Below are 71,202 nucleotides of genomic sequence, written 5' to 3'. Positions count from 1 at the left end.
ATCTGTCTTAAGAAAACCGTGTAGCGACATGACTCAATTGTTTTTTATCGCAAGATCAAAATAAAAAGAGTATTTCTCTCAATTTATTTTCTTTTATTTTCAAAGAAATTTAATTTTTTTCTATTTTATTTTCTCAAGTTTAATTTCGTCTCAAATTATTATGTTGCATTACCACTTTTTCATAATAATAAAGGATAAATTATAAATGTACATCACTGTTCAATTATGTGGCAACGTTGTTGTTGTTATTATTATTATTATTATTATTATTATTATTATTATTATTATTAGAAGTAGTATTGTCTCTTGGCTGGCAACCAAAATAGCAGCACCATGGCCATTGGAGACCATCAAATCTGAGCACCACCACCAATAATTTGAAAGTGCATGTAATTATTATAATTGTTTCCAATGAATCCAACAAGTAAAAGCATTTAGCAAAGATCGTGGCCTCCATTATTTCTGCACTCAGTACCAACCCATATTAAAAAAATATGCAAAGGCCGCTGTGGAACCAGCACATGCCATGGTGTTGGATTTCATACTCCAGGATATGTTCTCCATATCCAATGTAGGGATGGGCATGGGTCGGGTTGGGTCGGATTTTTGGTCCGCCCGACCAGACCCGAGAACAATAACTCATCCACCCGAAATCTGACCCGACCCGCATAATATATATTCTCTATCCGACCTGACCCGAAATAATAAAAAAATATTAGTTTTATTCTATAAAAACAATGATTTAATTGAAAAAATATATATTGATGGGTATTATTGTAATTATTCTTAAATATATAAGATAAAAATTTTTTTTTCAGACCGGGTCGGGTCGGGTTGAGTATTTTTCACCCTACACCCGAATCCGACCCGACCCGAACACAACATTTAAAAAACCTGACCGACCCGACCCGAACCAGAATTTTTTTAAAAAAACTCTACCCGATCGAGTCGGATATGGTCGGAACCCGTCGGGTTCTGATCCCATGCCCATCCCTAATCTAATGTTAAATCACTTTTTGGTTATAAAGAAGCCTAATCACCTTACCCTCTCCAATATTCCTAGGTTAATTTTTTTTAGAATTTTAAAATCACTAAAAATAAAGTTCTAACAATTCTCAAAATACTACTCCATATATCAACTGAAAACGATACACGAAAAACATAATTACATGGATAATTATGATTATTTTTTTTACAGTTTTTTCAACCCTCCATAAGATGAAATCATGATTTCACGTGGATATTTATAAGATCAGAATTTATGATGAATATAAAAAAAAATTAAACTCGTATTAAGATCGAATTTATTATTAAAGATCATACTTGAATTAATATAAACTCAACCCTTCTCTTAGGCATGACTCAAAAGATAGAAGAGTAATTTACTATCATCTCCAACAAAGAGGGTTTATTCTTCTCTCTTTTTTTTCAGACCTCACAAGGTCTCTTCATAAATCCAATGCATTTGAGTCGTCGTCACCCTTATTACAATTATCTTTTACGACTCTTTACCCCGTTCTTATAAGACAAATTACAAATTCTCACTTTATTCATCAATAAATTAATATTTTAATTAAAACTAAATATACATAAGTTGACTGGAATAGATTAAAAAATTTAAGCGTAATAATATTAATTTTATTTTAAAAAAAATTAGTCCAAATCAATGTAAAGTTGGTTATTTTAGTGTATCTATTTCAAAACAAGAATATAAGGAAGTGTTATAGTTTAAGAAAGGAGCTAGCAAACGTTAAAATACATATGTTTCCCTAGTATGGGATAGAGAAAACTCAGTCACCCAACATACTTGTAGGGTTGTAGCTTAAGAATCTAAATTAAGAGTTAGAGTCAAAGAGCTATGCCTATAGTTTCTTAGGTCTTTGCTTTTACTCCAAAAGTGTTCTGCATACCCACTTTTATATTTATATATATATATATATATATACACATATATATAAAATCATTATTTCCCCAATTTATTTGTTTAAAATGCATGCATGTATAACGATAGATGGCGTGGGGAGTTGAAGCTGAGATTAATATAGGCTTTTCTTCATGACCAATCACTTGTTCATTTCTGTATGTTATATTTCGTATCAATACTATCATTGTTTAACTTTGTATATATAGTTTGCAAGCTTCCCCCATTTTTTCTAACAATCTTTAAGTAGTAGTTTTGAGTTATTTTTTTTTCAAAAGAATATATAAAAGTATAAAAATAAATAATTGTTGAGTTTAATGATAGAATGTATTGTATTCTTAATGTTCGAATTTTGAATATGATATTATTAGGAGAGATAATTACAAATCTAATTATAAATCATAAAATAAACGTGAAAATGTCAAATATTGTACAAAAAAATAAGGAAAAACTAAAATATAGTGGCAATAATCAAATTCACGTATTAGAAAAATATAAACCATTGGTTGGTTTCATTCGAGAGAATCAGTTTATTAAACAAAATAAAGAATGTTCAGACAAAAATATAGGGCGAAAAAACTTTTATATGAAGTGTATATAATGTGTTGGGCTAGGCTTACTTTAGCTTGAGCCCAAACCCAAAAGGTTCCTTATCTTCTCCCAAGTTCCTAGGGTTCTTTTCAGTCATTTCCCTTTTTGCTTAGTGAAGGTTGGGGAATTTAGAAGAAGATGGCTGCAAGCTTTGCTTCCAGATGCTATAGGGGTATGCCATTTTGATTTTCTTGAAACTGATATTTGTTAGTTTTCGAAGTGTTTTTATTTTTCCTTCTTTATGTTAATGGGCATTTGTAGATTATGAACACTTCTAGGAATCGCATTAAAAGCATTCCGATCCAACCTATATCCATATGCGTGAAGTTTTAGTTTTTCCTGCAAATATTTTCCTTTGGTTGATATATAGAAGAAATCCCTTTAGTTAGCTGCAATTTTAGGCCAATATAAGTGAATGATTTTAACTATCGAGTCCTGGAATTTCAACCTTTTTTTAAGGGGTTAGGATGGGGCTTGGTGGGACTTATTGAAGCTTAGCTAGTCTCTGTAGTGTGAGTTACTAGTCATGTCTATCTGGAAGTCCTTTGGTGATCCATTAGCATTTTCGATTTTGTCTGCAATTTTATGTTTGGACCTTTTTCCACTGTGTTTTCTAATTCTTTAAGCCACTTATGCTTCATGTGATGAGCAGAGCTTTTGGAACCTCTTATTATTGGTTTCACAACTAAGAAGTCTCTTCCTGTGGGATTTTACTTCGAGTTGTTTGTGAATTCTGGCCGTGTCTATCCTATCAGGCTGTTTTCCTTGTTTTCATCTTCTAGATAAGTGCTGGGATCCATCTGTTAGCTTCTTAACACATGTTATCTGGCCATCTGCAGAAGTGGATCGGTTTTGTTTCTCCTACAATTGATGTATCATAAGAGTTAAACACCTCTCTCTCCATGTGCATAGTTCATTTTGCGTCTTATCTTGTTTCTATGGCTTTTATTTGACTCCACGGTATATGCAGTGGGCCGTTCGTTGATGGATGGCCTTCAAAACTTCTCTAATTTACCAAGCACATCAAGAGAGATGGCATGTGGAAGTTTCCTGTATCAGGTCAGCGTGATTTCTAGCATGATGTTTCTTTTAAGTTTGTATTACAGTATGTGAAATCATTCACATGAAGTGCATGCTGGTGTTCATTGTAGATTATATGTTATCCTTGGAAAATTGAGATAAACTCCCCAAACCTCTTGGAATAGACAAGCCTGTGGAAAATTGAGATAAACTCCCCAAAGCTTCTAGGTTGGTCATGAGCCATTTTTTATGCGACAAAATTTCAAGCCATGCATATTTTATTAACCTAAATGATTAAAGGAGATGGCAGTGTTAATCAGCATCAATTTTTGGCTGAACTTTCCCCTATTTTTTATCTTGTTAGTTAAGCATCAAAGATGGTACAATCCCTTGAGTCAACTTTTGAAAGACCTGCATATGGACCCGATGAGATGGTGGCCTGAACTACTTAAATGAGTGATGTTCACAGGAGTTGAACCTATTGTTAATGAAAGCTATATTACGAGTCATATGTTAGGATCCAAATGGCTTATATGAATAGGATAACTATCTCTGCAGCTTGATATCAGAGTGATCAGATTTTGTTCAATGTTTGATGTTGTAAATGTATGGTCGAAATTCAGACAATATTCATATGGTTCTATGATGATTGCCTTTGTGATATTGTCTTCCGAAGGTAACATTATCATTTCATTTTATTTGCAGCAACAAAGGACTTTTATACAGATGAGAACTGTTCTCAAAGTAGTGGACAACTCGGGGGCAAAAAAGGTGATGTGCATACAACCGTTGAAGGGGAAGAAAGGGGCAAGATTGGGAGACACCATAATTGCATCTGTAAAGGAGGCCATGCCTAACGGAAAGGTGAAGAAAGGGAAGGTGGTATATGGTGTAGTCGTGCGTGCTGCCATGCAGCGAGGTCGTTGTGACGGGAGTGAGGTCAAGTTTGATGACAATGCTGTTGCTCTTGTTGACAAGCAAGGCCAGCCTATAGGGACCAGAGTTTTTGGCCCAGTCCCGCATGAGCTGAGGCAGAAAAAGCATGTCAAAATCCTCACTTTGGCAGGGCACATTGCCTGAAGCATGGATCAATTCCCCTGCCGAACGTTCGAGTTTTTTTAGCTTCCCTAGCATTTAGATGCTTTTATGTTGTCCCAATAACAGAAAAATACAGAAAGAGGCAAGATTAATCTTTCCCTCTTCTTGTAGTAGAGTCTAGATGGAAACTGAACACTTATCACCATCCCAAGCAACGATGTGTAGATATGTTTGCCTGATTTCCAATGGGAATGCAACATATCTGATAAGACAAAATTGCATTCATGGTCTCATGCTGTTTTCACCTGGTTGATTGATTAGGAGATCTTCAGAAGAGTTCTCTTTGTAGAAACGCAAGAAAATTATAACGAAAAGTACTTGTCAATTAACCCTATAAAGTTGTTTATAAATAGAAATGCCATAAAGAAGCTTGGTGCAGAACATGTGTGGAGGTTTCATCACTGATTAGGGAGATTTTGTAGAGAAAAAAAATGCAGCTTTGATTATCAAACCAATTCAATCTCATGCTCAATGCAATGCCCAATTATTTGTTTCACACTGCTTGGCTATTTTATTGCCAAATATTAGGAATGCCAAACATATTCCTATCGCTTCTGTAAGAGATGGCTAGCGAGGACTGAGCCACAACGAGATTCGAGACCCAGTTCGCAGTTGCACCAATTCCCACCCCATACTCCCCTCAACCTCACTTGAGAAATCTCACAGTTACGATCTGCTGGACAGCTCCCATTCCAGGATTATATTTTAAGTATGTTTGATAATTCAAAATTAGAATTATTTGTTTAAAACTTTCAATGAATTTTAAGTAATTAAATAATTATACATCACTTAAAAATAATATTTTTAGTACTTTTAACTACATTGCTCTTCAAATTTTAAATTTATCAAAATTTGATGCTTATTAATCTAGTGAAAATTTTGAACTAAACTTTACTATAATACTATATTCAGATTCATATAAAAATATATGCCTAAGAAGGTTTTAAAGACAAAATCACAGTTAAGTAGTCATGTATTTAGATACATCGGTTGTTACTATCATACTGCATAATCTTTATTGTTTGTGCAAAGTTTGAAAAACAAACAAAATAGTATTTAATTTATTTATCGCATACGATTATTAAATTAAGAATATTATGCAGTTTTCTGTTGTTGTTGGAAGTAAAGTAAAGCTAGACTTATATAATAAATTGAAAAATGGGATACCAAAGGCAGGATAAGAGGTAGGGGTAGCGAATCAGAGCCGTAGGGATGATGATGCTAAAAAACCAGCCAGGGCATAATCTGACGGCGTCACTGTACGCAAAGGACCAACCCCTCCTCCCGCGGCTGCCATTGCACAATAAAGAAAGCGACGTACTATCCTACCTACGACGGCGTTTCAGTCGTTCCTTGTCGGCCTGTCGGTTTCCCTTTTTCATCCTTGCAAAGTTCAAAACACTCCGCTTCTTACGTCGTCCCATTAAAATTTAAGAGGAAAAAAAAACATGTTCCCGTACTCGGCAGAAGAAGACACGTTTAAAGAGAACAAAAAGAAAACACCTAAAAAACCTGTTTGTTTTGGTGGAGCCGGAGAGTCTGAAATTGGCGTGAAGGAGATTGCTTTTTCTGTTGGGATATTTTGGTACTGTTTCTTGTATAAAAGGGTCCCACTACCACCTCATCCAAATTCACGCTAATTCTAGATATTGATCTTCTTTGTTTGACTGCAATATGGTGTTACTTTGAATACATCTCAAAGGCTCTCATTTTTATTAAATAAAAACAAGACATAAACTATATAATATATATATATATTGGCAATTGTCTCTGCACGTTGAAGAAGGCATGCCTCTAAAGTTGGATGACTAGAGGAGCTCTTCGTACACACCTTCCAAGATAAAAAAAAAAGGGGAAATTGGCAGAGCTGAAGCCCTCCTCGTCAGATTTTGCCGGGCCCTACTGAGTTTCAGGGTTCTCAGGTTTTCCCATTTCACATCTTCGATTATCTCTCTAGGTATTACTTTCTTTCTTTTACTTCCCTGGTTCCATTAAAATTATCACTAAAGTTCTTGCACGACATTGTAAAATGTTTTATCTTTTATTCAAAAGAAAATTACTTTCTTTTTCCCGAAAGCCACCTTTTTAATAGTAGACAGTAGTTATTTTATATACAGCATACATACACAGCGTAAAAGTGATCAGAGCAATTTGTCATTGTTTCGTTTCTCTATTCTCTTCCACAATCAATATATATACCTACAAAAGGTCCTTTATTTCCCATCCCCTTCCTTTATTTAAGCTTTTAAAAACTCTTTACTCTCATTTTCCATTAAAAGTTTCATCAAGTTTTTCTTCTTGTTCTGGTATTATCTTTTGTTGTTGCAATCAAACTCAACGATGCAGGTGACGACGAAGAAAACTGGGGTTCGAATGGCAAGCATCACAGGGATAGAAACCGAGGCACCAGCCACGACTACGGTGGTCGACAATCCATACAAGATAGTGAGGCAGCTGGCTTCCACCAACGCTGTAGTTTTGTTCAGCATGAGCGGGTGTTGCATGTGCACCGTGGCTAAACGCCTTCTCTTTGGGCTCGGAGTTGGTCCCACCATCATCGAGCTCGATCACCATGGAGCCGGTCCTGACATCCAAGCAGTCCTCTTTCAGCTCGTGGCCGATGGTCGACAGCCTGTCCCTGCCGTGTTTGTTGGTGGGAAGTTCCTTGGTGGCATTGAAACACTGATGGCTTGCCACATCAATGGCACACTAGTCCCACTCCTCAAAGAAGCTGGTGGACTTTGGCTCTGATTCTCTCGTTTTTAACACTCCTATGTTTCATGACAGTTTACATGAATATTCTGGTCTAACTAGGCCCGGCTAACTCTTGTTTATTATATGAATTAACCGTTATGTTTGTATTTATTATATTTATATCTGGATATCATGATATGCAGTCTAACGGAATTAGGGTTTCAATATATAACCTTTCTCTTTCAACAATAACTAGCTAGCTAGGGTTTCCCGGCAGAGTACGGAGTGACGCCACTGTGAGCTGAGCTTATTTCTTTCCTGTCAACTTCTTTGTCCCGAGCATTAAATTACAGATTTTCTCGTCTTATTAATCAAACGTATTTCCTTACTGCTGCTGTTTACTACTTAAATGCTTCTTTATAGAAATCCATTTCATTAGTTTGATCGGCATCCAAGAAAGAAGTAATCTTCTACTATACTATTCTTTATTATTTACATATTGCAAAAAAAAAAAAGCATCGAACTGTCCGTAATATAAGACAAAGCGGTCGCCGGCGATGGAAAAAAAGAAGAGAGCAAAAAAAAAGAGTAGAAAGATCCATCCGGAATGTTGGTTAGAATAAATGGTAGTGTGGGATGCATGCATTCAGGCTTGAATACCCTTGGTTGACAAACGGTATTTTCCCAGGAAAATGATGGATTATTAATCAAATATTAATTCTTCAAACAAATCTCTTTCTCTCTCGGTTATCTAGGTTGTCAGTGGAAGTCAGATGGCGTGAAATAAAAGGAGTACTGTGCTATTTCTTTTTGCTTTCTTCTGTAGTCCACTCCTTACTCTTGTAAGTTTCCCTCTCTAATTAAAGCAAATTATAATGTAAAATAATCTAGCAGCATATATTTTCTAATAGTTGATGTTAATTAATTCAGCTGGCTAGGGTTTGGCAATATCCAGATGATTTCACTAATGGTCAAAGAGATGAATCCCTGTTGCAGAGATGTCCATAACGATGGAAAGCTTTGACTGTCTTTGAGTACGTAGTCTGTATCTCTGTATTGATGAGTTGATTATTATCGTCTGCATCAAAAATAAATGTGGTGAAGTTCTTCCTAGTAAATAATTAACATGTTTTAATGGCCAAGATGGATCAGAAGGAGACAAGGGCAAACAGCAAGAAAATGATTACCGATCATTTTCAAAGTACATCAAGAGTAGTAAACTATGGTTGTATAATGCAAGCAGATCATGATTTTCTCATTTCTTGAGACAGAAAAGAATCATGATGATGGCACCTCAATATTTGTCAAGTTGGTTAATTTTCTCCTCATTGACTGCATGTCAAACTTTGTCTGACACTTTGATTACCATACCCGACGGTACATACGATGCTATAATATGGTTTTCTTTCCCGTTTGAGAGACAAAAATTAAGTAATTTAACAAGTCTATTTTAACAGATGGTGAAATTGAAACTGAAACTGATAGTTATCCAAAATGTTCAGTTGAAATGATTAACAAGAAGAAGTAACGACGTCGTTGTTTCGACACAAGAAGGAAAAAAATAAATAAAAATTAGTGACAAATGCAGGCCAGAATTACTATTTCAAAACTAGGTCCAATTCTACTAGAATTTTAAGAAAGCAGCCCATTATCAAGCCCAATGTTTTGACTCGAATGAGACTTTGAACCTATGTTTACAGAAGGGTCAATACAGAAAAATAAGTGCTCAAACTATATCTTGAAAATCGTTTTAATGTTTAAAGAATTTTTTTGTTAAAAATAGGTGTGTAATGTTTTAAACGTTATATTTTTAAGTGCTCGGAAGTTAACCACCGTTAAAAATCCCTGTTAAGTGACACGTGTCATGTTCTGGTAATTTTGAGAATTTATTTTAAAAAAATAAAAAATATTTTTTGTTAAAAAAAGTAACAACAACCCCCTGTGTTCCATCCCCCTTCCCTCTTCCATAGTCGTCGGCTGGCCAGAGGTGATCCTCACTGTCACTATCATCAACATCGACCCCCGATCAAAACCCTGTTGGCATTTTGCCATAATATATGTCACCGTTTTTCGTGGAGAAGCGTTAAAGGGTTCGTTGAATATTGTCGTCGTTCTTCGTCGATTTTGACCAATTTCGATGTTTATAAGCCACATCATTGCCACTATTCGAACCATCGTGCAATTTCGACCGAAACCCAATTGTTCGACGACGACGATGATGGTCGGAGATGGTTAGCGACGGTTTGGATTGGGAAATTGAAATTGGGAATTAGGGATTTGGATTTTGGGGATTTTTAGATTTAGGAATTTTGAGTGACGGTAAGGACGACGATTGATCAATGGGTGGGTGGTGACGAGTAGGTGACCGTTCGACGATGACGATGGTGGCTGAAAATGGTTGGCGAGGTGTAATACCCTGAATTTCGGGTCAGTAGTTTGGGTCAACCCGAGATCAATAAGTCGAGCCCATTAGATATTCTAAACTAGTTTAGACCAGTTTATGAGGGTATTGGGCTTAAGTTTGGCCCAAGAGTTAAATGTTAGTGATGTTTTTAAGTTGGGATTAAAAGGAGAGGGACCAAAAGTGTAGTTTACCCATTTTTAAGTTAAGGGATATAAACTGTAACATCCCAAAATACGGGTTAGTGATTAACGTATAAAACTTCAGAGTTTGGTGATTGAAGTAGGATATTTGAATAGTTTAATGATTTGTTCAGAAATATTTCCTGAAAGTTATTAGTAATTATCAAAGGAATTAAGGGGCAAAATGGTCATTTATCATGAATGATATTTTTTATATCTTTATGAAGAGATAAACGTTGGGGGAGAGTATTTAGAAAACTCTTCTTCTTACCTTCTTCTTCTCCAATGTGTAGAGCATAAGGTAAGGGTTTTCTAATTTGTTGATTATTTGTAAATTAAAGGTTAGGTTTGGATCATTAGATGATAACTAAGCTTAAGGAAAGCTTAAGTTGTCTTATAATCAAAAGATGAAGAAGTTATAAGAAATTTAAGAAAACGAGTTTTTATATAAAATCATGGAAAAGAGTTGATAAGTTGAATTTGAAGTTAAATTTGACTTGTCATCATGTTAATTAAGGAATGAAGTGTTAGAATTATATTTAGAACATATTGAAATTTGAGTATGATTCTTGAATTACATATGAAGGAGAGAATTTTGAGGTTATGGATGGTTTTCATGGATATAAGTTGGTTTAAGTAATGGTAGTTGAGTATAATGACATGATAGGGGTTTAAAATAGAAGAATTGAGTGAAGAATTGATGATTTTTGGGCTTAAAATACAATTTCTGGGCATAGGGAACCGATACCCTATGAAGGGGAATCGATTCCCCCTCTTGAATGAAAAATTTTCAGTATGTTCAGGGGGTATCGATTCCCCCTGGGGGGAATCTATTCCCCCCTAAAGGAAAAATGAAAATTGGTTCAATAATCTGGCTTAAGTTGTTAACATTAAGTTTAAGGTTTAGGCTTCTGATAGTTGTTTTGAAATGTTATATTTATGTAGATATTGAGCCTAAACAAGTTCTGGAATAATCAAAGGATTAGAACTGATTCAAATCAAACAAGGCTAAGGTGAGTGCAATTTTAATTGTACTTATATTATTGAACGAACATTGGCTTGCGATGAGCTAGTGACTGAGTTACTATGGTAAGAAGTGACTCCTAAAATGTTATTTGATTTGTGATGCATGCAAAACATTATATATGGATGTTTTATACATCATTGGGAAGTATTTTTTATATGTATATTTCCATGTTTGAATGGATAATTCCATAAGCACAAGCATGTGATTGATATGGATATTATGTGTACATGAATACATGAAATGAGTATAGGTTTTATATATATGTTACATAATATGCATATGTGATATATGCTATGAGACATGACCAATGTGAAATGAGATAAGCTATATGACGATATGAAATGACATATGAATATGTAATACGTGATATGTGATATGATATGAAATACATGGTTACACATACCTGTGGTATGTGATAGAAGAGAAAGAACAAGTGATGAGAAATGTATTCATAATAAATGCCCATAGTATATGATACGAGAGTTATAGGTATAGTTGGCATGCCAAGAGTCGAGGGTTACATATGTCCTATGACAGGTCTTTCGGGACACATATTACATCCTTCGGGATGACAGGTCCTTTGGGACACAGATTACATCTTTCGGGATGACAGGTCCTTCGGGACATAGATGACATCCTTCGGGATGATAGGTCATTCGAGACATTTATACGAGCTGTGGTGACATCATATGTGTGCACAACCTCAGTGTACTCGCATACCTCTATTCTCAATAATATACATGGGCAATACAATTGAAAGATAAATTAAAGTGAAAGTGGCACAAGAAGGTAAGTTTTACACGTGCATGACATGCTTATATATGTTATCGTGTAATAGATACATGCATGTTGAAATGTCATGATCAAATGATAAGAATGTATATTCATGAATTTGTTGTTAAATGTTTGTTTATTGCCTCACTAAGTCTATGACTTAGCGTGTAAGTGATTTACACGTAGGTACCAAGAAACGAGAAGAGCAAGAATAGAAGTGGCAAGGACATTATTATTACTAGAAGATCATATCAGAAGTAATCGACAAAGTATGAATTTTGGTGTGTATAGAGTGTTGGCATGTAATAAGTCGTTAATTACGAGTACTCTGATGGAGTTTGTATTTTATGGTCAATTTTATGTAAATTAACGTATTTTAATTTAAACAAAGTTTTAAATTTCTCTCTTTCTCAAAAGAGTCAAAGTTTGAAAAGTCAATGTGACACCTCAAACTCGTATTCGGATAGGGTACGGGTTGGGGTGTTACAGTTAATGGTATCAAAGCTAAGGTTTAGTCGATTCTCGGCATAAACCGGAGTCTAGAGTGTTTTATAAGGTATACATGCCAACAAAATAGTGAAAACTTCTGATCTAATGGAATAATAAGTGTACTATCTTGCTAATAGAATTAAAATATTATGTTATATTAGATTTATGATCATAAGAGTTTCTAAAGTGAAATACAAGGTGATAGACCTGAAGGTAATAGCATTCACCTGCCCTGGCCAAGCAGGGAGAAGAGCGAAAACCTCAGGGAATGCTTGTATAAGATTAGAGAGTGATTCATGATGTTGAATGATATTATGACGTGTTTTAATTTTATACTTCTATAATTCATAGAATTAATGTATTGAAAAGAGTTGAGAACACCCGAGTTTAAGGGTGAATTTGAGAAATGTTCCATTGTTATGGAAATTTGATTAAATGGTAGGAAGATAATATTAGAAAATTTTCATTTCTCCAAAGTGGAGAAGTTAAATTGAGTAGTTTTATTACTACGTAGGTAAGCTAGAAGTATGGTGAATAAATGTCTCCATAAGAATGTTAAAATATCAAGCGATGTGGTTATCAATTGTAGAAGAATTTATGAATAAGTACATGAATGATCAGTTCATAAAACAAATGAAGATCGAATACATGAGATTAACAAAGAAGTTATACATGCATGTGTATGAGTATAAGTTTAATAAGTTAAACAGATTTATTGTTGTGTTGATTTTGATTAGGAAGGATAAGGAAGAACATGTGATTAGTTGTTTAGGGCTTGCGCCTTAAATTAAAAGAGTGTTACTGGTTTTGAAATTTTTCTCAATTCAAGAAATGATTAATCACGTTAAAATTCTATAGATAACTAAGAATAAAAGGATTGGAAAAAAAATTCAGATGATTAAGAGAATTAGTGTTTAATAGAGTTAAGCACCATTAAAGAAAGATAGAGATTCTAGCTTTCAACTTCAAACCAGATATGAATTAGTTGTATTCTCCGCCAGAGAATCAAATCAGATGAGAGTCAGACAGACTAAAGTAGTAGGGTCTGATATTTGAAGAATAAATAAGGAGTTAATTGATGACAAGTCAGAGTTAAAGATAACCTTTGTGAATTGGGTTAAAAGCTCTGTTAGAAGTTATGAAAATTGAAGCAAGAATTTTTTTTAAAGGGATATAAATGAGTTTAAGTATGTGTATGTGAGATAATGATTTGAATGTTCAAGAGAAGATATAGAGTAATAGAAAAGTTTGAGAATGAGTAAGTCAGTGAACAATTTATAAGATAAAGGAAGTTATAACGTTTGATTTTAATCAGAGAAAAAATATTGCGTGTGAGTAAAAGTCCAAGTTTGAAAAGTTGAGTAAGATATCATTGGAATATATAATATAATAATAATAATAATTTGATTGAAAATATGGTATATGATTGAGTGGATAAGGGTTGTACCCTAGATTAAAAATTAAAGATTTCGTTTAAAATTGAGGTGCTATTAAATAATGTTAAAGGATATCCACTATTATAAAGTGGAGAATTTAAATGAGATAATTTAGTTGCTATGCAGTTGAGCTAAAATATGGTAAATAAATGTTGTAATGTGAATAATGGAAGATTTATTGATGTGAATATTGTTTCGGAAAAAGTTTAAGAAATAGATATGCCAGTAATTATTGTATAAGATGGAAGATGTTGAAATGTTGAGAGTGAACAAATAAAATTTCATGATACATGAGAATGAATGTGGATTTGATAAGTTAAGTAAACTATTGTTGAGATAATTCTGATTGGAAGAAAATATAAAGTGAATTAATCAAGTATGATATGGATTTGAATATGGTTAGTTATTTGGATCCTATATATATATATATATGATTAAGGCAATGAGAAGAGTATTTACAGGTTTTAAAAGGCGCTTTGAGGAATAAAAATAATGCAAGTATAAGAAATGATAAAGAATAAAGTTATGTGAAAATAATGTTAAATATTAAGATTATGAAAATGTGATAAATATTATTAATCAGATATAAGTATAAGTGTTATTATGATGTTTTTCATATAGATATGGAAAACGCAATGGAGTAAAAAAATGAATGAAATGATTTATATTGCAAAGAGATTTTGATTTGTGAAAGAATAAAGAGGTAAGGAAATTAAATGATAGAGTTTAAAGGTTTAAGAATGAAAAGGGTTATGATGAGGTGTAAAGTATAAGTTTGGTATAAAAGTAAGAATTTTTCAATTCTAAGAGGAAAGGATAAAGAGTTATGAATTTTGTACCGGAATTTCAGTAGAGACTAAATTTGGAGGTTTATGAAGAAACTGATTAAGTTAGTATCCTTTATCATACTGAAGTAAATATTTCTTGGATAAGTATGTAAGGTTATATGAAAAGATTGTTGGATTTTGTAAATTGTATGTCTTAATTATATCTGATGAAGATTTAAGATTATCTCAAAGTTGTGGAAATCTTTGAAAAGGTCTTAGGAATTTAAATTAATTGTAGCATTGATATCTATGCATAGACAAATAGTGAGTTTAACATATGATTCATACTTTAAAAAGGGCATGTATGATTAAGTTCAAAGAATCATGGGAAAATTATTTACCTTTAGTAGAATTTGTCTATAATAATAATTATCAATTGAGCATTAAGATGACTCTGTATGAAGCTTTATTTGGGAGAAAATGTCGGACATCATTAATTTGGTTCAAGTTAAAGGATCATAATTTTATTTTCCAAGATTTATTGAAAGTGGTTGAGGATAAAGTAAAGATAATTTAAGATAATTTCAAGATGACATCTAATCGACAGAAGTATTAGGCAGACTTGAGGCAGAAATAAATTGAATTTTATGAAGACGATAAATTTTTCTTAAAGTATCGTATTAAAAAAAATCATGCAAAGGGGAGAGTATAATAGAGTTTAAAAGATCGGAAAAAGAATGTCAGACTAAGTTAACGAAGTGTAACATGTATTGGTTTAAGGTTGTGTTTCTTAACCATGTAAATATAGTAAAAGAGATAAGGATTTATTTATATGTATGAAGGAAACTTGAGATATATTTGAATGATAGTATTCTATCTAATCAAGTTGTTAAAGATAAGCATGTTACTTTTGAGATGATAAAAAGAGTATTGACATCAATTTCAAGATTGATATGAGTAAAATTTAGAAAGAAAGGTGTATAATAATTTGGATGAAGATGGAATAAGAATAAATGTTTGGTTTATGTTGTAAGTCATTAGAGATTGATGAAAGAAATCAACAAACTCATGATGTTGAGTGATAAGGATTGAGATTATCGTATGGATGGAACCTTATTATTTCCATGATGAGCGACATTATATTTATACGAATTTATAAAGATTAAAAGGTGTAGAATCGAATGAGTGAAAAGATAGGAATGAATGTAATTCCTTGTTGATTGAAAATAAGTTTAGTAATTGCAGCCACGAAGGGAAAGTTAAAGACTTAAAGTCAGATAATATTGTCATAGGAAGAGTTATTATTGAGTTTATTTAATGAGTAGTAGGTTCGCAAGTAAAGAAAGATATCAAAATAGTTTTTTTGTGACATTGTGTAAAAGAAATGCTGGAAACTATTAAGTTAGTTGAATAGAAATATTGAGATTTTGTATGGACGGATTGGATCAAAGAAGTTGAAGAAAAGTGAAAAAAATTAAGATAGTGGATAGTTAACAGAAGTTCTATATATATAGTTAAAAAAATGGAATTTCTAGATAAGTGATAAAGTATTTATTAATGTCTTGTTCCGAATAAGATTCTCTGTATAGTATAGCTCAGTCCTACTTTCATTGGACCTTATGGATCTTTAAAAGAGGTGGATCTGTAGTATAATATGGAAGTACAAATATGATATAAGTAGACAGTTCCCATCTATTTGTACAGTGAAAATTCGAGGACGAATTTTCTTAAGGGGGAGAGATTTGTAATATCCCAAAATACAGGTTAGTGATTAACGTATAAAACTTCAGAGTTTGGTTATTGAAGTAGGATATTGGAATAGTTTAATGATTTATTCAGAAATATTTCCTGAAAGTTATTAGTAATTATCAAAGGAATTAAGGGGCAAAATGGTCATTTATCATGAAAGATATTTTTTATCTCTTTATGAAGAGATAAACGTTGGGGGAGAGTATTTAGAAAACTCTTCTTCTTCTTACCTTCTTATTCTCCAACGTGCAGAGCATAAGGTAAGGGTTTTTTGATTTGTTGATTATTTGTTAAATTAAAGGTTAGGTTTGGATCATTAGATGATAACTAAGCTTAAGGAAAGCTTAAGTTGTCTTATAATCAAAAGATGAAGAAGTTATAAGAAATTTAAGAAAACGAGTTTTTATATGAAATCATGGAAAAAAGTTGATAAGTTGAATTTGAAGTTAAATTTGACTTGTCATCATGTTAATTAAGGAATATGAAGTGTTAGAATTGTATTTAAAACATAATGAAATTTGAGTATGATTCTTGAATTACATATGAAGGATAAAATTTTGAGGTTATGGATGGTTTTCATGGATATAAGTTGGTTTAAGTAATGGTAGTTGAGTATAATGACATGATAGGGGTTTAAAATAGAAGAATTGAGTGAAGAATTGATGATTTTTGGGCTTAAAATACAATTTCTGGGAATAGGGAACCGATAACCCTATGAAGGGGAATCGATTCCCCTTCTTGAACGAAAAATTTCCAGTAAGGAAAAATGATAATTGGTTCAATAATCTGGCTTAAGTTGTTAACATTAAGTTTAAGGTTTAGGCTTCTGATAGTTATTTTGAAATGTTATATTTATGTAGATATTGAGCCTAAACAAGTTCTGGAATAATCAAAGGATTAGAATTGATTCAAATCAAACAAGGATAAAGTGAGTGCAATTTTAATTGTACTTATATTATTGAACGAACATTGGCTTGCAATGAGCTAGTGACGGAGTTACTATGGTAAGAAGTGACTCCTAAAATGTTATTTGATTTGTGATGCATGCAAAACATTATATATGGATGTTTTATACATCATTGGGAAGTATTTTTGATAAGTATATTTCCATGTTTGAATGCATAATTCCATAAGCACAAGCATGTGATTGATATGGATATTATGTGTGAATACATGAAATGAGTATAGGTTTTATATATATGTTACATAATATGCATATGTGATATATGCTATGAGACATGACCAATGTGAAATGAGATAAGCTATATGACGATATGAAATGACATCTGAATATGTAATACGTGATACATGTGATATGATATGAAATACATGGTTACACATACATGTGGTATGTGATAGAAGAGAAAGAACAAGTGATGAGAAATATATTCATAATAAATGCCCATAGTATATGATACGAGAGTTATAGGTATAGTTGGCATGCCAAGATTCGAGGGTTACATATGTCCTATAAGACATATGACAGGTTATTCGGGACACAGATTACATCCTTCGGGATGACAGGTCCTTCGGGACACATATTACATCATTCGAGATGACAAGTCCTTCGGGACACAGATGATATTCTTCGGGATGATAGGTCCTTCGTGACATTTATACGAGCTGTGGTGACAGCATATGTGTGCACAACCTCAGTGTACTCGCATACCTCTATTCTCAATAATATACATGGGCAATACAATTGAAAGATAAATTAAAGTGAAAGTAGCATAAGAAGGTAAGTTTTACACGTGCATGACATGCTTATATATGTTATCATGTAATAGATACATGCATGTTGAAATGTCATGATCAAATGATAAGAATGCATATTCATGAATTTGTTGTTAAATGTTTGTTTATTGCCTCACTAAGTCTATGACTTAGCGTGTAAGTGATTTACACGTAGGTACCAAGAAACGAGAAGAGCAAGAATAGAAGTGGCAAGGACAATATTATTACTAGAATATCATATCAGAAGTAATCGACAAAGTATGAATTTTGGTGTGTATAGAGTGTTGGCATGTAATAAGTCGTTAATTACGAGTACTCTGATGGAGTTTGTATTTTGTGGTCAATTTTATGTAAATTAACGTATTTTAATTTAAACAAAGTTTTAAATTTCTCTCTTTTTTAAAAGAGTCAAAGTTTGAAAAGTCAATGTGACACCTCAGACTTGTATTCAGATCGGGTACGGGTTAGGGTGTTACATAAACCCCCTTATAAGAGGTATTTTTCACGTGTCCTTTTCCCCACTAAAACTATATTCCATTTCTCTTATTTTATCTCTTCATTTTTCTCTCTAAGAGCCAACAAAATGAGCAAGCCTTTTGAATTCCAAGTTTAGTTTGAATCAACCAAGGTAAAAGCCTTAATCTATACCCTTCAAGCTTCATTTTAAGCCCATGATCTTGAGTTTTGAGTGTAGTTTTCAAAATTGGGGTTTTGGGAATTTAAAGGAGCCAAGTGTATTAAGCTTGTTTTTAGTAAATTCGAGTTGTTTAGAGTGTCCTTAACCTTGTTTTAAGCCTTAAATAAGTTAGTAAATCATTTTCTTACCTTTGTTTAGCTAAGAAAGTGGGAGAAAGTTCCAAGGCTAGAGGTAAAGAAAAATTGAATCGTAATTTATTCGAGAGGAGTTTTAGCAGCCAAGGAAGCTAGGTAACTCACTCATAACTCCCTCATACCCTTAGTAGGTCATTAGAAACACAAGATAGTTTAAGAATTAAGATTGAGCTTGTTGAGTAAATTCCATGGTATATTTTATAATTGATGTTCATAACATGTGTAGTAGCCTTATTTATGACCCTTATGATGCACATAAGACTTAATAAAACATGGGAAACCTTATAGTAGGGAAATTAGGGAGTATGGTGGCAAATTAGTCCCAAACAAGGCAATTTCGAGGGAAGGTATTGGTATTGGAGGGATTAGTACGAATATTGTTCGTGTTTCAGGCAGAAAATTCAAAGAGTTATGAGGGTAGTATCAATACCCCTTACAGGAGTATCGATACTGAGGGTTCGATATCGAGATTGAGGGACTTGGTATCGAGACGGGTTTTTAGAATGCCATTTTGGTATTGGTACTCTAGAGAGTATCGATACCTAGGGTCTCGGTATCGATACTCCCATATGAGTATCAATACTCTCCCTTTTCTTACAAGAAAAACTAGCACAGGGAATCGATACCTTGGGTAGGGTATATATACTAAAGAGAGGGTATCAATATTATAAGGTTAGTATCGATACCAAGGCTATGTTGTGGGTTTTTACGCAAGAGAAATTATAGAAGAAAGTGAGGTTTTCAAAGAGCTTTTGATTAACCCTGAATAAAATTACAAATGAGAACAATAATAATGCTTAATCAAACATAGAAACGAGTTACTGTAGGATGACATAAAACGAACCTTGTTTGAATGCTCAGGAAATAATCAGGACACTCGAGTTCCTTTAGAAAAACTAGTGGTGTCAATGTATAGATGCAATCTAGATATCCTAAGGTAGTGCGTGGGGCACTTTAAACTGACTAACTAGGGTATGAGGTTCGATACCCGTGAGGGTGGGTTAGTCAAGGGTACAGTGTCTGATACAGAGATTACGGGCCACATCATCGGTAGACTTAAGGGGTTCGTGAGCTCCGAGATGAAGAGATCCCTCATCCGCACCATGATGCCTACCCTATAGTAGAGAGTGAGTATACGAGTATACTCACTAATGTATGAGATTGGATTGCTTGATGTATTTCCCTGATACACTTTTAATATGATCTAGTTATTAGTGTGACACTAAGCTATTAGCTAAGTGTTTGGAATTTGTTTCCTTACGCAGATTAAGTGCAGCAGTCGAGGAGCTTAGAGTGATCGAGGTCTAGACCCAACGCAGATCAAAGTACATCTCAAGTCTTTGCAGGGCATATATATGTATAAACCCTGTTGTAAAGTTGAGTCTTAAATTTATTTAAAAGTGGTATGTATTATTTTGTTTGTAAATGTTTATTTTGGGAGCTCCATGGATGTAAAGTTTCAATTATTTTATGGTCGTTTTAAAATAAGATTAAGTAAGAAAAAGTTTGGTCAGCCACTTTGGTGGTTCCGTGTAGCATCCTAATCAGTCGACTGTGTCGTACTAGTTTAGAGGGTTACACGACGGTTAGTAATGGGTGTTAAAATGAGAGATTTTAGTTTTTAGGGTTTTTTTATAATTTCAATAAAAATGAGGTTTTTTATAAATATTTTTTTCATTTTTAATTAAAAATAATATTTTTATTATTAAAAAATGACAGGCACCTAAATGTATAACTGAAAAAAATATTAGACAATTATTTTTAGCGAAAAGTTCTTCAGACATAAAAATGTTTTTTTATTATTAAAAAATGGCAGGCACCTAAATGTATAACTGAAAAAAATATTAGACAACTATTTTTAGCGAAAAGTTCTTCAAACACAAAAATATTTTTCAAGACATAATTTAAATACTTATTTTTATATTAACTCTTTAAAAAATAACAGAAAAAATCAATACGTACCGAAAGACAATTTAATTGCATTTAATATTTTTATCATATGTATTTTTTTCTAAAAGTTTTTTAAATCTTAATTTAAAATGTTTGATTCTAATTTTGTGCATATATCATATTATTAGCAATTACAATTATGTATTCTGTTACACAACTATGTGATTGCTAATTTGTAAAATATATGGATGTTAATATATATATATATATATATATATATATATATATTAAGAATGTTAATATATTTTAATGCATTGAATGCCATACAAATTTTATGATGTTCAAAATAAAATTAAAATAATATTAGATATTTAAATCAGTTACATATTACATATTTTAATTAAGTAAAATTTTTTGGGTGTACCCTCACGCACCATATTTCTTCTGTGTGTTCCCATGGTTTGAAACTGACGCGGAGAAACAAAGAAATAAATGCATAGACCAAAGCCTAAGATTTTCTTAGATGTCGTCTCTCTACTTCTTGATCCCCTTTGGATTCCGAGATCTTCGCTTTCTAACCCCAAAATCTACCTAGAAATAGTACAAGCAGAAAAACACTAAATTTCCATAGCCCCATTACGATTATATCCCTGGAAATTAGTATTGTTACTATCTTTTTCTCGTTTTCTTTTCATTTGCAGCACACAGAACAAGGGGTCTCGGAGTTTAGGTAGTCTGGGATTCTGGGTCTCTTTTTGCTCTGCGGAAAAGGTGGTAGATGGAGGAATCAGAAGTCAAGAAGAACAAAAAGGGAGAGAAAATGAAGTGGAGATGGGTGATCGCAGCTTTCACTACAGTTCTCATTGCTATTGCTTTGGCTTCAAGAAGTACACCGATGATCTCTTTTAAATTTGGACACACTTTTAGCAAGTCTTCTTGTCAGTGCCCACAGGTTTCACTTCCTCTCTCTTTCCACTCTTCCTCGTTTGTTAAAACGGAAAGACATGGCTGGAATGAAATGTATTTTCTTTTTCTTCTTTTTCTATTTGGTTTTTTTATCAAATTGGCGCCAAATTCAACTACCGATTTCCGTATTCTCGTGATCTTACCCTTTGGTTTGTAATTTCTTTCTTTCTTCTTCTCAATAGTGTTTTGATGAATTAATTGGGAACGGGTGCGGTTTGTCTCGTTTTGTTGGGTACTAAGAAATTAGTGGAATCTTGAATTGTAATTGAGAGGCCTTTTTTTCTCTATTTGTTTTCTCTATGTTCAATTGATAAAAATTCAAGCACCCTGTTTCGCATTTATGTTTACTCTGTTGTACATGAATTCTTGAGAAGGGTTGCTTCTCTTGAATCCCTCTTTTCTCTTTTAGGGTGGTGATGAAATAGTGGACCTTTTGTTTGTATGACAATGACACTTTTCTCCAATTTGTGCAGGAACACAGGTATAGCGGGATCGTAGAGGATTGTTGTTGTGATTATGAGACAGTTGACCATCTTAATGAGGAAGTATTACATCCATTACTACAGGAACTTGTTAAAACCCCATTTTTCCGGTACTTCAAGGTTAGCTTAATGCCCAATGCCCATTGCATTATGGAAATATTATGTGAATAATTGAATATTTTAGTATATCATTTTTAGAATTAATTTTCACAATGTTGACTTGGTGACCTGGAAGCCATCCCATTATAAATGGTTATCTGTTACTGTTAATTTAGGGAACCACCAGATAAAAGGTATGGAAAATAGCCAGTTTAGCAGCCATAACCTTCTGTTCAGTGATTATAGTATTTTGTCTGGTATTATTTTCAACACAATTCACATACTTGCGGTAGTTTTGGAGTTAGAAGGAAGTGATTATAAGATTTATGCAAGTTTCGAAATCAAACACGTTTATAAAATGAAAAACACACACCAGTTTAAGTCATTCAGAAGTCAAATTAAGGTTTGTTTATATGATGTATTTGAAATTGATGCTATAGGATAGGTCCCTTACTTGATTTTCGTTGAAGCCTAGTTTTCTTTTTTTGTTGCCTTGGGCAGGTTAAATTGTGGTGTAACTGTCCATTTTGGCCTGATGATGGTATGTGCCGATTGCGGGATTGTAGTGTTTGTGAATGTCCAGAAAGTGAATTCCCTGAATCATTTAAGAGGCCCTACCATCATGGCCTTTCATCAGATGACCTTAAGTGCCAAGAAGGAAAACCAGAGGCCACTGTTGACCGCACTCTAGATAGTCAAGCTTTTAGAGGTTGGACAGAAACAGATAACCCCTGGACATATGACGATGAGACTGATAATTGTGAGTGATTTTTTTTTCTCAACAGCTCTGACATTTTCAGTTTCTTTTGCCTAATTTTATGTATTGAATGCTCTCAATCTCACTGCGTGTGTCTTTGGGATTGATAGCTAAATTGATGTTTTGCATTAAGTTAAGATTCAGTGCTGCTCTCTTGGCAATGCTTGTTACAAAAAGACTTGCAGTGAGAATGGTGGTGTTTTAATGTGTTCCAAAAAATTGATAGTCAATCATTGTACAATTTGATTTTGCAGCTGAGATGACATACGTGAACCTTCAACTGAACCCAGAGCGCTACACTGGCTATACTGGTCCATCAGCTAGAAGGATATGGGATGCTGTCTACTCAGAGAACTGTCCCAAATGTGAGTTCTCACTGGTTTTTCCTTGTGTGTTTGCATGAAGGATTTACGTAAGCACTTTTTGTACATATAGAGGCATTAGGCCCTTACCCCTTAAATTTTTGAATTTTGAGAAATAACTAATAACAAATATTCGTTTATTAATTGTGTACTGGATTCCTCCTTATGACTTGTTCACTAGACCCTTTTAGCTTAAGGAGCTTGCAGTGAGTTTTTTCTCCTGATACATAGTAAAAAAAAAAAAAGAACCTGATACATAGTCTATTAGTGTTAAAAGATTTGAAATCAGGTTCACCTAATAATACTGGTGTTTCTGGCTTTTGACTTCCATCCTTCCTATTCAATATATATGACTATTTATATTAATGTCATGTTCGTATATGTTCATGCATTATAATTGTGTTTAAGGTGTTATATATTTGAAACCAGATTTTGCTACATTCGTGCTCATATTCATGTTACACCGTGTTTTAGTTAACCTTTTCATGTTGCATTTATGTTGTGTAACCATATAACGTCCAAAGTTACCATCAGGGACAGAGCCACCTTGTGTCCCCCCCCCCCAAATTTTTTTATTATTAAAAACCTAAATGAGAAAATATTAAATTAGGGCTCCAAATTATAGTATATTTTGATTTTGCCCCTCATTTTCTATGGTTAATTATACTTTGCCCCCCTAATTTTCTTTGATTAATTATATTTTGCCCTCCTTAAGTTAGAATCCTGGCTCCGTCCCTGGTTACCATACTTCTCTTTCTCACCCACAAACGAACATGCAAACAAGTATTTGTGTATTGGATTTTTAATATCTGGTGATGAACCTCCAATTAACATAACTTTAATGGATTCCTGGAGAAGTAATTGATTGGCATGATTTATGTTCTAGCAGGTCACTTCATTTCAATTGTCCTTATTGGAAGATAACTATCGAGTCTTTTTTTTTCCTTCACAAAAAAAAATCTTCTTTTTTTTTGCAATTTTTTTTTTCATTTTTACTCTGCTATGCAGATCCAGCTGAAGAATTATGCCAAGAAGAAAAAATACTGTACAAATTGATTTCTGGTCTTCACTCATCTATTTCAATCCATATAGGTTCTGATTATCTACTTGATGAAGCCACAAACTTGGTATATATTATCAATTTTGTGTATTTTTATTTGTAGGTGCAAAATAGTTCTATATATAACATTTTTTTTTATTTCCTTATTTCAGTGGGGCCATAATCTTGACTTACTGTATAACCGAGTTTTAAGATATCCAAATCGTGTGCAAAACTTGTACTTCACATTCCTCTTTGTTCTCCGAGCTGTGACAAAGGTGAGTAGCATGAGTTCAAGTATGTGATAAATCTATGTTTATTTTTCAAGTATTTATTTATTCTGGGGTCAATTACTTCACTAGAGCTTGCTTGATTTGTCACAGGCAACTAATTACTTGGAACAAGCTGAATACAATACCGGTAATCCAACCGAGGACCTGAAAACTCAGTCCCTAATGAGACAGCTACTTTATAACCCAAAATTGCGAGCTGCATGCCCACTTCCTTTCAATGAAGCTAGACTATGGAAAGGACAAAGAGGACCTGAGCTGAAACAGAAAATACAAGCTCAGTTCAAAAATATCAGGTTTCTCTAATTTCCTAATTGGTGATGCATTTGAAAAGCTGCAATTTCTTATTTCTACATTATGCTTTTGAACATATAAAATGAGAAACTATATTTACTTAAAATCATACTTGTTTTGGCATATTAAGACATGCCTAAAATCATTTGAACTTAGCATTCTCAAGAGGAAACAAAATCTGAAATTGTAATATTGACTCTCTTTAGGTTTTTAGTAGCCTTCACTTGCAGAGCAACTCTAATTGGTTGTTTCCACTTCCTCTTTGATTTCTGACTTTTGATATCTGTGCCACTGGTTTAATCAGGTATTCAAATGATATGACAATTAAATTGGTTTTGTAGTGCGTTGATGGACTGTGTAGGGTGTGAGAAATGTCGACTTTGGGGAAAGCTTCAGGTTCTTGGACTTGGAACTGCGTTGAAGATACTATTCTCTGTTAATGGTGAAGAGCACTTGCATCAGAGGGTAAGTATTTCCTACTTTTGACTTTCCATTTTGAGTTTTAATTCCTTTCTATTGTATCGTTAAACACTCGAAACTTTATCATGTTAAAATCAAGGATCCTTTTCCAACTCTATTTGCTAGAATTTTTGTTGGAGAACTTTGAAAGCTATTGAAGCTCTATGAATTCCGACCTACAAAATGATGTCATATATAATATGTGGGAAAAAGAGCTAGAAACATTTAAAGTAACTTCATTTTCTGTTGCAGTTGATAGGCCGTTGGTAATTATTCTTTTATTGCTTGTGATTTTTGAATTGTGGAGATATCTAGGTTGCCATTAGCAACTAGTTTGTGTTTTGATCTGGACTAAAGCTCAGTTTATTGACTCATAGTTGGAGTTGCAACGAAACGAAGTGATTGCCCTTATGAATCTACTGAATCGACTATCTGAGTCTCTAAAATTCGTCCATGAAATGGGAGTGGCAGCTGAAAAACTGAATGAAGGGACGAGAATTTCTCCTATCAGGCTGTTCAGCCTGGTACAAAGGATGTGGGCGCCAATTGTTAAGACATAGGTAACACATTATCAGCATCCTCGCTTGTAACAAACCTAAACATGTTTGGCTTTTGGTTTTGCCTTACCCTCCACGCACATTATCATCAAAAGCTAGATTAGGGTTTTGATATCTTATGTAAAACAAGACTATTAAAAGGTAACAGAGCTACTAAAGTTATTATAACATATAATATGATTTGTGAACCACATTTATCATATGATCAAAAATTTGAATTTGTAGATGTTGGTTTTGAATTTCTACAAAAGAAATGTCTCCCTGCATGTTTTGTTTCTCAACATTTCTGAATTTCAAACGCTGGTATCAAAGTGCATTTGTCATAGAACTGAAAATAACATGAACTGAAACTAAATGATTTTTCGCAGGGGATTCATTCTCCAAATGAAATTGTCCATTTATGATCCAATAAAAAACATGAAGAGAAGTTTTATAATTCGATTCCATGAAAATTGGTTTTGGAACCAAGTAATAACAAAAGAACATAGCATATGCAATCTGGAACCACTGAAACTAATAATTTGAGTATCAAGTCTATAACAAGGTAGAGTTCTCCATCCTTCAGTTTCCTACCCCCTGAAGTTGCACTGTCAAACTATGTATTATACAATAAAACATTCAAGGACAAAGAAAACAATATAGGAAGAAGAACGTAGACCCTCTTCGGCAGTCATATGTTGACGCAATCCACTTCAACGATGGTCTCCAATTGCGGACAACTTGAGGATCTATGGTGAGATATCAGAAGGGGAGGTGCCACCTCACCCCATGTTTGTGTTAATCTGATGCCCTTCCCCATTTCCTGCATATAACAAAAAGCTTTAGGAAGAAAATGATGGTGATTAGGAAGCTTGAGAATTCCTGGGGAGAATCATTTGTCAAAAGCTTGGTGTTATATCAGGTTTAGATTAGGAGTTAATCGAAACTGGAGGCGGTTTGGTAACAACGAGCAACGTTGGATTAATCTATGATTAGTGCGAAGCCCAGGTAACGTTTGTCTTTAAATGTATTGGGACAGTCGTAAACTTTCAGGGTGACCGAAAATAGAATTGGTGATACGTTGCTAAAATTAGAGCAGCTGAATGAGTAGGAACAAATATCTGATAAACTGTTAACCAGATTTCATTGTTGAGTATGGATTAATGTCACGTATTACTTGCAAATATTTTATTTACATTCCTTGTTTGATAAATGATGCAATCGAAGGATATTGATATGTGACATTTCTTCTTCTTTTTTAAACGTATTTCAGAATAATCATTTGTTCTATAAAAAAAATCATTTGTAACATATATGAACAGCGATACCTGTAACAGTTGAGCTTGGTTGCCATCTCGAGGACTAGGATTTCAGTTTGTGGAGATGATGGCATGGACTGGTCCCTCTTCAAGCTTGTTCGTACATAGTAACTCAAGACAAAGCATTAATTCTGATTATCAACCAATGTTTTTATTCAAATGAAAATTCTCCAACTCTTTACAAAATCGATGCAAACAATCATACCCACCATACCAGTATCATAACATTGGTTATACTACCAAGTACTTGCATCTTCACTTCACCAAAAGCGAATCATTCTAATTATCAAAACTTGAAAAAAGATACATGTAGTTGGCGGTCACGATAGTGGCAGGAGGCGAAGAACCAGCAGCAGTCATTGCACCCACAGGGGCTGAATTAGTTGCAGTTGAGCTCTTGGAAGTAGCAGAAAGTAGTGAATCATTGTAGCTAGTAGCACCATCTCTATCCTCTTCAGTGATGGATTCCATCATCTTTCTTGTTCTATGCTTCATCACAGTTACAAACTGTGGTGGACCAACCTCCATAATGAACCTCGGAATACGTGAATTCGCCATGTCTAATGAGCTCAAGAAGGAAAAAGGCTAAAACATGAAAACCCTAGGAGGAGCTAGGATGTTACAATATGAAACACACTGGTTTCAGATGAGCACAAAATGAAACCATAAGGTAAGATTTATACCAACATTTTCGTTGGGCATAAAATTGAGTTCTTAATGAAAAGTTTAACTCCCAGTGCCGCCACTCACGGTTGATATTAATTTGCAAAAAGTATCATGATATTACATGCTAGCAATACAAGGATGGGGATCGTTTTATCCTTTATGTGTCGAAGTTTGAATGGAAAATGAGGTGATTTTTGCAGATATGTATTTTGTTGAGATTGATAGCTTCCAAATTTTCACTTACTGAGTTCAACTGGCACCAACCAGTTTCGTGCCATCTGTCGGTTGATTTTTCTCTTCATTGATCAAAAGCTCCAAAATTTTCACTTCTCTACCACACCTCGATTAGTAATCAAAATATTTGAAGGAAGGTCTGAATTAAAACATTGTTGTTTGACAAAAATGGTATATTTAATAAAATTTGTACTTTTAATTTCGTACGTGTGGATTAATGTTTTATAGTTATTGCCAAAAAGAATATAAACAAGTAAAACCCTTTCCTTCGAGAAATTCAATCTGATTGTGAACGGAAAGGTATTGAAGTTTAATGCAAGACAACAAACATGAATTATTATTGTAGATTGATAAGTAGATCTACATCTACACAAGAGAGCAGTATACAGATTCCCACAACGATAAAAAAAAGGCCAGAGTTTTTGGACCCTCTTTTCTCTATCACCAATTTCTACATATAACCAGCTGGTCACTTATCAATTACTGATATAACTCTCCATCCAAATCAGAAAAAGTGAATTCTCGGTAACCATTACAATCCATTGATTCCCACTAATAATTATTAACTCAAAAATAATAATATATATATATATTATCTAATACACTAACCACTATTTAAGCAAAGTTCTCAGGTGAAATCAACTATCATAACAACATAAAGAATATCTATGAAACTAACATGAATACAATTAGGTATAATGATATTCCATACAACTGTAACATGTCCCAACTTTGTTAGCACTGGGAACATCAATGAGCTCTCAAGATATTCCGTTTATCTGCACCAAAATCCGGATCTGTATGTAATATTTCTGGTTTCCGGCACCAAGGGTATGAAGAGGTCACACGACCTTCGGATGCCAAACTAGGATCTTTAAAAATGTAATTAGTGCCAAGTACAAGGTTATAAGCGAAAGTGGTCAATAAAATGCCTGATTATGAGAACATAACATTTTGTCTTCATGACAAAGGAATGCGCATCTCCATCACTGCTTCTGATGGTCTGTTTTTCTCTTGCTCAGTTTTGAAAACTTGGAACCAGTTTTTCTCTTACGATAAGCTTCTGATTCAACCGTCTCTTTCAGTTTTCCCAGGGCTGATGAATTAATATCAATAAAAACTTCAGGTAAGACTTGAGAAGAATCCTCTTTCTAATTCTCTAACGTGCATAGTAAGAGTCAAGTGGATAATTAACCCTACTTAACCTCCAAAAAGGTGGTCCTAAATATCCCCCCTCCCCCCAATCTTCCCACCCAGCTTCCCGAACCAAAAAGAAAAGAAGGATTAATGTGTCAAAGTATTTGAAAGAAGAGGCATTGTCTAGGGTGCACTCTTTTTCCTCAACCGAGGCTTAGGAAGGTTTTTTAATGAGACCCCTAACAATGCTTAGTTTCCTTTGATTTGAATAAAATTTTTACCTTTCAAAAAAAAAAAAGAGGCATGCAAATCAGTCCTCCCCCCAATCTTCCCACCCAGCTTCCCGAACCAAAAAGAAAAGGAGGATTAATGTGTCAAAGCATTTGAAAGAAGAGGCATTGTCTAGGGTGCACTCTTTTTCCTCCACCGAGGCTTAGGGAGGTTTTTTAATGAGGCCCCTAACAATGCTTAGTTTCCTTTGATTTGAATAAAATTTTTACCTTTCAAAAAAAAAAAAAAAGAGGCATGTAAATCAGTGGGACAAGTCCAAAGATGTTACAGCCATGGACAAGTAAAAGGGCCAAGAAATTACCGGAGTTATAAGTATCACGCAGTGACTCTATTGAACTTGAAGGAACCGAGTAATGAGGAACTGAGTCAATGTCTGCTTTCAGCAACATCTTCTTGAAACGTTTCACCTGAAACAAGTAACCAATAATTCTGTGTTTACATGTTTCAAACTGTACAAACATTTGTCTAACTGAATAGGGACAAAACAGAAACAAAAAAACAAAGGGTAAAGTACACAAATAGTCACTAAAGAATGTTGAAATAATCTTTTTGATCACTGAAGTATCAGAATTTACAAAATGGTCATTAAACTTGTCAAATTGTTACAACATGGTCACTGAACGTAATCAAATAGCAATGAATTTCAATAAGTTTAAGGACCATTCTATAATAATTTGAGAAAGTTTAATGACTATTTTGTAACCATTTGAGAAGTTTAATGACCCTTTTGTAACTTCCAAAACAGAGACCAAAGAGGTGTCTTATCCATATGCTCGTTGAGATATTATATCGGCTGTTGGAAGCAATGAAAAAAAACCACGTACCTCATGTTTATGTAACAATGTGAAGCAACGCCCAGCTTGACCTGCTCTAGCAGTCCGACCAGCTCGATGAATATAGGTCTTTATATATGCAGGCATATCATAATTAACGACGTTTCTCACCCCTTCAACATCCATTCCACGAGTCATTGCATCAGAACATACAAGTACTTGCACCTTTCCTTCTCGAAACGATTTCAACGCCTTGCTGCAGCACAAAGTTTAATTTCATTAGAAGTCATTGAGAGAACATTTACATCATCAAAACATATTGAAAGACTGTCATTAAAAAATAAATGCATGAAAATAATCCAGGCATTACCTTCTCAGAGACTGACGCTGAAGGCCCGAATATTCCTTTATTTTTATACTCAAATCACCAAAAAGGTTCAGTAATGTACAAAGACGATGAGTCGACTCAGTGGATGAGGTGAAAACAATGCACTTCTCTTCTCCTAATTCTTGTAGAAGGGCAACCAAATACAGTGGCCTCAGGTTGGATTCACATATCTGTCGAAAATACATAAAACTTTAGTACCGCCATAGTGAAAAAGAAAGCACCTGCAATAGAAACTAAAAACCTCCAAAATTTGCACCAGTATTTGAAATTATTGATTCAACTGAAACTTTCCTTCCAACCAAGTACTAAATATCTATAACACAACAAGACATCTTGATTTCAAAATATTTCAGAATTCAAAGCAGGAAAAGGATTGTAGTGAGTTGCTAATACTTGAAATTTCACAACAAACCAATGAAGAACTTTAAGCGAGCTTTAGCCATAGGAAAATCATTCCTGAAAGTAACTTAAAACCCCATATTATATTTTTTTTTTGGATAATTAAAACCCCATATTATAATTAAGTATGAAAAACGGAAGGAATTTGTGAATGCTTGAGCTAAAGAGGTTGAAACATTAATAGACTCACAATGACCAAAATGTATATATTCATAAGAAGAGTAACTGAAGCATACAAGTTTGTATGATTCCAATTTTTCTGGGAGCTGGTAACGTCTTTTCCCTGTTGTCAGCAGCAAAGGGTGATGGAGATTAAGCTGGGCAAGCTTGCTTGGATCTTGGGTTAAGGTGGCAGATAAAACCATCTTCACAAGCCTAGGGTGAGATTTACCCTTGAATCCCCTTTCGACACCACTGCAGCAGATATGTAATAAAATCATGACTGATGAGGGATAATTATATAAAAGAAAAAAAGATTCTCTGCTCCTCCAAACCATATCAAATCTCTCGAGAAGTGTTTTCAGCATATAATTACTTCGAGGATGATACACTTTCAATCATTTGGTCAAGGAACTCATTTACTATTCTCAACACTCAACAGTTCCAAAGGCACCAATGGAGGTGGTTTCAAGCATTTATAGATATGCAGGACGAGACCAATTTACACAACTTTACCAAATATTTTTCAGAAACCATATAATTAAAGAAAAAGGTAAAGGGTTGTAAAGTGCTTATTCCAGAACATACTGCTTGTCATATTTCCTTCTTTTCTTTTTCTTAGTCCTACATCTTTCACAGAAAATTGGTAAACCGCTCTTCAAAAAGAATAGATTTTTTTTTTGAAAAGGCTAGTAAAAACATGCCTAAACCCATCAATTTATCTTTCAAACATTCAACCCTGCAGGAAAGCTAGTTCTGGTATATATACATAGGTATGGCAGCACGTCAATGTGTCTGATACACATCTTACAGATAAAAATCTATAAACAAACGTGAAACTAAGTCAGATCATCTTGTATACAAGTTCATTGCTAAACAACGGATATCATAGATTATTAAGAAATGATACTGAACATAGAACTTACAATCTCCTTATGGTTTTTAAGGAACCAAAGGTAGATGAAAAAAACGAATTAGCAAGAGGAAAGAGGCTTTCATCATTAGATTGAGTCAACTGAAGTACAGTTGGCAGCCAAGACTGGTATGATTCTCTGAGCAGCCGATCTGTTTCATCAACTACCTGAAATAATTTAACCATCAGCATTTATTAACCACAAAAGCAATTGACTCAAAACTAAAGTCTGATTAAATAGTCACCTTCCCCTTATAAGCAGAAGCCATTGTATTACCAGATAAATCTGACTCCCAAAATTAGGAGTCACAAAAATTCAATGAAGTTAAATAGATATCAAGTAGAAAACATAAAGTCCACGTGCATCTGTAGGATACAAATTTTACAGGTTCTTAAAAAAATATTCTACAGCTATCAAAGGCATGGTTTATATCAGTGAAGAAAGTGTCCCATGTGTTTGTAGCATAACCGAAACATGTATGAAGACCTAATTACTTAAATCCATCTCAGTATTAAATTCATCTCTAGCAAAACCTTGCTGTGAAACTATCAAGTATCAGTCAGGTCACCAGTAAAATGTTTTGCATTAAATCCCATGGGCAATATTCAGTAACGAACATTCTAAAAATACAGTTGAAAATTGAGTCATAGTCCAATAATATTTTACACTGCATACAAGTAGTCCACTACTTACAAGGTAACAGAGATGCTCAAGTGTAAATCCCTTTGTGGAGTTGATATGGTCCATAAGCCTTCCTGGGGTTGCCACCAATATATCCACTGAACTTTGCAATTCGAATGTCATGTCTTCTGGGTCATAACACATGCCTGCCTCAAGCTTAGGTCTCTTTATAAGCTCCGCTATTTCATCAGCAATCGAAGATTGACCCACTGCTAAACCAACAGATAAACCTACTGCAGGTGCAATGGCTGCAAAAACTTCCTTAACCTGAAGAAAAGGATGAAAAATCCGACATATTAATCCTAACCGCGAGACAAAAACAGCAAAGTACCTTACGAAAAAGGAGGATCCAGATGACAAAAGAAAAAGCATAACAGATAGTTCATGCCATTGTAAAAGAATCTGAAAGGGAATTTTAGTTCTTTAGAAACAGTTCAACACATCACAATTCAGCTGCAGCTATGTACTGTTACTTACCTCTCACGGTTGCTTCAGGCAGAGAGACAGAACAAACAAAATGGGAATCGTTATATAAGCAAAGGGAATTCACCTGCAACGCCAAGTCACGTGTAGGTAAGACTACCAAAGCCCGTAGACATTTAACAGAACGAGTCGACAACTTCTGCACAATGGGCAAAGCGTAAGCTAAAGTCTTCCCACTTCCCGTTGGTGAATTTATGCAGAGATCTCTCTCGAAAGCACCAGGCCCTATTGTTTCTTGCCAAACTGCAACTTGCACTGGGAAGAGTGAAGAGAAACCCATTTTCTCTAGAGCCGCCTCCAACCTTACTTGCAAGGAATTTTAAAACTCGTTAATCTTCGAAAATAATTCCACATCCAAGAAAACTTGTGTCATTGAAGTCAAAATTAAAAACGATGAAAAAAAGGAAAGAACTTCTAACCTGGGGTCAAGACAAGGGACAAGATTGAGAGGGCAATCTTCAAACTGACTCACGTCAATTGGGCTTCGCATCCATGGAAGAATTGGAGTACTTTTTTTCTTCACTTCCATCGTTCTTTTCTTTTCTGGATCAATTTTTTACACACACAGGCACCCTTAAACCCTAAACCGCAAATCTCGAAACAAGGGTTTTAGACGCTGGTCTGGAGGGCTCGACTTACCGCTGCTAAGTTCAGATTTGGTTCAAGTCTATAACTTGATTTAAGAAGAATTAAAATTGTTTTATTAATCTCTTTATAATGTTAAGGTAAAAAGGTTGGAATTTTTTAAGCAATCTATTTGCTATGGGAGGGTTATAAATTTAATTCTTCAACTCTAGATTAATTATTTTTAATAAATGTTTTTTAAATTTCATTTTTTTTCAAACCTTAGTGTTCATTAAGGAATGGAAAAAAGTTATATTGTAATACTTTTTTAGAATACATATATCTTTAATATTTTTATATAAAATTTATAACAAATATAAATAAAAAAAATTGGAGTGTTTGCTGTTTGTATTGTATATAAATTATAGATTTAAAAATATGTTTGATAATCATTAAAATTTATTAATTTTATTGATTTAATATTTTAAGCATATTTAATAAGTTAAAATTAAAGATATTCTTTATTATTTTTAAATTTTAATGTATGTCGAAATTATCTTTTATTGACTCGAACGTGTTGAATCTTTAAAAGACTCATACAAAATTAGAGTCGTCATCAATTGTTTTATGTTAAATACGTACATATCCATAAATGTTGGTCTCAATCTAAACTAAAAATCAAAATTGAGTTTAGGAATTGATTATGCGTAAGAAAAATTAGAACATCCCACGGTATTAGCGCCTCCTAATCATTACGTTGTCTTGAAGAAAAAATATGTTTTTAATATTGCAAAAAGGAGAGAAAAAAATGTTAATAATAATAAGAGTGCTTTTAAAATATGCCACTACATAGAAAGAAAAAATATTCATTATAATAATTATATAATAATAAAAAAATCTACAGTGCTCGACGAGTATAATTAATTTAATTTATAAAAATTTAAATTAAAAAAAACTCAACATATAATTATAAATTAAGGAAAAATTTAAAGATAAATTATTTCAAACAAATGGTAAATTATACCAGTGACCACCTAACTATTATCCCTTTTCATTTTGACTAATATTTTTGAAATTTTGTCAATCAGATTACTCAACTATTTAAATACATTCAATTAAGCTACTTACCGTTAATATTTAATGGAGAAGTTGATGTGGCAGCTAAAATATTTGGTATAATTATACATTTGGTCACTGTTACTTGTATATTCTATCAATTTAGTCCTAATTTTATTAAATTAAAATAAACTTAACTCTCAAATCAAATGGTGCCATGTATAATGACTCAAAATTTTACCTTTTATTTTAATTTATTTTAAAATTAAAAGTTACGATATGTTCTATATTTATAACATGACCCAAAATTCAACTTTTTATTTAAATTTATCACATTAAGAAAAAATAATAACATCAAAATCCTTTATTTATTTATTTATGATTCCATAGTTCTAAAAGTCGAGAGTATGATCGATTAAATTTATAATATATTAATAATGAATATCGTTTCAGTTTTAATTAATATTAAGTCTCGAAATTGATTTTAGATAATTTATTTTTATAAAAATAAAAATAATCTTAATTATATATATCAGTCTTCTAAAAAGATCTCTTAATTGAAAAAAGTGGGAGACTATAATATTGAGGAAGTAGGGTGGTTAAGAAACACATTTAGGCGTGGGAAAACGTTAATATGAGGATTAAATTTATTTTAATTTATTAAAATTAGGACTAAATTGATAGAATATATAAGTAAGAGTGACCAAATATATAATTATACCAAATATTTTAACGACCACATCAGCTTCTCCATTAAATATTAACCGAAAGTGGCTTAATTGAATGCATTTAAATAATTGAGTAACCTGATTGACAAAATTTTAAAAATATCGGTCAAAATGAAAAGAGACAATAGTTAGATGGTCACTGATATAGTTTACCCTGTATTTTAAATAATTTATCTTTAAATTTTAACTAATTCATAATTATACGTTAAGTCCTTTAGAATTTAAATTTTTATAAATTAAATTAATGATTCTCGTCGTTAGTGGTGCTCATCTCTACTCGTCGAACGTAGAAGAACCATCCATATAATAAATAATAAATAAAAATATATAAAATATCGATAAAAATGCTTGCCACCTAAGAATGATTCAACAAAAGAAATAAAATATATATATATATTAATAACGAGAACAACAATAATAATATTTAATGCAGATAATAATTAAAAAAATAAAAATAATAATAACACATAAATGCTAATGGACCAATTGGCAAAAAGAAAAGTTAATTGAGTTAAATTAGCAAAGAAAAATGGGGGAAAAAAAAGGATTTAATTATAATAAAAACAGAATGGGAAGGAAAAAACATGCTAAAGGCGCGGGTCTTAATGGATGGGTCGGGTTCAGGCTCGGGTGAATGGAAGCGTTTCTACTTGAGGCTGTAATAACTCCGGCTCCAGTGCTGATGTTGCTGCACTGTGAATGGCAGCTTAACTACGGTGCCGCTGGGGCATATCACTGAGCAGATAATGCAGGCTGAGTCAGCAGCGTCATTGTATAATAAAATCTGGTGAATACATGTGGGACTTGACCTTTCTTTTCTTGATTGAAAAGCTTGTAGAATCACCTCATTGATGACCAGCATACATATGTCTTTTGACGAATTACAAGTGCTACTCCCTGCTTTCCAGTCATGTTCTTACATGCATGGTTTTGTGAGTTAACCATTACATTGAAGATGTATGATAGAATAATTAAAGTTGTTCGAGATGTGCGACACGTGAAAGGCCTGAAGAAAAATTTATTATCCTACGGATTGTTGGATAATAATGCTAGCAAGATTGAAACACAGAAAGGAATTATGAAGGTGTTCCGTGGAGCGCTTGTGGTGCTGAAAGGCGAAAAGATAGCAGCAAACTTGTACATGCTAAAAGGAGAAACTTTGCTAGAAGCAGAAGCATCTGTTGCCTCATGTAGTTCAGATTCTGCAATGCTATGGCATCAGAAACTTGGACACATGTCATAACAAGGAATGAAAGTCCTTGTGGAGCAAAAGCTATTTCCCGGCTTAACAAAGGTATCACTTCCTTTGTGTGAGCATTGTATAACAAGTAAGCAGCACCGGTTAAAATTCAATGGGAGAAATTTCTCATTGTGGAAATGGTATTGAATGAAATGCTGGATTGCAGAACCAGCACATGATGAACAAGAACCAGAGTGTTCTGAAACTCCAACAACTCGTCATTCAGATCGTGTGAGAAGACGTCCCAATTGGCACTCAGATTATGTTATAGAAGGTAATATTGCATACTGCCTTTTAACAGAGGACGGTGAGCCATCAACATACCAAGAGGCAATAAACAGCTCAGATGCTTCACTATGGATCCGATAGCCGTCTTCCGCAACAATTGCTTCTTTACTGGCTTGTGTAGCTGCTACATATTCTGCCTCTGTTGTGGATGTAGCCACAACTGACTGTAATTTTGAAACCCAGCTTACAGCTCCACCATCAATTTTGAACACATATCATGTTGTAGATTTGATTTTATCCAAATCCCCTGCATAGTCAGAATCTACATAACCATTTATTAGTAAGTTTGATCCTCCGTAACATAATGCAACATTTGAGGTCCCTTTGATGTATCTCAGGATCCTCTTTACTGTATTCCAATGCTCTTTGCCTGGATTCACCATGTACCGACTAACCACTCCCACTGCTTGTGCAATGTCTGGTCTTGTGCATATCATAGCGAACATTAAACTTCTCACTGCTGATGCATACGGTACTCGAGACATCTTCATCCTCTCTTTTTCGCTGCTAGGACTCATACTAGAGGATAATTTGAAGTTAATAGGAAGAGGGGTAGAAATTGGCATACAGTCTTGCATGCTGAATCGTGACAAGATCTTCTTCAAGTAATTCTTTTGTGAAAGCCAAATCTTCCTATTACTTCTGTCTCGGTGAATTTGCATCCCTAGAGACATAAAATTTACGTGGAAAACCCCTAAAATTTAGGGTAAAAACCACGGGCAACGGTAGAAGAATTTCACTATGAGAAAATAGGAATTACAACTTCTCTCTATCGACCAAGGAGAAAACAATGATAACTCTCTCTTGATAAAAAGAAGAAAAACAACTCTCAAGAAACTCTCTAAATTCTCTCTAGTATTGGAAGAAAGCTAGAATGCTTTGGGATGGTTTTGAAGCTAAATGGGATAGGGTATTTATAGCTAAATCTTAAGGACTTAATCTTGTAAATACCCTAAATTTTAGTGACTAAATGTTGTAATTATCCCTTGCATAATTCAACAAAAATAATTGTTAAAAAATAAATAAAAGCAGCCTAAAGCAGCCGGCTGCTATTTGATTTTTCAACAATCTCCCACTTGAAGATTTGATTGGAACAATCATATCTTCACATCATTCTTTCTACCTTGTACCTTCATGTTGCTTACGTCTTTGATAGGCCACAAGAGGATCGACACCAAGTAAATTTGTCGGCAAGCAGAAGCGTTGACAACGACGAGAGGGAGATCAACAGAACGTGGCCAAAGCATCAGTCACAAATATGGTAGATCGAAGTCCAGAAGCAAAAAGAATTTAAAGTGCTACCACTGTGAAAAGAAGGGTCACTTGAAGAATGATTGTTGGAGTCTCAATAAAAACTCCAATCCACAATGCAATACCGCAAACACTTCAGATGATGGAGATGCTCTATGCTGTGAAGCGTCAACCACCGTGGAAGGTAGAAAGAAATATGCAGATATATGGCTCATTGATTCAGGAGCAACATATCACATGACCTCAAGAAGAGAATGGTTCCATCATTATGAACCTGTCTCAGGAAGATCTGTGTATAGTTGCAATGATCATGCCTTAGAGATCGTTGGCGTGGGAACCATCAAATTAAAGATGTATGATGGAACAATTAAAGTTGTTCGAGATGTGCGGCACGTGAAAGGCCTGAAGAAAAATTTATTATCCTACGGATTGTTGGATAATAATGCTAGCAAGATTGAAACACAGAAATGAATCATGAAGGTTTTCCGTGGAGCGCTTGTGGTGCTGAAAGGCGAAAAGATAGCAGCAAACTTGTACATGCTAAAAGGAGAAACTTTGCTAGAAGCAGAAGCCTCTGTTGCTTCATGTAGTTCAGATTCTACAATGCTATGACATCAGAAACTTGGACACATGTCAGAACAAGGAATGAAAGTCCTTGTGGAGCAAAAGCTACTTCCCGGCTTAACAAAGGTATCACTTCCTTTGTGTGAGCATTGTATAACAAGTAAGCAGCACCGGTTAAAATTCAACACATCAAATTCTAGAGGCAAAAGTGTTCTAGAATTGGTTCACTCTGACGTATGGCAAGCACCAGTTACATCCCTAGGTGGAGCAAAGTACTTTGTCTCATTTATTGATGACTACTACAGGCGATGTTGGGTGTACCCTATAAAGAAGAAGTCAGATGTGTTTTCCACTTTCAAAAACTTCAAAGCGCGGGTGGAACTTGATTCTGGAAATAAGATCAAGTGTTTCAGAACAGATAATGGAGGAGAATACACAAGCGAAGAATTTGATGACTTTTGCAAGAAAGAAGGCATCAAAAGACAGTTCACAGTGGCGAACACTCCTCAACAAAATGGAGTGGCAGAGCGGATGAACAGAACCTTGTTAGAAAGAACAAGAGCAATGTTGAGGGATGCAGGCCTAGAAAAATCATTCTGGGCAGAAGCAGTCAATACCGCCTATTATTTGGTGAATCGAGCTCCATCAACTGCAATAGAGCTGAAGACACCAATGGAGATGTGGACTGGTAAACCAGCTGATTATTCAAACCTCCATGTATTTGGAAGTATTGTGTACGTGATGTACAACCCCCAAGAAATTTCAAAGCTAGATCCAAAATCCAGGAAATGCAAATTCTTGGGGTATGCTGATGGTGTAAAGGGGTATCGCTTGTGGGATCCCACTCCCCGCAAAGTGATCATTAGCAGGGATGTTATCTTTGTAGAAGATAAGCTACAAAGAAAAGAAGACGATGATAGCGCTGAAAAGTCAGAGACTACACATATACATGTGGAAAAGGAGGTTGAACAAGGAGATTCTTCTGAAGCAGAACCAGCACATGATGAACAAGAACCAGAGTGTTCTGAAACTCCAACAACTCGTCATTCAGATCGTGTGAGAAGATGTCCCAATTGGCACTCAGATTATGTTATAGAAGGTAATATTGCATACTGCCTTTTAACAGAGGACGGTGAGCCATCAACATACCAAGAGGCAATAAACAGCTCAGATGCTTCACTATGGATGATGGCGATGCAAGAGAAAATTGAAGCCCTTCATAAAAATAATACATGGGACCTTGTGTCACTACCACAAGGAATGAAGCCAATTGGTAACAAATGGGTCTTGAAAATCAAGAGAAATGGTGACGATCAAGTGGAGAGGTATCGTGCAAGACTGGTGGTCAAATGATATGCTCAGAAAGAAGGTATTGATTTCAATGAAATATTTTTTCCTGTGGTTCGACTAACAACAGTTCGAGTAGTTTTGGCAATGTGTGCTACATTGAACTTACTTCTAGAGCAGCTAGATGTTAAAACAGCTTTTCTTCATGGAAATCTTGAAGAAGAGATTTATATGCTCCAGCCTGAAGGTTTTGAAGAAGAAGAAAAGAAGAACTTGGTTTGCAGGTTAAACAAATCTCTGTACGGTCTAAAGCAGGCGCCGAGGTGTTGGTATAAGAGATTTGATTCCTTCATAATGTGCCTTGGATACAACAGACTTAATGCAGACCCTTGCGCTTATTTCAAGAGGTCTGGTGATAATGATTTTGTTATATTGCTGTTGTATGAGGATGACATGTTGGTTGCAAGACCCAACAAAGATCATATTGAAGAATTAAAGGCACAACTGGCTAGGGAATTTGAAATGAAGGACTTGGGATCAGCAAACAAGATTCTAGGGATGCAAATTCACCGAGACAGAAGTAATAGGAAGATTTGGCTTTCACAAAAGAATTACTTGAAGAAGATCTTGTCACGATTCAGCATGCAAGACTGTAAAATCAAATAGCAGCCGGCTGCTTTAGGCTGCTTTTATTTATTTTTTAACAATTATTTTTGTTGAATTATGCAAGGGATAATTACAACATTTAGTCACTAAAATTTAGGGTATTTACAAGATTAAGTCCTTAAGATTTAGCTATAAATACAATATCCCATTTAGCTTCAAAACCATCCCAAAGCATTCTAGCTTTTTTCCAATACTAGAGAGAATTTAGAGAGTTTCTTGAGAGTTGTTTTTCTCCTTTTTTTTACAGTTGCGATTTTGCTCTATCCGATAGCCGTCTTCCGCAACACCTTTTTATCTGCTTAATACTCTTTAACCCCTCAGTTTCACTACTAATTCACTATTTCCTTATTCAGGAGGATTACTGAAGTCTGGGTAGAAAGCCCTATCGTATGCATTCTATGAACAAGAGTCGCCGGCAAGTGCAACATTAATGGTCAAACATGGAGTGACAAATGCAATAACCGGTAAGCGTGTCACTTGGTAAATGGAATGCCTTTAAATCATGCATCTTTCTCCTTGTAATCCTAGTATTAATTTGATTTTGGATCATCTTACTAGAACAAGTTCAAGAGAGATCCTTCTGAGAAAGGCACAAAGATAATATAATCAAATCAATGGCTTTGACATGTAATAACATTATTCTGTTTTTCCATCAGAGTTGGACACCCCAATATGTTTAGGGTAGTTTCTAGGATTTCTGGGACTCCCAGGAAAAATCTTGTTCTCTTGTCTTTAGCACCTGTTTTCACTCTCCTGGAACTGCAGACGGAAATTGGCTTATAATAATAATAATTCATTCACATTTGTGAGGGTCCTTATTTACTGCATGTCTGTATTCGGATTTTCTATGTAATTGATGAGTATAAATGTCATTGATTTTTGTCGTCATTCGCCAACTCGGTTCTGGGTTTTGATTGAAACGCGGTCCATATTGGGTGGGCATAGTTGCATGTTAGTTCAGGTTTAAATAGGTTCAAATACATAAACATCAAATCTGTTCTAGCAGATTAAAAACAGTAAAAAAAAATATATGCATTCAGCCTTGATTAAACTAGGTCAGCAGTGGAATATCAAGTAACATTCTCAGATTTTTTCCTTGCAAATTTGTCAATCGAGTCATCATGGTCAAAACCATGTTCTCAGGGTTGCTCTTAGAAGGGTTTCCCGATCAGAAGAAAGAGAGAACTAACGGAATAGGACGAAATATTGTATAATTCTTCAAGTTATTTTCAAATAGCACTTTGATTGATTTTCTGGTTATTATGTCGCGGTGAATGAATTAGAAAGGTAGAATGTAGGCATCAAACAAACATACAAAATTCTTGCATGTACATATATGATTTAATTTCAGTTCTAACCATATTAGATACTTTTTGCACATTCCCATGGTTATCAGCCCTTTAAACAGACCCCTCAATCTCATGAATCCAGGGACTCTTTGTTTGTTCCAAGCTTCCCAAAAAGGTTCCGAAATCCCATGCTTTTTGGACTAGTTGAAGAAGACATCTTGGGAGATGAAAGCAGCCCATGCATCCTAGAGTCACGTAACATCGATTAAAACTTGAATTTGGGTTAAACTTTACAATGAGTCTCTACTGTTCCTTGAGAAAATTTATTGAGGGGACACTCTGTGTGTTACCTGGAGGACGGTGAAGGCCTTCTCTGCAACATATTTTTGTGAAATGGTTGCACCTCTTTGTTGCAATTTTCCCGGGTGAAGACATAACCTAGCTTTCTGATAAGCTTTTTTCACTTGTGAGCTTTCTTTAAGACTTGTTAATGGGATCATGTTCCAACCGCTACTTGGCCATAGAATCTGAATTCATTTTCATCCAATGAAAATAATAAAGTTGGAATCTCGCCTGCAAATCAATGGAATCCTTGAAACTTGGGAAAGGTCAATATCTTACTTGGTGAAGTATTGAAAGGAGCAATTGGATGTTATTTTCTTTCCCGGATGACCAAAGCTTTACATCATCATCCAAAATATCCATTTTAATCTGCAGTTTCGTCAAAGGAAAAAAGTACATGTTGATCAAATCTTGTTCATACTAATCCACAGAAATAATCTGCAATGGCTCTAGCTTACATGTTCTTCTGATCTCTCTTTTTCTCCTTTTGCTTCTGATTTCTTTTCTTCGTCTTCCTGCAAATTAAGAAGTTAAAAGGAAAATATATTAGCCAACCTTTTTATATTTAGTTTGTGACACTGAAACAGAGCAAAAGGCTACTAATTTACCTTTGGAGATTGCATTGTTCCATGGCCATCCATTTGAAGGTCAAATGATTCATGTGGAGCAGGACTTCCTGCACGTCAGATAAAGAAATTATGTTATTTTATCCATCTAATTGAAGTTTCATCATAAATATTTCAGATAAACACTAGAATATAATTCACTATCCCACCTTCTGTTTCAGTTGACTGTGTTTTCTCAGAAGTAGTTTGAGTGTTGCATCTTTCCTTCGCCCAAGCAATCGCTTCATCGATAGAAACTGCTTCACCACTACTCTCTCTAATATCAGAATTGATCTCAATAACATAAGAACTCATAACTTCATCTTCATCTTCTTCTTCTTCTTGATGAATTGAATCACTAGGCGCTTTGACTGGTTCATGACAAAGTGAAGAAGCAGGGGAGGAAGGGGAATTGAACTCAAAATTATCGGCTGATATTTTGACACTTCGAAAAGAATGGGGCTCCAAGCTTATGATTTCTGGGGAAGTTGCACGACGACTGAATCCATAATTATTTGATGAGCTTCTCATCAAGTTTTCGTATTCGTTTTCCACGTAAAGATTTTCGTTATATAAAGAACGGCTGCTAGGAAATGCAAGCATCCCTTGTTGCCTTGCAGCTTCCTCGTCCGCGGCCATTTTTGTTGAGTTCCATCTGCATGGAACATTAATTGGCCTGCATCTCCAAATACACATGTTTTTCTTTTCAAATCTATTTCACTATCCTTCAACGTAATTTAACAAATATAATAAAACTTATTAGACTACCTGAGCTTTGAAGCAAAAGACGACAAGCCAACATCATCTCCTACCCCCGGCCGGAGAGGGCTCAGCTCTTCGGAACTCAGCACCGACGAAGAGTTTGACTTCGCCTTCGAATTCGACCTTGACCTCTCCCTCCACCGCCAGCGATCATCAACCGTCCCAAAAATGTCACTGTAGAACCCTTCCTCTCTCGCAGGAATCTTAAACGCTGGTAGACTCCGGCCGTCCTTCATTGAACGAGATGAAATGAACTCCTGTGGACGGAAAACCTCTTCGTAAAAGGATGTCGACCGGGTGAAGTCGCCGGACAACTTCCGGCAAAGAACACCCCGTGGTGGGCCGCCGAAGACGTCAGAGAAGTCATCTACATCGAGATTGTGATCAGGCATCTCCATGTTAACATGGTTCATTGAAATATGGAATTTTCCATAGATTTTCGTCGAGGAAAATGATGGGTAGTTGACATTCCCATGCATATTCGCCAAGATTCGTCCATATAACTTGAGAAAGATTTTGCAAGAACAGAGAAGAAATGAAGAGATTTTAGTTATGGGTTGCAAAAGATGATTACTTGTGTTTATATATATACAAGGAGTGAAACTGTAAGACTAAGAGCTGAGTTGAAAGAAAAAAAAAGTAAAGAAAAGTAGCTTTTAAAAAAGTTAATTAATTTAGATGAACATATTTAAAGCTTTTACGATGATGAAAGTAGAGGCACATACACGCCTGCTTGCCTGGAAAAGCTTGTTCCTTTTAATTGTGGGTTTTGCGTCCCCACCATGAAACTATATATTTAAACTTTTCTCTCTTTTTGTTGTAAAGTTGTTGCATTTGATCCATAAATAAAGGGGGGGGGGGGGGAAGAGAGATTTAAGTTTATAAGATTGTTCTTTGTATTGGTGTGTATATCATTTATTTAAAAGGATAAGCATAGTTTTTTACATATATTATTTTATTTATTTTTTGTTCATTTATACGATTTTTATGTTGAAATGATGGAAAACCAAATCATGATTATTGAAGTTAAAAAAAAAAAAACTGGTAAGAGGACACTGTCAAAATCCCCCTCCCAAAAAAAAGGAATTTTATGTCTTTATGTAATTTTTTAAGGGTAAAGTATAGTAATAGTCACTGAATATTTCTGAAACTTACATTTAGGTCCCTTAACTTTTAAAACTTGCAATACAGTCCTCAAACATTTAATCCGTTTGCAATATGGTCCCCGCACCTATGAATATTAGGGTAAATTATATAAATGGTCACTAAACTTTTCAGGCACTTAAATTTAGGTCCCCCAACTTTTAAAAATTACAAAACAATTCTCAATTTCATTCTAAACCACAAATTCCAAAGTAATTCAATTTCATTCTAACCCTAAATTCCAAAATAATTCAATTACATTCTAAAACCCAAATTCTAAAATACTTCAATTTCTGTCTTTTTTATAAACGACGCCAATGTCACTAAATTATTAATTAATTTACTTTTTATATTTAAAAACATATGATAATTTTTTAATATTAATTTAAAGACATGAAATTTTTTTCAATAGTAAGAATATATGATAATAATTCATTTATTTAAAAATAAATATATTTCTGATTATTTGTGTATGTTTTTATATCTAATCATACGTGTTAATATATTTTATATCTTTCACATAAATATTAAGACTACATAAATAGTAGAGTCAAAATTTTATATACGAGTTATGTTAATTATAGTAATGATGTATAAATATATTTTATTTTTATATTATTTCTATTATAATTAAAATATAAATATTACCATGATAATTAAATATTTATTTACTTATTACATCGAATATTTTTTGCAGAAAAATTATTTAATAAAATCATAAAAAACACAATAAAAAATAAACACAGAAGTTGACTACTTCAAAAATAAAATAAAAATCAATAATTTAATATAATATACCCTAAGTTGATGATAACAATCAACTCAAAAGAGATGGGGTTTGTGCCATGTTTTTGTAACATACGTAAACTTTCTATTTCATGGTCACGTTCACGTATTCTTTTAGTTCTAGCACGATCTATTTTTTAATTTTCTAATATAGGTAAAAAAATGTTATTTTCTTTAAAAGTTTTAAATTCAAACAATTGTGTTTGTAGGGTATATCTATATTGTTAATAAATTAATTTTTTTGAATAAATACTATCTTATAATCACATCAAACTATTAAAAAAATTAAATTATAATTGAAATAAATAAAAATTATAAGGATGTCAATTGGGGATTTTGATTCTTAATTTTTTTTCATTGAGAGATTGTATTTTTTTATTCAATTTCATCCATAATCATTTTTTATATTTAAATTATTGAAGATCACTAAATTTACATTTACGAGGAGAGAGTGTATTTTTTTCTTCACAAAAGTAAAAAAAATCAAAACGCTATCACGTTCTTAAAGATAATCTATTATATTTCTCCTTAAATTGAAGTATTTTAGAATTGGGGGTTTAGAATGTAATTGAATTATTTTGGAATTTAGGGTTTAGAATGAAATTGAATTACTTTGAAATTTGTGATTTATAATGAAATTGAGGAATGTTTTGTAAGTTTTAAAAGTTGGGGGACCTAAATTCAAGTGCCTAAAAAGTTCAATGACCATTTATATGATTTACCCTAATTTTCATAGGTGCGGGGACCATATTGCAAATGGATTAAATGTTTGGGGACTGTATTGCAAGTTTTAAAAGTCGGGGGACCTAAATGCAAGCTTCAGAAATGTTCAGTGACCATTACTATACTTTACCCTTTTTTTAATCAAATCCCAAATAAATAATTAAATTTTGATTGATACCAATTAATCCATTGACATTCCTTAATTTAACACCCAAATAAATCATTAAATGTAATTTGTATTCATACACTGTTTTTTAATGTATATAAAAGAAAAAGAGAAAAGAGAAGTTAAAGATTAGATGATGAAGAAATGTTTTAGGTTGAAGATAATTTTAGAGAGAAATCATTAGTCTAATTATCCCAGCTGTTTGTGGAAATGGTTGAAGGCCTGATGTAAGCTTGGATTAGATTTGAAATGAAAAAAAAAACCGAAATGACGGTGACGGATGGGCTGATAACAGTGTATCAGACAATGCATGCTCTTATGTTGATTACTATCAAAAGCTTTTTGCCTCTAATCTTTCTACTTTCCAACACAAAACCATCATCAAAATCTTCAACCCCAAACCATAAAAATCATTAATCGCCCCCTGTTTGGCGTTGAACCAAAAAAGAGAAAGGTGCCAAGATAATGAAGATGGAACAAAAAAAAAGGAGGGGGATTTAAATGATGAATACAGTAGAAGCTGTAGAATAATCCAATTAAGTTAACAACATATGCACCGCTCCTGGTATGCTTTCAGTGTTGAGCTGTTATGGTCCAAATACAATGTAAGCCAACCCTGCTGCCAAAATGTGGTGAGAGAAGGGAACATCTCTATTCCAACGGAACCAAAACAGTGAAACTAAGAAGAGGTGAAAGCGAGATTGTATTATAGTATTAATCATTCATGTATAAAAAACAAATCAATCGGCACCGAATGATGTGAGCAAAGTAAAAGTTCAAAGCTGGTTGGTTTGAGGACCACTTGCTTCTGCGAATTTGCTTGTAACACTCTAGACTAGTACGACACACAATCGATCGATATAAGATGTCGCACGAAACCATCAGAATGGCTAACCAACACTTTAATCTTTTCTTGTACTATAAAACGACCATTTCCACAAATAAAACATCCATGATATAATATAATTTAAAATTTTATATTAAGGAGCTCTCAAAATAAAGATTTACAATCAAAATATTACAGATTGACTCTTAATAAAATTTACTACTCAATTGATACAACAAGGTTTATAAAATATAAATGTCCTTCAAAAACTACTAAGACGTACTCTGAATCTGCACTGGGTCTAGACCTTGATCTATCTATTGCTCCTCAAACTCTCGATCTACTAACCTGCCCACGGAAAACAATCTGAAGGCTAAGCTAACTAGCTCAACGTCACACTAACAACTAAAACATACTAAAAGTTTGTCACTTATATGCTCAAGCTATTAAGTCTACTACTATCTAGTCTAGTGGTTTGTTATGTTATGCTTTAGTGAGTATACTCGTATACTCACTCTCCATTCTATGGTAGACTTCATGGTGTGGCTGAGGGTTATACATCTCGGAGCTCACACACCTCTCTAATCTACCAAGAATGTGGCCTCTGGAATCTCTACATCGGACACCACACTCACGACTAGCCCATTCCTTGAGTGTCGGTCCTTGCTTCCAAACTAGTCAGCTTAAAGTGCCTTGCGCACTCCCTAAGGATATCCGGACTAAATCTATACTTTCGATTCCACTGTATTTTCTAAAGGAACTAAGGATTCCTGGTTGTTTTCCCGAGCATTCAAACAGGGCTAGTCTTATTTCATCATACTTTATTCTTGTTTCTACGTTTGAATTAAACATCATTAATGTTTTCACTTGAAAGCTTATGTGAGGAAATATTGAAGTGTTATGGTATCTTGAGTCTAGTTCCCTTAAAAACTTATATTTTTGCCCAAAACAGACTGAAAGTATCGATACTAGCCTAAGAGTATCGATACTCATGCAAAAGTTTCGATACTTTATATAAGTACCGCTACTTTTAAACATTATGTTCTGCCCAGTTTCGAATCTTTCTAGGAGTTTCGAATCTATGACCCAAAGTTTCGATACTCTTGCCCAGAAACTCACGAATTTGCACAAAACAAAAAACAAGTATCGATACTATCGATATAATATCAATACTCTACCTGCAGAAGTCATAAAATACATACGAAAATGTTATATTTCAATCTAAAAGACCCTAATGAGGTTCCCTAACATTCTTTAAAGTCTTATGTAATTATAAGGAGCATAAATAAGGCTTTATATCATGCTTATAACATAAATCATGTAATCTACCATTAACATATAACACTAAGCTTCATAATTTACTCTCAAGCTAGAACTCATTTCTAATGATCACTAGGAGTATGGAAGAGTTGATAGTGTGTTACATTGTTTCTTGCTTGCTAGAAACTCTCTCAAGTTAACTAGGGGCAACTTCTATTTCCCTATTGCTTTAGAGTTTTCTCCCACATCGCTCACTAAACAAAGAAAAGAAAAGAGGTTTACTAACTAACTAAGCTCTTGGATTAAAGCTTAAAATGTTATAGGTAACGTGAATACACTATAACCAAGCTTGGATTCGTAGACCCCCTTAACTTCCATAAAACTTATTTTTGAAAACAAATTCTAAAACTTACAAAATGAAGCTTTAAACAAAGCTTGAAGAATGGAGAAAAACATGCTTACCTTGGCTACAACAAACTAAGCTTAGAATACTTGAAACTTGGCTCTTTAAAGGAAGAAGAAATAGAAACTAATGGAAGGAAGAAGACGAAGAGTGAGTGAGATATCATGGAGAGTTTGGTTACGTGAAATGATATAAAAAGAGGGGGAAAGTTTTCAGCTTTAACAAAAAAAGTAAACTACACTTTAGATCCTTCTTCTATTTACTTGCTTTTAAAAACACCACTTTCATATAACTATTGGGTCAATTTAAGCTCAATACTCTTAAGAATTGGTCTAAAATTGGTTTGGAAAATCTAATGGGTTGTACTGATGGGTTTCGGGTTGACTGAAACTACTAGTCCAAAATTCTGGACATTACATTGCTAGTTTTCACCATGGTTTTACATCCATCATTATAAGAAGATGGACTAAAATCCCGATATGAAAATAGTATCAATTATTGAGATTCGATTATCTGATTAACAAACAACAATTCACATATTTTTCTGAATGAAATGAAAGTTACTTTAACGTAGATAACATTTTTTAATATTAACATCTTTTGAATTGAGGAAGATATTTGTAAGTGAAAAAAATGTGAACTTCATTAAAAAATTTACAAAGAACATATAGACATGGAAATGGAACCATGTGTAAAGTGACTATACTTGGAACCAGCGACGGATCTATATGGTGCATGGGATGGGTTATTCCAAACTTTTTTGTATAATAGCGGACGTGTCGAAAAAAATAACGTTGTCCACGTGGGTTAACTTTGGAAAAGTGAGGACCACGTATAAAGGTAATCAGTCAAAATTCTCAGCTCCATGCTACTTGAAAAAAATCATCTTTAAATTTAATGATTAGACTCTATTGATATGCTCCTCAATCTGTCGTTATTAATCATTCTACTAATGATTTAATTACTACCCTCCCTTTTGTTCTTCATTACTGCTCTTCCTCATTATGCTTAATCCTCCAATTTCCTTTAAATTTGTTTGGTTTATCATCACCGCCCTGATACGACCACGTCATCCGAGCCCATCGAGGTGATGATGTGGCGATATCAGAACCGGTGGAATGTATAGAGTAGGTTGCAAGTGTAACGAGGGTTATGATTTGAATATTGGAAGGGTAGAATTTAGTGCCCGAGTAGTGTTGATCAGGGATTCAAAAAGAGGAGCGCAACCGCAATAGCGGTCGCTATTTCGCGGTAGCGCCGTAGTCTGAAATCGATAATCTGAAAAATTACGGTGGGTGGCGGAATCACAACAATAACAGTCTTTTACGGCCGCAATTTAGCGTCTAACAACAAATAACGTCGATAACGGGACGATATTCCTGTTATCCACAATTTTTCGCGTAAAAGAAACCCACTGTCATAGCTTGCTCTCATCATCAAAATAGAGCAAATATTAAAGAGAGAGAAAAGCAAGCAACGCCAGAGAAAGTAAGTAAGCCTCTTACCAATGGCTGAGAGTTGGTCGATAAGCAAATGGGTCTTCGTTTTTATGCTCATTCATCTTCTTCTTTACTTGCTGAAGATGGTATGTACATTCACTTTCCTCCATTTTTTTGAAGCTCTAATTTGCATTGTTTATGGATTATGTTTTTTGGGTTTCTTGCTTTTGTTTGAGAATTACATGCTGCTTTTGGGACTTTCTAATTTTTCTTTTGTTTTGGTGCTCTATGCATGTGTTTGCAAATGAGGATTGTTGGAGTGTTGTCGTGGAGAAGAAGACAAAGGCTTAGTCTAGGTTAAGGATTTGGGCTTGGGGTTCAATTTGAGTGAATATTTGGGTATTTAAATTTTTGGGTTGTTAAAACAACAGACCGTTTATAAATTGGATTTGATGTAGTTTTTTGGTGTATGGATCATGGATTTTAAATTAGATTAAGAATCCAATAAAAAATATGGTAAACTTGTTACCGTTTATAAGTTAGAAGCATATGTTGTTACCTTAAAATGTATGTGTCACGGTTGCAAGAGAAGACCAGGACGAGGAGATTAGAATTGAAGCGAGGGAATTTGGGGAAATGGACGAGAAATTAGGGATTGAGAGAAAAGAGAGAAAGGAATTAGGGATTTCAATCTCTAATGAGAAGGCTGAGGGGATTTACCTGGAGTTGCAGCAGAGGAAGAGTTGGGCAGAAGAGATGGGCTCAGACGTGGATCCAGTCAACAGCCCAAAGGAGGAAAATATCCAGCTGCAAGGAGTCTGTTAGAAAATCAGTTATACAGCTGTCCTCTTTTATTTGCTATAGTACATTGTAATCAAATAAATACTATGTACTAAGGAATGAGAAAGGGACCCGAGGAATGAATGAATTTCTGATTTCTGAAATCTCTCTGCTTTTCTTCTTCTAAAATCTCCATCTATTCGATTTTTCCTTCTCTATTCTCCTCAGTTCATAACAAATTGGTATTCAGAGCCAGTTTTCCTGGCATTAGCAAACTGGGAAAACAGAAAAAGAATCAAGTTATGGCAGAGTCGACTGAACTTACTGCCATTCAGCAGCATATTGAAAATTTATCAAAAAGAGTAGAACAAGTCAGTGATGAAACGAAACCTCCAAAATGGTGGGAGGAGCAAAACAACCGTCTAAACAATCTGGAATCGAAGATGAACACCAATCAAGCCTATATAGAACAAGTCCTACGAATATTAACGGGGAGGAACGATGACCAGGACATGGCAAGCTCAGAAAAGGAGCAGACTGTTACGCCTACTCCAACTAAGATTGAGGGAAAGAAATCGGTGATGGTGACAGTGATTAATGATAAGTCCAGATTCTCGTACAATATGGATGAACCAGGTATCCTCAAATCTAAACCCTATGAGTTGCAAATGGAAAATCAAACAAAGGATAGTAATGAGGCAAAAATGGTTCAGGGAGGGGCAGTAGGAAACACTGGATTTATACTTCCTAGGCCTAAAGTAGAGCTAAAAAATTTTGATGGAACTAATCCAAGAGGTTGGGTGCAAAAATGTCATAAGTTCTTTCATCTCTTTGGAATTCCTGAAGAGCAAAGAGTTGAGTTAGCTGCAATGTATTTAGAGGGAAAAGTTGAATCCTGGTTCGATGGTTATATCATGCAAAAAAATCGAGTACATTGGCATGAGTTTGAAGCAGACTTATGTCATCGATTTAGTGATATGCAGTATACAGATGTCATAGAAGAATTTAGTAAGCTAATTCAGAAAGGAACAGTGGAAGAATACCAAGTGAGGTTTGAAGAGCTTAAACCTTTCATTTTAATGCAGAATCCAACCTTGGGGGAGGAATTTTTTGTGTCCATTTTCATAAGTGGACTGAAAGAGGAGTTGAAACATAGGGTCAAAGCTCTCAACCCTAAAGAGGTAACTGAAGCTTGTAGGCAGGCGAAGTTATATGAGATTTCAATAGAGTTTGAAAGTAAAAGACAGAAACAGAATGCAAGATTCCCACCCTATCCCACCCAAACAACTTTTAACAAACCTGCTGCTAGTCCAACAACACAGAAGGTTCTACCAAATCCTTCTAACAAGAACAATTTGCTGGAGTATCGCAGATTGAATAATTTGTGTTACAAATGTGGTGAACGATTTCAACCAGGCCACCAATGCAAGTTACGACAGTTGAATGCTATGGAGGAATTGGATAACCAGGAAGAAGCAGTCATAACAGAAGAAGTTTTGGGAGAGTCAAGTGATAAAGAAGAGAATCTGGAAATTTCAGTCAATGCTCTCACAGGAAGCATTGGGTATACTACAATTAGAATTCAAGGCTTGATCAAGGGCAAACCTCTCAATATTCTTATTGACAGTGGTAGCACACACAGCTTCATCACTCCTAAGTGGGTTAAAGCTGGTACTGAGTTAGTTTCAACTCAACCACTAGCCATTACAGTTGCTAATGGTGAGAAATTATTCAGTTCAGCTAAGAGTAATCAATTATGTTGGATCATGCAAGACCATCAGTTTTTTCATGATTTTCGGGTACTTAATCTAGGCGGCAGCGATATGGTTCTTGGGGTTGATTGGATGCGCAAGTATAGTCCGATCCTGATGGATTTTAATGCCATGACTATTACTTTTGAGAAGGAGGGACAACAATTATCTATTCAAGGACATCAAGCACCATTCCTTATGAAAACAGTTTCAAATGACAAAATGCACAAGATTACTGCCAAGGATCCAGTTTTATTGGGAGAATTCTATTTCCTAACTATGGATACTGATGAGCAGCAGGTACCTTATGAGCTACAACCATTATTAGCCGAGTTTGCAGGAGTTTTTGAGGAACCTAAAGGATTACCTCCTGCACGAGTACATGACCATGCAATTACACTTAAACCGGGTGCAGCCCCAGTCAATTTGCGGCCCTACAGATTTCCACATCATCAAAAAACAGAGGTGGAAAGACAAATTTCTGAGATGCTAGTAGCATCTGTTATTCAAGCAAGCAAGAGTCCTTTTGCCTCACCTTGCTTACTTGTGAAAAAAAAAAAGATGGTTCTTGGAGATTTTGCGTCGATTATCGATAACTAAACTCTCAAACAGTAAAAAATAAATTTCCAATACCAGTGGTGGAGGACTTATTCGATGAATTACATGGAGCGGCCTATTTTTCTAAGTTAGACTTAAGGTCTGGCTACTGTCAGATTCGAATTCAGCCTACAGACATCTACAAAACTGCCTTTCGCACTCATCATGGACATTTTGAATTCAAGGTAATGCCCTTCGGTCTCACTAATGCACCTGCTACATTTCAATCTCTTATGAATGATCTGTTCACTTCCTATTTGAGAAAGTTTGTTTTGGTATTTTTTGATGATATATTAGTGTACAGCACTACATTGACTGCTCATGCACTACACTTGAGAAAAGTTTTGGAAATTTTGACACAACATCAGTTATATGCTAAGAGGAGTAAATGTTACTTTGGCCAAAAACAAGTGGAATATTTAGGCCATATTATTACTGCTCAAGGGGTTTCCACTGATCCATCAAAAATTGCTGCTATAAAAAATTGGTCATTTCCTCAAAACTTAAAATCTCTTCGAGGATTTTTGGGGCTAACAGGCTATTATAGAAGGTTCATCAAAGGCTATGGTGCTATTAGTCGGCCATTTACAATGATGTTAAAAAAGGATGGTTTTACATGGAATCCTACAGCAGTGACAGCCTTTAATCAGTTGAAGGAAATAATGTGTCAAGCTCCAGTTTTGGCTCTTCCGGATTTCACTAAAGAATTTTGCTTAGAAACTGATGCGAGCTCAGAAGGTATAGGGGTTGTTTTATCCCAAGGAGGTCGTCCTTTGGCCTACCTTAGCAAAGCTTTAAGCACTAAAAACATGGACCTTTCTATCTATGAGAAGGAATATTTGGCTATTCTTTTGGCAGTCTCGAAATGGCGACATTATCTTGAATGTGGTTCGTTTGTCATTAAAACAGACCACGAGCCCTTGAAGTATCTATTAGAGCAGAAACTCACAACAACAATTCAGAAGAAATGATTGACTAAATTTTTGGGTTTGGACTACACAATTCAATATAGAAAAGGGCGTACGAATGTTGTGGCTGATGCTTTGTCAAGACAATTTATGCAGGTGGGTGAGTGTCAACAGATGGGGGCCATGATTATAATTCCAACTTGGGGGACGGATATTGAACAAAGCTATGAAAATGATGATGATGCTAAAGAGTACATTCGAGCAGTAACTATTAACACTGCTAGTGTTCCAAATTGGAAGTATTCAAGGGGAGTGTTGCGTTACAAAAATAGAGTTTATGTGGGACAATCTGGTGCTTTACGATTAAAGATATTGCAGATTTTACATGATTCTCCTCATGGAGGGCATTCGGGTATTCAAGCTACATACCAGCGGGTGAAAGCTTATTTTTATTGGCCTAAACTTAAAAGCATGGTCTCTACTTATGTACAATAGTGTGAAGTCTGCCAACGCATTAAGGTGGAGCATGTGGCTAAACCTGGGCTGCTACAACCTATTCCAATTCCTCAACAAGCATGGGAGGTGATAACTATGGATTTTATTGGAGGTTTACCTAATTCTTTGCATAAGAATTGCATTTTGGTGGTGGTAGATAAACTGACTAAATATGCTCATTTTTTTAGCACTTTCTCATCCCTACACTGTGATAGAAGTAGCTAAATTATATTTAGATCAGGTTTATAAGCTTCATGGTCAACCTAAGATGGCCATTTCAGATCGTGACAAGACTTTCACTAGTCTTTTTTGGAAAGAACTAATGAAGCAGTTGGGAACCAGCACACTCTTTAGCACAGCTTACCATCCTGAGACGGATGGTCAAACTGAGAGAGTGAATCAGTGTCTTGAACAGTACTTAAGGGGTTTATGTTTCCTAAAACCTACTCAATGGGCAAGATGGTTACCTCATGCTGAGTGGCGGTACAATACAAACTATCATACAGCACTTAAAATTACCCCTTTTGAGGCACTCTATGGATATAAACCTCCTACAATGTTATGGTGTTCTGAATCTAATGTCAACAGTGTTCAGACATTATTACAAGACAGAGAGCAGATCAGACAGATTGTGAGAGATCAGTTACAGCAAGCCCAGAATCGTATGAAACAACAAGCTGATAAAAAACGCAGTGAAAGAAAATTTGATGTGGGTGAGGAGGTGTACCTGAAACTACAACCATATAGGTAGACTTCCCTGGCAATCAGAAAAAACTTGAAGTTAGCAGCTCGTTTTTATGGTCCTTACAAAATTCTAGAAAAGATTGGTGAGGTTGCTTATAAGTTGAACTTACCAGACACTGCTCAAATACACCCTGTTTTCCATGTCAGCCTTTTGAAGAGGAAATTGGGAGAGAAGACAGTGGCTTCATCCGAACCTCCTCAGGTAATAGATGATGGACGATTGAAAGTATTTCCTGAGAAGATTTTAAGCAAACGAATTGTAAAACGAGATAACCGTGCTGTTACTCGATTACTGGTTCGATGGACAAATTTGAGTGCTGAAAACGATACCTGGGAAGATTATACAGTCTTGCGTGCCCAGTTTCCTGAATTCGATCCTTGGGGACAAGGATCTGCTGATGGAGGGGGTATTGTCACGGTTGCAAGAGAAGACCAGGACGAGGAGATTAGAATTGAAGCGAGGGAATTGGGGGAAATGGATGAGGAATTAGGGATTGAGAGAAAAGAGAGAAAGGAATTAGGGATTTCAATCACTAATGAGAAGGCTGAGGGGATTTACCTGGAGTTGCAGCAGAGGAAGAGTTGGGCAGAAGAGATGGGCTCAGACGTGGATCCAGTCAACAGCCCAAAGGAGGAAAATATCCAGCTGCAAGGAGTCTGTTAGAAAATCAGTTATACAGCTGTCCTCTTTTTATTTGCTATAGTACATTGTAATCAAATAAATACTATGTACTAAGGAATGAGAAAGGGACCCGAGGAATGAATGAATTTCTGATTTCTGAAATCTCTCTGCTTTTCTTCTTCTAAAATCTCCATCTATTCGATTTTTCCTTCTCTATTCTCCTCAGTTCATAACAGTATGATGGAAAAATGGGTCATCAAGTATAATTATTATATTTTAGGATAAATTGTGCGAATTTAAAAAAAAAATCACGATTGTGACGAAATGATCGCGATTGCATCTGTTATGTCCGCAACCGCGATAAACGCGACGCGACCGAAAACGTGACCACGAACGCTATTTAAATCCTTGGTGTTCAGAGAGGGAGAGGGAGAGGGGGAGAGAGAGAGAGGGGGGGAGGGAGGGAAGGAGAGGGAGGGAAGGAGAGGGAGGGGGAGGGGGAGGAGGGAGGAGGGAGATACTTCATGTAAGCCTTCTTCCTTTAAGCTTTTTTATGTTAATAATGGCTTTTAGGTGGTGAATATGTTTTCCCCCTTTATCTCATCTGGGTTTTAAACAAAGTTGGAGAGGGGGAGGGGGGAGAGAGAGGGGGGGTGGGAGGGAGGGAGGGAAATGGAGGGAGAGAGAGGGAGAGAGAGAGGGAGGGAGGGAGGGAGAGGGAGAGGGAGAGAGAGAGGGAGGGTGGGAGGGAGGGAGAGGGAGAGGGAGAGAGAGGGAGAGGGGGAGGGAGTGGGAGGGAGGGAGGGAGAGACCTCATGTAAGCCTTCTTCCTTTAAGCTTTTTTATGTTAATAATGGCTTTTAGGTGGTGAATATGTTTTCCCCTTCATCTCATCTGGGTTTTAAACAAAGTTGTAAGATTTAAAGTTTTTACTCATATTTTCATACTTCAGAGTGGCATCTCACCGAGTAAATTAAGGATGAAGCTGATGGGCCTCATCACCATCGAAAGAATAATGGATCAAACAACAATTCTTCATGAGCATCTCCTTCTAGGATAAATGATGCCGAGTTTGTCAACAGTCTATTCGCCTCAAAGAATGAAGATTTCGATGAGGAAGGTTTGTTTCTTTCTCTCCCTTTTTTCTCATTTTTATGACGACGAGGAAGGACTTATCTGCTTGTTGCTTGGCATAGGACTGATGAATATAGCCAAGTGTTTTATAAAATTTGCATGCTGATTTAGAACTTATTTGATTGATATACAGTTCCCAGCTTAGATGTTGCACCAGTTAAAATGTCCTATGAGATAGTGTTGGATTCCAGCCTAAATGATCAAATTTCTAACGAAGCAAAGGAGTCCCTGACACAGGGGAACGTGGAATCGGGCTGTGCTAAATTGCAGCAATGCTCAAAGAATGATAATGGTAATTCCAGTGCCATTCATCCAAAGAGGACGCTTGAAGATGAAAACCTTGATTATGATAGTAATGCTAGTTCATCAAGCTTTGAGTTCCATAAAGGGGAGAGAGCAGCAGCACACAATTGCCTGACTAGGTCATACTCGAGACCTATGTCATCGAAGTGGAACGATGCAGAGAAATGGATAATGAAGAAGCAAGACTGTGCCAAGAAGAGTGCATTTCACAACCAAGTTAATCAATATCCTTTTATGCATATAGTGAGAGTTGCTCCAGAGATGGCGAACTACGATCACAGGCTGGCTGCTAATGGTCTAGCCGACACTAAGAGAGTAGATTTCTATCAGCAAGCTGTGCAGATACCATTTGGCAAGTTCTCTTTTATTCCTTCTGGAGCGCATCCTGTTTCAGCACAATCATGTGGAGGAAACCTACTATGTGATCAGTTTTCTCAGAGCAAGGATTTGAAGGAAGTGGCTCAGTTATCTTGTACAAAAAGTTCTGAAGAAGATACAACCGGTACATTTTCATATAGAGCTTTTTTAATAGTTTCTGTATGAAATTATATAGAAATTTGTAGACTGCTCATGTACGCGATGAACTGTGCATCCAGGTTGATTATCATGTTATCACCAAAATAAGCACTTGCATTATAATGTGGTTAAAAGCATTGAAATGAGGGTTAGGCCATTATAGTTACAAATGAATATGCTGAATTCTTATATGAGTCTTGAAACCATCATGTGGGGAGTATAAATAAGGGGTCTAGTCCGTATTCGGATCGTTTTCCCATTCTGCTGTGTGGATAGTGGATACATTGATCATATTTTTGTTTTTTTATATCTATTCTTTATCCCATACCATACGATTTGGCCTTGCAGCTATTCCTGCAAAGAGATCGGTTTGTATGAGAGACATGGGAACAGAAATGACCCCTGTTGCAAGTCAAGAGCCTTCTAGGACTGCTACACCTGTAGGGGAAACAACCCCGCTCCGAAGCCCAACATATTCAATTCCATCTACTCCTCGTAGAGGGGCACCGACATCGACGTCTTTGAACCGCAATATAGATGACGAGTCACAGCATTGCCCTGAAAATGGCAGGAAAGCATTATCTGAGAAAGAAACCAACCTCAAGACAAGAAGACAGATTGTAGCCCTTGGTGTCCAACTTGGCAAGATGAATATTGCTTCTTGGGAAAGCAAAGACGAGAAGGAAGACATTACATCTTCAGGTGATACCACTAGTATGGAGGAGCTTGAGCGGATCGAATATGAAAAACGAGCAGCAGCATGGGAGGAAGCTGAAAAGTCCAACCAATACTTTGCAAATTTATGCAGCTCTAATGCTTGTTAAACAATTTCCCATCGATTTATTTGTCTGAATGCGTGTCTCAATTTCTCAGGTATAAGCGTGAAGAGATCAAAATTCAAGCATGGGAGAGTCGGCAGAGAGCAAAACTAGAAGCAGAAATGCGGAGAATAAAGGTATCTGAAATCCTTTATTTCATCACGTACTCAAAATTAGTTCTAATTGTAACCATTTAAAGATGACTGATCTTTTTTTTATGTAAATTGATAGTATTAAAGAGTATACCCGGACCTGAAATTAATATGAAAGACAGTTGTGTTCATCTTAATCTCATATCTTCTGACATGATGAAACCGAATCGAACCTTGAAACATGGATGTTTTTAGGTTAAGATCTTGCAGTTGAGTTCATTGTCATTACAAATTAATGAAAAATATTTGAGTCGGGAAAGACTGCAATCATGACAGAGGATCATTTATGTGGCCATATGCGGAGCAACAAGTATTGATAATAACTATACATGTCTTCTACTTTTCAGGAAAAAGTAGATCCAATGAGAATCCAAGCTCAAGCAAAGATGGTGAAGAAGATTGCTATGGCTACACAAGATCAGAAGAAATCCGAGCAGCAGCTGAAGCTAGAAAGAATAGAGATGCAGAAAGAACAGCTTCTCAAGCAGAATACATTTGAAAAACCGGAAGAATGCCATTGTCTCCTTACATGTGTTGTGGTTGGTTGTCATAATAATAGAGTAGACAATCAATAAAAGCAAAGCTTGCTCATACACTTGTTGAGCCAAGTAACATCTTGTAACCTTGTTTTGAGCAGTATTGGTGATGGGGAAGGGGTGTTGCATTTAAAGAATGGCCTGAATGTTTTTGTGTTGTTTAATTGGGAAGATGAAATGAATAGCGCAATTGGTGAAATTAATGTTAATTCCAACACAATTTCAAAAAACAATTTAAAATAATAAATCTAACATCCTATTGATTCCAATTTGTAACAACATTTCAAAAACTAAAATTTGAATTTGAAGGGGAAAAAATTATGCATATCTCTAACTTATTACATCCAAAGTTGGGATCGACATGTATCCTTGAAGACTTGTTCAAATAGACCACTGGTAGGGGTGTAGAATAATTTGGACTCCTGGACGAATCCATACGGCTTGAAAATTTCCTTGGTGAAGGATAGGCCTATGGTCCATAGTAATGCATGAACATCAGTAATTGTCTCGTTCGGCTTCGGCTTCGGCTTCGGTGAACATATTGAGCTTGTTCAAGTCTCTTTTCCCACTTTCGGGCCACATGTAAAGGGTTAAATCCATACATCAATATCTGCTTTCTGATCTTGTTGGTTTTCTATACTATTTCCAGTAGTCTTTTGTTTTGAGGGTTTCAAGTTTCTGTGTCCAACTAGTCCTACCCAAACACTGCAATTGTTTTCTGTTTCACGCCATTAGAAACCGGGACCAGAACAATTGCCAAGCATTTTTCTGATCCATGGCCTTGGTTCGGACCAAGCATAAGCTTTTAGGATCAGTGGCTTTGCACTTCAAGTTGGATGACTTTTGGTTTTGGTTTTTGTATTTGTTCCATGTATTTCTTTCTTTTCATGAATGTTGCTGAAAGAATCAAACGGACTGTGTACATACAAAGATCTAATACACAAGATTTCTGTTTGTCAAAACAATATCTTCAATCTTCCCCATATTCATGAAGATGTAATGAAGGATCGATTAACTGTCCAAAACATTGACAAAATCACTCTCCTCCATTGCCAAATCTCTCACACCTAAATGAAATCTTCCGGTACTTTGGCAACAACAAGATGTGAACACACCAAGCTTCCAACGACACATTTTCACGCGTACTAAAACGAGTTTGATCGTGCCTTTTTTGCCCATATTATTACTTTTTTTTTCAGAGAACATGGGTTCTCTCGAGCAAAAACCATCGATGCGGTGCAAGTTAAAAGGCAAAAGGTACATCCTTTTTCAGTCATCCCCCACTTATAAACATAAAGGGCTACGAGAGGATGTCGATGGAAACCTCCTTTAATTTTGAAATGGGACTATTATTGTTGAAGGGGTGCCCTACCCTTTTTGTCACCATTTCCACCCCCCAAGCACTTGAGTGCTATCTATCTATCTATTGTGAAATGCTATGCCCCCACAACATGTAGTCACAAAAGCACAAAACTAACCCTTAATTTCCATCTTTACATTGTGGCCATCCAGTCCTACGTCCCTTAGAAAAAGAGGCCTCAACTAATATCTTAACTTTTTAATTTTATCCCATCTTTTTAGTACAAAGTGTAGTTTAGGGATAGAGAGACTGTATACAATCTTTTGATTCGATCCTCTAAGTTTGTAGAACACCAATCCCTTAAAAATGGCTGCATAATGGAATTGTGCTGAACTTTAAAAATTCGCTTTTAAATTTATTCAACTCTATCCTCGAGTGGAAATGAGGATGTGGCGTAAATTCCCATGAAAATTGAATGAGGAAACATGGCTCACATGTCAGGTCGACCGACGTAGACCCTGTCACATCAGTTAGGCTGAGGAATTATTGCAAACCGTCCATTTCATCTGATGCATGTGATTCCCTACTGTGGTTTTATTTTTGTCAAAAATCACAAGTGAGAGAGAGAAGAATAAGTGACTCGGAACGTTTCACTATAACATGTAAGAGTTCAGTCTCTATTTGACAAGACACTGTTGTTCTCATCAGCTGCCTTTTTAACAAGTGCATGAGGGCATAAAAACATGTCGTAGATACGATGTTTTAAAGCCGGGGGAGATGGTTTTTGTTTGCCTCGTTGGCTTTCAGAATCTTTTCAATCTGGTTTAAAGCACCATTTCAAAGATAGTTATGAAATAATCATTGTGTCGTCGAGATGAAAGGCAATGGAATCATCAAACGTTTTCCCAGCCAAAGCGGCATCATTTATTAGCCATTCGAACTAAGCCCCCGACACAGACCTTTTTAACTTGCAGGATATGTTCGAAAGACTACCAGTCTCTCGCTTTCATCAAATAGGTTGGATTTTGACAACCCCTCAACTAAGTCGATGAGCCAGTCGATGAGCCAGCCGATGATGATGGTGAAAGTAGGGTTAATGTTCACTTTCCAAAAGTTGGAATAAATGAACAAAATTGGGCCACGTTCACACTAAAGCTACGCAGAAATGGTTGATTTTTCGAGACCTGATTTCTATAGGGACCCATTTTTATACCAGATAAAAATAGTTTCAAAGATTTGGTAGCTTCAAGCTTCTTGTAATTTGTGCAGTAATTTTCACCTCATATAATAAGTTAGACTGTTCAAGAATCTGCAAGGGAAAAAGGCTAAAGCTTGCTTCATTAATATTGAGGATGATGTGCTAATAAATATGAATTTTACATATTTCCACAACATAGACGACGTAGATCTCTTATAGTTACAGTATTTGCTTATACGTATATATAACAGTTCAAGCTAGTGTTAGGCAGCTCTTTTAACCTATAAAAGGGTAGCAAGAGGCACTAACAATACAGGAGAATAACAGCACCTTAACAGGTAAAATCATTCAGTAGTCCAAGGACCCCACGGAAGCGATACCGGATTTCAAATTTCTCGAGTCCTGCCGGCTCACAAACTCATCACAACTGCCATTCATGAGCTTCTGAACCGGAACAGAGTTTAGAAGCTCTGGCCCTTGCTTGCCCATTTGCTGAACTTCTTGCGGTGAAAGTACCTTGATGCACCACACACTGTTCACAAACTCCCTGAAGGAAAGGAAATGGAAGTAAGTTTGGAATTAGAAAAAAGCATAGCATGTGGAGAACCCAAAATAGATTTAAATGCGTGCATCCAAAAGGTTCCAATTTTTTTTGGGGTTCATAAAAAAGGCTTCAATTTAACCCCAAGTTTTCACAGATGTACTACCATGGATGTGCATCGATGTTTAAAAGTATTTTAATGCAACAATTTCTTGGACAAATGGTACAAAGTAACTCACATGCATCCTATAGCTTGATACACAACTATATGCATGCAATAGGAGAATTGAAACTTACGGCCAGGGGTCATCACCAAGGAGAAGAACGTCATTCTCCCGATCGACAAATACAAGCTGCCAGCCTGATCTCAAAGGGTCCTCCAACTGGCCTTCAAGGCCAAACATGTGTGCAAGTTCACTACGCAGCTCATTGTAGCTGCTAAATTTGGAGATATCCAATGACCTCCCGAAAGACCCTGATTTATAAACCTATTCCACAGTAGAAGTATTCACATCAGTCGCAAAGTATCGAAATAATTTAGTATGAAAAAAAAAGGCTATAAAACTGCCAAACAGGTCAAACTTGCAACTGTAAAAGAACCAAAATTCACAAGCCAAATGGAACTTATAACACCAGCCAAATTAATTAATCTAGAACAGAAGGCAACTGACCTTAACAAAGGTTTTACTTTCTGGGTTCTCTTGGCCCACATTTTCTGGAGATTGCAAGAATCCCAATTCATTAATGCAACTGGAAGGTGTCATTGCTGGATTAACTGAAAAATCAGTGCCTGCAGTACTCACATAATTAGAAGAGAAGGGAATAGTAGTCGAGTCACTATCGCTGCCAACTCCCCTGAGGCTTGACATCCCATTTTCCAAAAGAAGTGACGAAGACTCTATATTAACGCCAAATAAGATATGGCTCTGTGGGTCAGTACCCCCTTGGTCTATCAAGCACTCCCTGCCAGGAAAGGGTGGCAACGAAATAGGATCATGAGAAATGTTGGTCTTGATAGGCCCCAACTGTTCCACCTGAGGCAGAACATATTGTGGAGATCCAGATGAGAGTACTTCAACAGCAGACCGCTTAGACGGCCATGCAGCAGAAATTATTACAGGGTTGGATCTAGGCAAGTTGAGCAAATTGGACGACTCATCCTGGGGAAAGGAACTCAAAGGAGAAATAACAGAGCTGGTCACAGTGTGCCCATTTGAATCAGAAAAACTCTGTTGATGGCATAGTGAAGGTATGGCCTGGAAAGGTGATGTATGGGACTGAGAGGACGAAGCATGCTGTGACATGGAAAACAGTGCACCAGAAATATGCTGTTGCTCGACCAGTTGCTGTTGCTGCTGCGACAGTGGACGCTGCGATTGCTGTTGGTGTTGAGGGTTATTAAATGAATTCTGCTGCTGCGGTTGTTGCTGAACAAGATGTGGCTGTGTTTGAGCCTCGGTCTGAGATTGAGACTGATGTTGGTTGTCTTCAACACCCTGAAGAAAGCCCTGTGGCTGAGACTGCTGCAACATCTGGAGCTGCATTAAAGCAGCAGGCCTGCAGGATAGATTTTGGGGTTGCTGGAACTGCAGAAGGTTAGTGGTTGCTTGTTTGGAAGGATCCACGGCTCTCATGTCTTGCAGTGAAGAAGCAGCCATAGCTTGGTGCACATCAGTCTGTAAACCGAGCATGGAATCAGCATCCAGCCTTGGCTGCATCCATGGTGTAACTCCAATCCCCTGAAAGTTCAGAGACTGCATTCCTCGACCAGCATCTCCTTGTAGCCACATAAGTGGAGAATTCATGCCTAAACTATCATCGTTGAAACCTAAGAACAAGAGCGTCGAATTTTAAAAAAATCTTAAAATGTCAAAAGTATTACATAGGAATGAAAGATAAAAGCTTTTTAAAAGTCAAATTCAACAAAAGTGAGGGTAAAAGAAATAAAACAAGTAGTTGAATTTAAACAAAAGTAAGGGTAAGAGAAATAAAACAAGTAGTTGAAGCTGAACAGCCATAGATTTAGCAGCAGACTAGAGTACCATAAGAAGGTAATCCTGGAGGCCATGGTCGCTTAAGCCTTAAAGGAAATGGAGATGGATACATAGGGAATGTTGTCAACGGTTCAATCTCCCACAAGGAGACTCTTGGCTGCCTTTCTCCAGCTGTTGATTCATCCCAGCCAACCTGCATGAATAGGTTCAAGTCCAAAAAATCTCATCATTGTAGATAGAAAATCCAAAACAAGAAATGAGCAAGATTCTCAATGAGAAAAGTTAAAGGTAAAACATTCTCAACATGCCTTGACTGATCGCCAATGTGAGTTTGGCCAACGAACAGGATCTAAGTCACTTATGCCAGTTATTGTACCCATGTATCTGGTAAATGCAAAGACCATGATGTTCAAAAGTAAAAACATATAACAATCTGATTCTTTTTAAAGGAAAGTTACTTTAAACATTTTGATTGAAATGTCAAAAAGCAAAAGGGTTTAACTTACCGACGAACACTTGATTCTTCAGTTTCAAACAGCATTCTAAAGCGCATTCCAACAGAAACTCGAGTATGATAGACAGCTTTAATATACTTTGTCAAAGGTATGACAAATTCTGATGGACTAGCCCTAAATTGAAGTGGCACACGTTTTAAAGGGCAGAGGAATCACTAGACAGAATACTTAAATGGTCAGATGCATTGCAATAGCACCATACCTTGGGTTATAAAATATAGTGAAGCGGCTATTGTTGCAGCTGCATGAGCAGCAGCAGCAAGAAGCCCTAAGTGCATGCTATCACTTGATAAAACTGATGAAGGCATTACAGTTTGAGGCCGATTAGCTCGTCGGATACCAAGAAGTAATTGATTTTTTTCATTCCTGTCAAAATAACCTAATATGTTGGTTTGAGCATCAAAATACCAATGACGCAAGCAGAAGTAAGGTGAGATACAAGCCAGCTACCTACCAGATAAAAAGCACTGAATCACCAGCAACTAGTCTTTTAGCACTTACAAATACGCTCCATCCTGTTGTCAAGAGGTGCCTTTTGGGCTGACCTGCAAGGCAGAAGTAGTCAATAACTGTTAGTAAAATTGTACTAATCAAATCACCCTGTGGCATACAGTGGCCAAAGTTATAATTAAGGAAATGCTAACTGTCTATGTGACAATTTCTATAACTACTTCAGCACACATGATGAATTAGAGAGGGAAAAAAAACCATTCTCTACAACTTTAAAAGGGAACATGTAGAAGGAAGTTGCATATTTGAAGAGGGAAAAGAGGACTTGTATTAAATTCACCCCGAAATATATGCCTAAATTTCCATTCATTATCATGCAAGTCCCGTGCAATCAACTCTTGGCAAGGAGGCTGCTGGGAGAAGTCCTGTTGGCAATCAATATCATAAATTTAGAAATAAATCATTTCAATTAAAAGCATAGGAGGACATCAATGCCCAAGGTGGCACAGTTTACCAGCGGAGGAAACACTTTTTCAGCTGCTCGGCGAGGAACAGAGAATCCTCCATGAGTGCTTGTATCACTAGCTGTTAATGTTTTACAGAAATAATTTGTCGGCTGTCTGCTGGGAGTGCCCAATTCTGCAGGAAGGTAAGCCTCCTTTTGTTCTTGCTGTAGAACAGGTAAGCTTCAATATTTTTAAGCAATGAATAAGACTGACAACATCACGATGAGAACCCATAAAAAATTCACATACCGGATTCAGTGGTTGCAAGGTCATTTGAGCATATACTTCATCTGTCTCAACATCTGCCTGAACTTGACAAGCTTTGAGGCTTTAGAGACAAGTCTATATGTTCATATATAATCAGAAAATCAAATTAAACAAGCCTTACATGCATGGTGACATTATGGAGTTGACATATAAGCTGTGGAGGTAAGCTTGGGTAATTAGGTACGGGGGCATCGACTTCCTTATTGGTTGACGCAGCTACCTATAAAAAAAAAACCCATCAATATATGTCTTAAAAACATGTTGGTTTGCAATACGATGACTAATTAAGTATAATGAACCACTATATCTGGAGAAAACCATATTGATAACTTGAGTTATTATATTTGATATGTCAACGGATTCTAACATAGGCACACTAAAGAGAAAGGGAAACCACTGTCAACACTCAACTCCTGTCCACTACGGTCCAGATCGTATAGACCTCTATCCTTCTTATATTAAAAAAAAACTTATCTCAATTTTATTTAAAAAGAAAAAAAAGGAAAAAAAGATTAGCTGTGCCGGAAGAGTCAAAGTCCACCTCTGATCTACAGGAGACTCAATTATGGTAGCTTGGCAGATGAGCCATACAGCAAGAAGGTATTTAGTGATAACAAAGAGACATTTAATAATCACCCTTGTTATTTACATTCTTTCAATTAATACGAAAAGGACAATAATGATATATGCTGCAAAATAACTGTCGCTTTTCCCTAGAGAACAAAATGATAGTGAAACATTCAGTATTCATAATTTACTCTGGACGAAGCAAACGCAAGTTGATACTTGCATAGTGCATACCATACCGGCAGCAACACAAAATCTGGTTCAAAAATCAAACGATCATAGCAAGATAAAGCTAGATTTAAGTATACCAACCTGTTCGCTATGACCCTGCGGGAAGTAAACAACCCTACTTCCGACTGGAGGCAGAGACACAAGAGGCCCCGCGCATGCATGCCAAAGTTCAGAGTTCAGAACTCTCTTCTCTCCTGCAAACTCCATTTCGCATTAATTTAAAAATACTTGTAACAAAATTAAAAAAGAAACTGAGTTAATATTGTTTACAACCCCCCCCCCCGGGGCGGGGGATGAGTAAATTAAACATGGAATCTAAAGGATCAATGGATGTCAAAAAGATAGAAGAGACAAACTTCCAACAAACATTGGTAAAATAAAGCTTCTGCAGAGCAAAAAAAAACGTGTAAGACAAAAAACCATATTAAATCTCCGCTTCAAATGACGAAAACGATTAATAAAATAAAAGCAGAGTTTATAATCCTTACGGAAAAATTTTAGAGGGTAGATGGTAAAAGGGGGAAATGTTATAACATCTCCTACATAATCTATAATCCTTAGAGAGAAAAATATTAAAGAAGCATACCTTCCGGAGGTTGTGGATTGAACCCAGCTGAAGAGAGCCTCATTCTTTTTCTAAATAGTTCAATGAAAACTTTAAATCCTAAGTTTATACGCTTAGGAAAAAGATTCCCACAGCGAAACTACTCCTTTTGGCAACACCAATTAAGCAGCAAAACCCTCCAAACAAGGACACGCGCACTTAAAAACCTTTATTACTCCTGTGTCTCCACAAATTAAAAACACTACGCCTAACAACAATCAGTTTATCAAAAAGCTGACAATTTGCCCATCGAAAAAGACTTTAACGACAAGCAAAAACACAAAGCCCCAAGACTTGAGGTCTTATTCTGTTTGTTTCTTCAACCGAACCCGATTTTACTACAAAAGATGACCGCTTTCAGCTTCATCCGCCTCCAATCGATCTTCTTCTCCACCCAAATACCCCAAGTGTTGCTCTTTTGAACCAAAACATATAGTTTGCTCTTACTTATGTTCCAACACTTCAGCCCTAAACGTCACCTCTAACAAACAAAGCCTTTTGAAGTTTTGATCCTTAAAGTGTGAACAAACACCAGTATTTTATTCGAGTCCCCGAAGCTTGTACCCAGTAATACCAGCAAGCAAAAAGCACCCAATAGATCTTAACTAGAAAGATAACGATTTTTCCCAGTCTCTCGCCAACAGGGGGTGGGGAGTTTACAAAGAAAAATGCTCAGATCTTTGTTCTGACTCACAAACCAAAGATAAAACGATGCAAAGGGAAGAAGCTAAAAGAATCAAATAGTAGGGTAATTATCACTACGTGCATTTGGGTTTTCTTCTCTCAAAGCTCTCTCTCTCTCTCCCCCCTTTGCAGAATCCAACGGTTTCAAAAGAGGTATTGAATATTTATAGGACTATTGCCTGCAGAGGTATTGAATATTAATATTGAAGATTTTCCAGGTTTTTGAGGAAGAGGCTGTTTGTTTTTTTGTTTTTTTAGCAATGGAAATACAGGCGGTGATCAAATAGGGAGTAAGCAAAGGAAAGGGATACAGTTCCCCGCTGCTTATTACCAGTAGAAAATGATTGGCGCCGAGCCTTTAAGCTACCGAGCGAAGCCTGAGCCGGGGCAGCTGGTGGGTAATTGGAGTCACATCAACGGAGAACAGATGGGGACGACCAAATCTATAGATAAAAAAATGGATGGACCCCACAAATATATGCTCTGAGCTGTTGCTTTTTTTTTACATGAAATATTTATAATTAAGATTTTTTTAGTTTACATTTTTAATCGGCGTTTTTACCAAAAATAAAAATCACCCTAATACACCATTTTAGAAAATTTTATTAATCTAGTACCTTCCCAGAAAAGCACGGATAATAACGTGACGCCACGTAATGAAAGGCACAAATGATCATTCGTGTCTTATTCGAGCTAGCCTTATGTAAGAATAAGGCGTGAATCATCATCCTTACCTTTATGGGGTTCTGACACTCGTCTTTCACTATTAGTTTCAAATTTCTCAACCTTCTCCCCTCGCATATAAATAACACCCCTTCAACCGTAAACATCACCACATCAATTCTTCATATATTTGTTTCATTGACTCCTTCAATCTTTTGTTGTAAGTTAATTTTTTAATATATTATATTTATTTTATATATGATTATTTAGAAAAAAATATTATACTAATTATTTTCTATTATTTTTTGCGTTTGTAAAATTAGAAAATAAGATCATACGTCGATACATTTTTACCGATACAGTAACAATATAAAATTATATTATTTAAATTATTGTTAATATTTTTAAATTTTTTATTATGTTATATTTTAATTCATATATTATTATTTTTTTAATTAAGCGTATTTCATCTATTGTTTTTGCAGATATAAGACTCAATCTTTCAAACTCTCATAATGACGCGTATTTCAGCTATTGTTTACTATGATGGAGAAATTTGGGAAAATGAAACCGGCGCCGTGTTCGTACCAAATCATTATGTCAAAATATTCTTGAAGATAAACATAACTCTTAAGGAGATGATAACGAAGATTTCAAGGAAAGTTCATGATGGAAGTACTAGAAGACTGTCATCGCTTCAATAAAGATTTCCAACATCGGTGTTTTCGTTAACTTATACAGCGTTCGAACTATCGAACGATGACGATGTTACAATGATGGTTGATTCTCAAAATCATTATTCAGACGCCGATACGGAAATATATGTGAAATTTGTTGAAGTGTGTGTTGTTCGTGGTATGTCATTATGCTCCCACTATGGGTTGGATCACAAGTTAGTCAAGTGGACAACCCAACTACAATAATGTGTAATGATTTTAACATCATAAAGGGGAATCCACATCATGGTGTTATCCCATCAAGTTCAATGGGGGAGACATTCATCAACAACTTCTTACAATTTGTACCGAGGTGGCTCCACAAACAATCTGTATGGCAACATCGCGTCCAGTTCATGGGGAAGACATTCATATGCCAATTTCTTTGACCTGAAGATGGAGATGCCCTCGATACAACAATCTGTGCAGTACCCATTTGACACGATACCTTCAAGCTCTATGGGGAGGCATTCAACTGCAAGCTTCTTCGACTTCGATGTCGAGATGCCTTCAAGTTCAAGGGGAAGACATGCAACTACCAGCTTGCTCGACCTAAATGTCGACAGTGTGGAGGAAACCTCATCTCCATCAGAAGAACCTTTTTGTGAGCCAGATGCGGATGGTGTTGAGAATAAACTATTCGTTCACCCAGAATCACTGCAGTTTAACATAGACTCCGATAATGATGATATAGATGAAGTTCCCACAAATACGGTATACACTGAACCTCCAACTTAAATGTATAAAACTGACTATGGTGCAATGTACTGGCCAGAATTTACGAATATGCCTAATGCCAGTGACTATAGATTTAACTCATCAGTCAATGATGGTGAGTTATATAAAGGAATGGAGTTTTCATGCAAATAAGAAACGATGATGGCAATTAA

General features: G+C 35.5%; 7 protein-coding genes and 1 pseudogene across 10 annotated transcripts in view; 5 read left to right on the top strand and 3 right to left on the bottom strand.

Moving 5' to 3' along the window:
- Positions 1–4,947, top strand: part of LOC120131754 (50S ribosomal protein HLP, mitochondrial-like) — a 10,595-nt gene extending 5,648 nt beyond the window's left edge. The window contains exons 1-4 of one of the 3 annotated variants that reach the window (XM_039148682.1): positions 2,635–2,684; positions 3,352–3,395; positions 3,483–3,571; positions 4,238–4,947. In XM_039148682.1, the coding sequence (XP_039004613.1) occupies positions 3,383–3,395; positions 3,483–3,571; positions 4,238–4,612 (477 nt within the window). In that variant the 5' untranslated portion in view covers positions 2,635–2,684; positions 3,352–3,382 and the 3' untranslated portion in view covers positions 4,613–4,947. Of the gene's footprint in view, positions 1–2,566; positions 2,685–3,351; positions 3,396–3,482; positions 3,572–4,237 lie in introns of those variants that run through there. The other 2 variants (XM_039148681.1, XM_039148680.1) reach the window with 2 other exon arrangements.
- A 2,023-nt stretch (positions 4,948–6,970) lies between these two features.
- On the top strand, positions 6,971–7,381 carry LOC120131885 (glutaredoxin-C9-like). Its single transcript, XM_039148758.1, has one exon. It carries the CDS (start codon positions 6,971–6,973, stop codon positions 7,379–7,381), a length of 411 nt encoding a protein of 136 aa, XP_039004689.1.
- A 13,681-nt stretch (positions 7,382–21,062) lies between these two features.
- Positions 21,063–26,069, top strand: LOC120131601 (endoplasmic reticulum oxidoreductin-2-like). 2 transcript variants are annotated; one of them, XM_039148554.1, is made up of 10 exons: positions 21,063–21,210; positions 21,306–21,556; positions 22,044–22,172; positions 22,653–22,911; positions 23,163–23,273; positions 24,279–24,397; positions 24,483–24,587; positions 24,693–24,895; positions 25,235–25,358; positions 25,730–26,069. In XM_039148554.1, the coding sequence occupies exons 2-10, from the start codon at positions 21,383–21,385 to the stop codon at positions 25,910–25,912; spliced, it is 1,407 nt and encodes a 468-aa protein (XP_039004485.1). In that variant the 5' UTR covers positions 21,063–21,210; positions 21,306–21,382; the 3' UTR covers positions 25,913–26,069. The 2 variants fall into 2 exon arrangements, with proteins under 2 accessions (XP_039004485.1, XP_039004486.1); XM_039148555.1 differs by having other exon boundaries at positions 21,063–21,556; positions 22,653–22,692; positions 22,789–22,911.
- A 2,797-nt stretch (positions 26,070–28,866) lies between these two features.
- LOC120131594 (DEAD-box ATP-dependent RNA helicase 1-like) lies at positions 28,867–33,948 on the bottom strand. Its single transcript, XM_039148548.1, has 9 exons — positions 33,752–33,948; positions 33,400–33,634; positions 32,862–33,116; positions 32,181–32,335; positions 31,332–31,509; positions 30,679–30,866; positions 30,360–30,564; positions 29,837–29,942; positions 28,867–29,203 (listed from the first exon to the last, which is right to left on the bottom strand). Exons 1-9 carry the CDS (start codon positions 33,859–33,861, stop codon positions 29,094–29,096), a joined length of 1,542 nt encoding a protein of 513 aa, XP_039004479.1. The 5' UTR covers positions 33,862–33,948; the 3' UTR covers positions 28,867–29,093.
- An 8,222-nt stretch (positions 33,949–42,170) lies between these two features.
- LOC120131884 lies at positions 42,171–44,517 on the bottom strand (annotated as a pseudogene).
- A 6,839-nt stretch (positions 44,518–51,356) lies between these two features.
- Positions 51,357–54,819, top strand: LOC120131883. Its single transcript, XM_039148757.1, has 3 exons — positions 51,357–51,540; positions 51,729–53,815; positions 53,965–54,819. Exons 1-3 carry the CDS (start codon positions 51,357–51,359, stop codon positions 54,817–54,819), a joined length of 3,126 nt encoding a protein of 1,041 aa, XP_039004688.1.
- A 2,760-nt stretch (positions 54,820–57,579) lies between these two features.
- LOC120131684 lies at positions 57,580–60,202 on the top strand. The gene is made up of 5 exons (XM_039148619.1): positions 57,580–57,737; positions 57,885–58,556; positions 58,919–59,367; positions 59,442–59,525; positions 59,888–60,202. Exons 2-5 carry the CDS (start codon positions 57,914–57,916, stop codon positions 60,113–60,115), a joined length of 1,404 nt encoding a protein of 467 aa, XP_039004550.1. The 5' UTR covers positions 57,580–57,737; positions 57,885–57,913; the 3' UTR covers positions 60,116–60,202.
- Positions 60,203–62,695: 2,493 nt separating this feature from the next.
- LOC120131595 (auxin response factor 6-like) lies at positions 62,696–69,199 on the bottom strand. The gene is given in 15 exon segments (XM_039148549.1): positions 62,696–63,121; positions 63,413–63,603; positions 63,787–64,943; positions 65,158–65,302; positions 65,418–65,493; positions 65,616–65,738; positions 65,827–65,860; positions 65,863–65,990; positions 66,079–66,169; positions 66,415–66,499; positions 66,589–66,744; positions 66,830–66,886; positions 66,969–67,067; positions 67,727–67,839; positions 68,232–69,199. Coding segments are annotated over 15 exon segments (2,697 nt in total). The 5' UTR covers positions 68,275–69,199; the 3' UTR covers positions 62,696–62,922.
- Positions 69,200–71,202: the final 2,003 nt, after the last annotated feature.

The sequence above is a fragment of the Hibiscus syriacus genome, unplaced genomic scaffold (genome assembly GCF_006381635.1).
Source record: "Hibiscus syriacus cultivar Baekdansim isolate YM2019G1 unplaced genomic scaffold, ASM638163v2 tig00110556_pilon, whole genome shotgun sequence".
Lineage (NCBI taxonomy): Eukaryota > Viridiplantae > Streptophyta > Magnoliopsida > Malvales > Malvaceae > Hibiscus > Hibiscus syriacus.
The sequence above is the reverse complement of the archived record's forward strand: the minus strand, read 5'-3'. Positions and strand labels throughout refer to the sequence as shown.

Excerpts from the sequence above, each read along its gene's own strand:
- LOC120131883 (XM_039148757.1), top strand. The coding sequence starts at position 51,357 with ATGGACGAGAAATTAGGGATTGAGAGAAAAGAGAGAAAGGAATTAGGG. Across the intron at positions 51,541-51,728 it reads TATCCAGCTGCAAGGAGTCT|TTCATAACAAATTGGTATTC; the intron begins GTTAGAAAATCA and ends TATTCTCCTCAG. Across the intron at positions 53,816-53,964 it reads TTGTGAAAAAAAAAAAGATG|ATTCGAATTCAGCCTACAGA; the intron begins GTTCTTGGAGAT and ends GGCTACTGTCAG.
- LOC120131594 (XM_039148548.1), bottom strand. The coding sequence starts at position 33,861 with ATGGAAGTGAAGAAAAAAAGTACTCCAATTCTTCCATGGATGCGAAGC. Across the intron at positions 33,635-33,751 it reads GTCCCTTGTCTTGACCCCAG|GTTGGAGGCGGCTCTAGAGA; the intron begins GTTAGAAGTTCT and ends CTTGCAAGTAAG. Across the intron at positions 32,336-32,861 it reads TTGAGCATCTCTGTTACCTT|GTAGTTGATGAAACAGATCG; the intron begins GTAAGTAGTGGA and ends AAATTATTTCAG.
- LOC120131601 (XM_039148554.1), top strand. The coding sequence starts at position 21,383 with ATGGAGGAATCAGAAGTCAAGAAGAACAAAAAGGGAGAGAAAATGAAG. Across the intron at positions 21,557-22,043 it reads CTTCTTGTCAGTGCCCACAG|GAACACAGGTATAGCGGGAT; the intron begins GTTTCACTTCCT and ends CAATTTGTGCAG. Across the intron at positions 22,173-22,652 it reads CATTTTTCCGGTACTTCAAG|GTTAAATTGTGGTGTAACTG; the intron begins GTTAGCTTAATG and ends TGCCTTGGGCAG.
- LOC120131684 (XM_039148619.1), top strand. The coding sequence starts at position 57,914 with ATGTCCTATGAGATAGTGTTGGATTCCAGCCTAAATGATCAAATTTCT. Across the intron at positions 59,368-59,441 it reads AGTCCAACCAATACTTTGCA|AGGTATAAGCGTGAAGAGAT; the intron begins AATTTATGCAGC and ends TCTCAATTTCTC. Across the intron at positions 59,526-59,887 it reads CAGAAATGCGGAGAATAAAG|GAAAAAGTAGATCCAATGAG; the intron begins GTATCTGAAATC and ends TCTACTTTTCAG.
- LOC120131885 (XM_039148758.1), top strand. The coding sequence starts at position 6,971 with ATGCAGGTGACGACGAAGAAAACTGGGGTTCGAATGGCAAGCATCACA.